This window comes from Dipteris shenzhenensis, chromosome 17, assembly GCF_047967505.1.
Source record: "Dipteris shenzhenensis isolate YYH24624 ecotype China chromosome 17, Dip_SZ_1.0, whole genome shotgun sequence".
Classification (NCBI taxonomy): domain Eukaryota; kingdom Viridiplantae; phylum Streptophyta; class Polypodiopsida; order Gleicheniales; family Dipteridaceae; genus Dipteris; species Dipteris shenzhenensis.
Genome location: NC_141612.1, coordinates 11,972,604 through 12,044,692, shown reverse-complemented (window position 1 = coordinate 12,044,692; position 72,089 = coordinate 11,972,604). Strand labels below are relative to the sequence as shown.

At 41.3% G+C, this 72,089-nt stretch overlaps 1 protein-coding gene and 1 pseudogene across 1 annotated transcript; one reads left to right on the top strand and one right to left on the bottom strand.

Moving 5' to 3' along the window:
• Positions 1 to 27,001: 27,001 nt before the first annotated feature.
• Positions 27,002 to 29,099, bottom strand: LOC147891694 (uncharacterized). The gene is made up of 4 exons (XM_087387829.1): positions 28,693 to 29,099; positions 27,750 to 27,858; positions 27,300 to 27,491; positions 27,002 to 27,221 (listed from the first exon to the last, which is right to left on the bottom strand). Exons 1-4 carry the CDS (start codon positions 29,091 to 29,093, stop codon positions 27,012 to 27,014), a joined length of 912 nt encoding a protein of 303 aa, XP_087243955.1. The 5' UTR covers positions 29,094 to 29,099; the 3' UTR covers positions 27,002 to 27,011.
• A 1,583-nt stretch (positions 29,100 to 30,682) lies between these two features.
• Positions 30,683 to 55,147, top strand: LOC147891693 (tubulin alpha-2 chain pseudogene; annotated as a pseudogene).
• Positions 55,148 to 72,089: the final 16,942 nt, after the last annotated feature.

Sequence of the window (72,089 nt, the reverse complement as noted above, 5' to 3'; positions counted from 1 at the left end):
TAGCAGAGAGAAGAATCTCATTGCCTCCTCATCGCTCATCTGCGCTACAAACTCGTCGGGACTCATGACAAAGCCATGTGCGGCTAGCAAAGGAGCTCCCTAAGGGGTAGTCACAGTGCTACGTGGAAGAGAAGTCGGACCAGGGGTAGTTGTAGTGCTAGGTCCGAGAGGAGTTGGACCAAGGGTAGTCCTTGGGGTAGTCGCCTAAGAGGAATCAAAGTCCTCTGGAGCATATAGATCGTGAGCTCTCCTCCTGCGAGGTTGTCCATACTCATCGGATGAGCGATGTGATCCCATGTCTAACGTAGACACAAACATGAAAACGAAAAACAAAAAAACAAACATAAGCATAGGCATAGGCATAGGCAAAGAGGGAGAGAAGAGGAAGAAGAGGAATAGGAAGAGGAAGAAGAGAAAGAGGAATCTGAAGAAGAGGGAGAGAAGAGGGAAAAGAGAAGGGGGAGGAGAAGAGGAAGAAGAGGGAAAGGAAAGAGGGAAAGAAGAGGAGAGAAGAGGGAAAGGAAGAGGAAGAAGAGGAAGAAGAGGGAGAGAAGAGGAAGAAGAGAGAAAGAAGAGAGAAAGAAGAGGGAAAGGAGAGGGGAAGAGAGGAGAAGAGAGAAGAAGAGGAAGATGAGAGAAAGAAGAGAGAATAAGAGAAGGGGGAAAGAGAAGGGAAAGGAAAGAGGGAAAGAAGAGGAAGAAGAGGGAAAAGAGGAAGTGGACGAGAAGAGGAAGAAGAGGGAAAGGAAAGAGGGAAAGGAAAGAGGAAGAAGAGGGAGAGAAGAGGAAGAAGAGAGAAAGAAGAGAGAAAGAAGAGGGAAAAACACCTATTTCATTAATTTTGGACTAGTGCACTGTCCAAATTCATTTTGTGAGATAATTTTGGATAAAGCATTTAAAAAAAAGAGGCTCTTATAAAACATAACTTTGAGTCAAAATTAAGATTTTAAAAAATCAAATTAGAAAAAATGAGGGACATGTTATTAAAGCTAGAGTACATTAAAAAAAGAGGACTTCATGTTGTTAAAAGAGACAAAAAGTAAGATTTTAAAAAATCAAATTAGAAAAAACACTAGAGTACATTTAAAAAACTAGAGTACATTTAAAAAAAAGCATGACACATTTGTACAAGAAGTAGATCATATAACTCAAAGCCATATGGTGTTAAAAAACACCTTCCATTAGCTCAGCCTAGAAGATGTCATCTTTGTCTCTCTTGTCTATTACAACTTTACATTAGAGAACAAAAAAGTCTTTGTGGAACTGTAGTTTTATTTCTTGTCTATTACAGTTACTTTAGAAAACACATAAGTCTATGGAATGAAATTTCACAGTTACTTTAAATTTCTATGGGATTAAATTTACATCACTTGACTATTAAGTCATTAGAGAGAGCATATGTCCTCAAAAGTGCCTACTATGGCATTGGCTTCATGAAAACAAGCAGACTTTAAACTTGCAGGCCATGCATAACTAGGGCTGGCATTGCAAATCTCCTCACAGACTCTCCTCACAACTTGTTTCGAATCTTCTGCCGACTTGTAAGCATTCAACAACTCTTCTTTTCTCTCTTGGCTTTCCTCATCTTCACCATTTTTTTCAATATAGCTTCTAGCCACCACCATATCCTGTACAAAAATTTAAATCGTTTGCATAAGAAGTACGTGATTAACAGAAGCAAAAAAGAAAGCTAAGGATATTTACCTCTTCTGCTGAGTTCAAATCAAGCAGCCATGTGCGTAACATATCCTCCTCGAATGATTTTCCCTTCATTGGTCCATACAAAAGAGATCTAAGATAGAATTTGAGTTCAGTAAATGAAGTCGGGTAGTAAGCAGTCATTGTCTTAGAGGGAAAGTGGGAGAAGGAGAGCTGCCCCTCTTTCAAGAGTAATAGAAAGTAAGGGAAGATGTAAAGTGTAATCAGAAGGACTAGGATGTAAGAAATAAGAGAGTGTTTGTGGAAGGACTAAGATGGAAGATTAAAAGTGCACTAAGGCACGATGTGTTCGCTATGATAAGGATAAGGGTTGGAATAAAGTGAGAGAAGCATTGGAAATGCTCTACTTTAAGTGAGTGGAGACTGTTTAAGTGAATAAAATTTTGCAGAGCATTGGGAATCCTGTACTTTAAGTGAGTGGAGCATTGGTAATTGATACTTTGCCATGAAATATATTACAAATATTACATCATCACATATTCATATCAAAATTCTCATCACAGAAGGTTATATTTCCTAATAATCACATCATCACACATTCATATCATAAAATTGTGTGCATAAAATAAATATATAAATATCATGACTAAATGCCACTTCAGTAATAAGTCTAAAATTGGTGTATAATCAACAAAAACTACATCATGATTCATACATTGCAACAAATAAATGTCAACCATAATATTCATGGAGTAAACAACATCATGAGAATATGCTCCTCATGCATATATACAAATACAACATCATACATGCATCACAACTCTTCTGATGCTTCTAGTGGAGATTGTGGCAACTCTTCTGATGCTTCCAATGGAGGCTGTGGTGCTCTAGATGTACACTCAGTCTTTACTTCTTCTGTAGTATGTAGTGCTTTCGGAGTAGAATTAGTATCCTCTTCCTTAAATGCAAGCGGAGGCTGTGGCAACTCTTCTGATGCTTCCAGTGGAGGCTGTGGTGTTGTAGGTGTACACTGAGTCTCTACTTCTTCTGTAGTGTGCAATGCTTTCACAGTAGACTCAGTCTCCTCTTCCTTAAATGCAACCTCTGATATTGCTTCAGCCGCATGTTGTATTCTAATGGCAGCAATTATGTCTCGAATGATTTCAGCCCTAAACAATTGTATATCCTCCTCTGAATATTTGAGCTCCAAAGAGTCTTCTGATGAGATATGTGGCTTAAGTGAGAAAATTTCTTTGAAAATCAACATCTAGTTGTAGGCAACTCTCCACCCACAACTATGCCCATCTTCCTGCTCTACTACTAAATCCTTTTGGAATTCTAGCGAGTCTTTGTACTATCCTGTTTCTCTGATAGTAGATACCAACTTCTCAATCGACCTGCTCATCATGACATATTAAAAAAACTTAGTGTGTCTGTTACATAAGGTACACAATATAGAAGTAACAACAGATTAATAGAATACTTACGTTTGCACTAAGCCATGAAAGCCTACAATCGAGTTAACAAACCAACAATAGTTGTCTTCAAGGTCCCAAACCACCAGACTCCAATGATCCCTACACGAATAATTAAGAACCATTATTATTTAACACAATGCTGCCAGTATAAGATGAAAATAAAGGTTTCCATGATACTTATATCTTGTGATATGCCATAAATAGGACTCGCACGCCATGTAAATGTAAAGGTTGCAACCATTTACAAACATCGACTATCATCTTTCTGCTATCGCTAAGTATAGGAGAAAGGAGGGAATCCAACATATACACACGGTTTTGTATAGCTCTACCAAATCGTGAGATAACTATACTACACCAAGAAATAAATGAATATTAGCTTATTAGATTTAATCAAAGTATTGAATTATCAAGCAGAGAAAAAGTTTATATCAAACCTGAGAATGGCCATCATAACATTGTTATTGACCTCATTTGAAGCTCTAGAGAGGATTGAAATCTCCTCTCCCCCAAATTCAAGATACTGAGGTCTATGTTGAATCATAACCCTAACATTAAAAGAGCTTCCCAATTCTTCCAATGAAGCCATGTTTGTAGAGTTGACATCTTCTATCCCCTTTGACTCTTTGATGGCATTCATTTTGCACTCCTCTGAGCCATTATCTATTTTCCTTGTGGGAGGGTCCATAATGTCGCCCTTAATGATTGCTCGAATGGTACATGTTATAAATGCATAGAGATGCAAATCCGTATATGTTGACAGTGTGGTGTCATTTTGTATCTCAAAAATTTGACCAAGTATCAAAAAACAATTGCAGCCCACCCTCCATCCACAATTATAGATGTGGCTATTCTCTTGATGTGATACCTGACATGTTATATACTCTATTTGTTGTGCCAAGTCACATTGCCACATTACTGTGTCGATAGCACCTACTAACTTTTGAGCTGATCTGCACATCAAAACATATAACAACAGTGAATATGTGCATTGCATATCAATCTACATGTCAAGAAGTGACAACAAGTGTAGTCTATACTTACTCTAACACAGTGCCATGGACGGATGTCATTGACTTGGCAAAGAAGCACTTGTTCGCAAAGATGTCCACGACTACCAGACTCCAATGTGAGCTGCATTATCAATAAAGAATAATTACTGTGTTTGAGACAATTCTAGCAATGCAATAGAAAAAACAAGTAGGGTTTGATGCTTACTTCTCATAATATGCTGTAAAAATAACTCGTGCGTCATTCATAGGAACATGCTTCAACCACTTGCAAACATCCTTTATGGTTTCTTCTTTGTTGCTAAGCACTTCTGAAATACGAGGATCGAGCATATATGAAACGCTTTGTATATTTTGTAGAAAATTTGCTATTTACTATATTATAAAAAAAAGTATTAGCTTCTTGGGTTTAATCAAAATAAGCAAAGTATAAAGCCAAGGAAAAGGCTGCATCAAACCTGAGGATGGTTGTGATGACTTTGACATTAACCTCTTTCTTAGGATTCAAGAGGATTGAAATCTCTTCTTCACCAAATTCAAAAAAATGAGGTTGTTGTCGAATTAACAACATAGCAGTGAATGAACTTCCAATCTGCTCCCATAGATTCATATTTTCATGACTCATCTTATTGAGAATGTAGTCTACATCATATTCTTCTTCACTTGCTATGTCTTCTACATCCTCCTTCTACTATAAAAATATAAAAAAGTTATGCAATGTACACATCCCAAATAAAGGCTTAAACAAGCAGATAAGGTTTCATACATGATTTCATTAGAGTGAGTCTCTCCTTCACTTGTAGCAAAAATTTAAAAAGTAAGGTTTCATACATGCTTTCATTACAGTGAGTCTCTCCTCCTCTTGGAGGAAAAATTTAAAAAGTTAGGAGAGTTACACATCCTAAATAAAAATAAAGGTTTAAATAATCATAGAAGTATAAAGATAGCATGCTTTCATTAGACTCAATCTCTTCTCCTCTTGGAGGAAAATATAAAAAAGTTATGAGATTTACACATCCCAATTAAAGGCTTGAACAAGCATAAAAGTATAAAGATAACGTTTTATACATGCTACAATGTAGTCATATTTCCAGGTTGTTTCCCAATGGTAGCAATTAGACGTTGAATACTCTCAGCCTGAAATGCTAGCAGATAGGCTTCTGTATATGATTCCATTTTGACCGATAACTCCAAATCAAAAATCTCTCTAAGAAACAACATGCAGTTGTAGGCAACTCTCCACCCACAGCTGTGCCCATCTTTTTGCTCCACTGGCAGACATCTTTTGAATTAGATACTTGGTCTTGTTGCTCCGTGGTTGTTCTGATAGCAGATACTAGCCGATATGCAGCACTGTTCATCATGACATATTAAATATATTAATATGTCATGATCATAAGATACAAAATAAGAAAGTATCAAAAATATTAAGAGAATAATTACCTTGGGGAGTTGGCATGATAGCCTTCCATTGAATTCACAAACCACAAATGACGATCAGACTCCAATGTGAGCTACACGACCAGAATAAAAATGATTATTGTTTTACACAAACTTCCCAAAGAAATAGTAAAAATAAGGTTAGAGTTGATACTTATGCCTCATGATAAGGCATAAAGATGACTTGCACCCCATCTAAATTCAAAGGGCTTAACCAGGTACAAACATCTTCTATAGTCTTTTGAGGAGAGCTAAGAATAGAAGAAAGGAGAGCATCGAGCATGTAGACACGATGCTGCACTGCACTAGGAAGCTGAGAAATAACTACACTACACCAAGAAATAAACAAACGTTAGCTCATAGAATTGATTTGCATTCTGCACTAGAAAAGTGATATATAACTACACTGTAAATAAATAAACAAATTTTAGCTCATTGAAGTAGCAACAAATAAACAAACGTTACCTGAGAATGGCCAAGATAACATTGTCATTAACCTCTTTTAAAGGATTGGAGAGGATTGAAACCTCCTCTCTACCAAAGCTCAAATACTGAGGTTCTCGTTTCAAAATGATCCTAACTTCAAATGAGCTCTTCATTTATCCAATGCAGCTAAATTTGCAAAATGGGTCTCTGTCATAGCTTGTATTTTATGTTTGGGGTCATTCTGCTTTTCCATGGTGTCTTTAAAGCTCTTGTGCTCATGGGATTCTTCAATCAAATTTAGAGGTGGTTGCATTGTTGAAGGGAGTGCCTCCATATTGACTTCATTCATTTCTTCTCCCTCTATTGCCTATAAACAAATATGAGAGATTAGATTCATTATCTTTAAATTTAAATCTTATTTAAAAAATTGTATTTCGTTGAGAATAGAGAGTTCATACCGCTAAGTATTATCGTAGTGGCCTTTTTTCATAACCCTACGAGCCATAATTATCAAAGAAGGCATTATCATGTTTGTCTTCATCCACCAACCTCTCTTTGAACGGGTCATGTAAGTCCATTTTTTCATCATCATCAACTGGGACATTATGATCTTCAAGGTAATCATCCATGTCATCAGTGTCCTTGTGGTCTATCTCTTTTTCATAGCCTGTGGTTAGATCTACTTGAAGCTGAAAATAAGCCATGAAATGCTTATTCTCAATAATATTTGTGGAGTTGCCTTTTCTGAGGAGATCCTCAAATAAATATCCCATCCTGCACAAGGTGACCTCCCAACCTGCTGGTAGCAAATTCTCCATCATGGTAAGCAAGAGACTCCCACTTTTTGCAGGACTTCCATAGTTGTTTTTTTGATAATGTATGGACCTGGGAATATCTTGCTCTTCTAGCATCAATCTTAAATTATTTGAATTCCCTCTTATGTTCTTTTGTAAGGAGTGATCAGGGTTGGGACTCTGCATACACAAAAAGAATGATTCAAGAGATTAAATCGCTATGCCACATTCTCTCTTGCCTCTCTTTGCTGCATAAACACCACTATAAATCTTCAAATCTGATGAATATGCTCGCTCTAGAGTAACCCGCATGGCTTCTTTGTCTTTTTTATCAACAAAAATGACAATGTTGCAAATTGCCACTTTGCTAATGGTGGTATATACTATTCTATCAATGAAGTTATGGATATCATCGCTAGAAACTTCATTGATAAAGAATAGTTGTGGCTTATCCCATGCTGACTCATTCTTGAAGAAGTCATCTTCTGAGACTCCCGTGAAGTTCACAAGCTTTCCAAACTCTGCCGTAACCTCTACATTGAATTGAAAGCTTTGGTGCATATCTGTCGGCATCCTTATCTCGTTGATTAATCTTTCCACATATGCAACCACCTGTTGTGGGATTTCTTTTCTCATATAAGAGGTTACTATTTCTGACCCATCTTCATCCTTTCTAATCCACCTGTTTGCCCATAGCTTTACCTTGGGTGTTGACAAAGAAGCTATATGCTTCACCACATTATAGTCAATGTTACAATGAGTAAGTGGAATTTGTTTCTCTGACAGCAAATACTTAATGGCACTATGCACTGCATCACGCCTCACCTGTACATTGATGCATTCTTCCATGCAGTGGTCTTTGTCTTTTTTTCCAAAAAACCATTCTTTCTTTAAAATTTTTTGTGCTGCCATGGATGCATACTTGTCATGTAAGTACTTTATAGGCCTCCACATCCTTGCCATCAACTCCTTATCCATTAATGACCTTTGACTTTCCAGAGATAAACAAAGGAGCTTCATAGGTCAACTATCCACGCTCACAAGCAATGCATGTTTCAAGCATCTCATTGAACACTTCAACAGGATGAAATATGATAGAAATGTAGTCAGCATATCTGTCCCTCACCACCTTGAGGCTTGTCATACTTTCTTCTTGCTCTTGAGTTCCCCTAGGCACAGTTGCACTCAAAGAAGTATAGAAGTTCGTGAGTGTGTCGGCATCTGCTTTTGTGAACTTTCGCTTCAAATCAGGATTTGGAGAACCAAATGTTGTCCATATAACCCTTGCCTTCTATAAGACCTCTAATGTTGAGGATATCTTATGCTTTCCATGGACATAATGATTAAGTCTCTCGGACTCAATCAAAAATCAAATACTTGATCTCATGCTTGAATATACAGATTGTTGCAGGATAGTAATGGAATGAACTTATCTTTGCAAATTGTTCTAAAATGAGTCTTTTGACCTCCTTTGCTTCCTTTGCGATCTGATTACAAGCATAAGCCCAATGTTGACCATCAATGGGCTGGAATCTACAATGAAGGAGGAATTCCTTCTTTGCTTCCTTTAGCATATTCTCACCTTGTGCCTCTTCACCTTGTTCATGTGGAATATTTTTAAGAGTGTCTTTAAAGAATCGACTGAAGGTTTCCTCGAAATGTGTAGGCCCTGTAAATGTTATTCGATCCAGAAAACTATATTTGATTGGACAAAACATTATTGGGCGCGAGACCACATTGCTTGCCACAGGTTTCTTACCATCTCTCAAAGCCTCGTATATTTGTAGTGCATAGGATATATCAAGGCTTTGGCTATTAGTAAAGACAGTTGCAGCTTTCACATCTTTGGCATTCACAAACCACATCCTTTGACCCCAAATATATCCCACATCATCATCTATAACTGCTTCATTAAGACACAGATTAAGATTTTTGATTGATGTGAGTTCATCCTGATCATCTTCAGCCTCGAGTTCTGAGTCTTCTTCATCTTTCTCTTCTTTTAACCATTTTTCATCCACATTATCTCTCTCTACAGTGGGACGATGCCTTTTTTTACTACTTGGAACCGTGGCTCTTGCAGTACTAGCCTTTTGCATTTCACGTCGTGGTTTGCTAGCAAGAGCTTCTACCATAACTACAGTGGATTGACCTTGATCTTCTTCAATTTTTTTTAATTCCCGTGCACTCAATAGTAGGGATCACATAAGGATGTTATGTTATCAACCATACCATCATCAGTGACTTTTAGAATCCTTATCTATGCAAATGACCATTGCTCCACTTGTTCAAATCCCAATACTTCACCTTCTGCTATAGTCTTATTTGCAAATGATCTCATTTGTAAAATGTCCCCTATAGTAAAATCCAAGGTGGTGCACTTTGTATTCTTGATAATGTCTGTTGCATAAGTCTCATCTTTGCCCCATGCTATAAATGATTTGTTGGATGTATTTTAGGGCATAACATCTCCAAGTGTTTCCATATCTCCACATTTATACTTTAGCTCAACATGTGCGCTAAGAATCTTTGATACAGTAACTGCCACCTTATTTTCGCCAAGTCTTCAAAAGTGGCAAACTGAATTGGGATCACTATCATGGATTGTAGCAAATGCGACTACTTCTCTTTTGCTACATAAAATCACATCCATCCCTGGAACAAAATCTATAGCCATCTCCTTTGTGAGATTCCTTCGCAAGCAAGCTGCAGTGGCAACAATTACATAAATATTAGTCTCTTTTTAATAATCTACTCTTTTATTATAATTTTTAATTAGTACTTAATCGATCGAGCATTAAATACTATTTCTACTCTAGTGTCATGCACATCCCTAAAAAAACACGAGCCTGCTAGGTATGTTATCCAATCAAGCACGTATGGGATGGGTGTGCCACTTTGCATGTAAGTCAATTCCACCTAGTTGAAGGTATGTGCAAAGTATTGTGCCCATCGGATATGCTTTGCATTGTCGATCAAGCATAAAAACCGTTTTTGCCTTAGTGTCATGCACAACCATGAAAAAACACGGTCCTAAGTGTGTTAATCAAACAAGTACTTATTGGATGGGGGCTCCACTTTTCATGCAAGTCCGTTTCAACTAGGTTGAGATGCGTGCAAAGTATTGTCGCCATCGGATATGCTTTGCATGGTCGATTACGCATTATACAACGTTCTTCCCATAGTGATATGCACATCTGCAAAAAAACACACCCTTAGGTATGTTATCTGACTAAGTACTTATCGGATGGGTGTGCCTCTTTGACAAAATTTCAATACCACCTAGGTTAAGGCATAGGAAAAGTATTGTTCCCATCGGATATGCTTTGCATGGTCGATCGAGCATTAAATACTATTTTTGCTCTAGTGTCATGCACATCTGTAAAAAAAACACGTTGCTAGGTGTGTTATCCGATCAAGTACTTATGCGATGGGAATGCCACTTTGCATGTAAGTCAATTCCACCTGGTTGAAGGTGCGTGCAAAGTATTGTGCCCATCCGATATGCTTTGCATTGTGGATCAAGCATAAAACACCGTTTTTGCCTTAGTGTCATGCACAACCATATAAAAACACAGCCCTAGGTGTGTTATTCAAATAAATACTTATCGGATGGGGGCTCCACTTTGAACGCAAGTCCATTTAAACTACGTTGAGGTGCGTGCAAAGTATTGTCACCATCAGATATGCTTTGCATGGTCGATCACGCATTATACACCATTTTTTCCCGAGTGATATGCACATCCACAAAAAAACACGCCCTTAGGTGTGTTATCTAACCAAGTACTTATCGGATGGGTGTGCCTCTTTGAGAACATTCCAATACCACCTAGGTTGAGGCATACAAAAAGTGTTGTGCCCATCGGATATCCTTTGCATGATCGATCGAGCAATAAATACTATTTTTGCTCTAGTGTCATGCACATCCGTAAAAAAACACGCTGCTAGGTATGTTATCCGATCAAGCACTTATGGGATGGTAGTGCAACTTTTCATGTAAGTCAATTCCACCTAGTTGAAGGTTTGTGCAAAGTATTGTGCCCATCGGATATGCTTTGCATTGTCGATCAAGCATAAAACAATGTTTTTGCCTTAGTGTCATGCACAACCATGAAAAAACACGGTCCTAGGTGTGTTAATCAAACAAGTACTTATTGGATGGGGGCTCCACTTTGCACGCAAGTCGTTTTCAAAGGCAAAAAGTGTTGTGCCCATCGAATATCATTTGCATGGTCGATCGAGCATTAAATACTATTTTTCCTCTAGTGTCATGCACATCCATAAAAAAACACGCTGCTAGGTATGTTATCCGATCAAGCACTTATTGGATGGGCGTACCACTTTGCATGTAAGTAAATTCCACCTAGTTGAAGGTGTGTGCAAAGTATTGTGCCCATCGAATATGCTTTTCATTGTCGATCAAGCATAAAACACCGTTTTTGCCTTAGTGTCATGCACAACCATGAAAAAACACGGTCCTAGGTGTGTTATTCAAACAAGTACTTATCGAATGGCGGCTCCACTTTGCACGCAAGTCCGTTTCAACTACGTTGAGGTGCGTGCAAAGTATTGTCACCATCAGATATGCTTTGCATGGTCGATCATGCCTTATACACCATTTTTTCTCTAGTGATATGCACATCCGCAAAAAAACACGCCCTTAGGTGTGTTATCTGACCAAGTACTTATCGGATGGGTGTGCCTCTTTGAGAACATTTCAATACCACCTAGGTTGAGGTGTACGAAAAGTGTTGTGCCCATCGAATATCCTTTGCATGGTCGATCGAGCATTAAATACTATTTTTGCTCTAGTGTCATGCACATCCGTAAAAGAACACGCTGCTAGGTATGTTATCCGATCAAGCGCTTATGGGATGGGAGTGCCACTATGCATATAAGTCAATTCCACATATTTGAAGGTGTGTGCAAAGTATTGTGCCCATCGGATATGCTTTGCATTGTCGATCAAGCATAAAACACCGTTTTTGCCTTAGTGTCATGCACAACCATGAAAAAACACGTTCCTAAGTGTGTGAATGAAACAAGTACTTATCGGATGTTGGCTCCATTTTGCACACAAGTCCGTTTCAACTAGGTTGAGATGCGTGCAAAGTATTTTTACCATCAGATATGCTCTGCATGGTCGATTACGCATTATACAATATTTTTCCCGTAGTGATATGCTCATCCACAAAAAAACATGCCCTTAGGTATGTTATCTGACCAAGTACTTATCGGATGGGTGTGCCTCTTTGAGAACATTTCAATACCACCTAGGTTAAGGTGTAGGAAAAACATTGTGCCCATCGGATATGCTTTGCATGGTGGATCGAGCATTAAATACCATTTTTGCCTTAGTGTCAAGCACATCCGTAAAAAAACACGCTGCTAGGTGTGTTATCCGATCAAGTACTTATGCAATGGGAATGCCACTTTTCATGTAAGTCAATTCCATATATTTGAAGGTGTGTGCAAAGTATTGTGCCCATCAGATATGCTTTGCATTGTCGATCAAGCATAAAACACCGTTTTTGCCTTTGTGTCATGCACAACCATATAAAAACACGGCCGTAGGTGTGTTAATCAAATAAGTACTTATCGGATGGGTGCTCCACTTTGCACACAAGTCCGTTTCAACTATGTTGAGGTGCGTGCAAAGTATTGTCACCATCGGATATGTTTTGCATGGTCGATCACGCATTATACACCATTTTTTCCCTAGTGATATGGACTTCGGAAAAAAACACACCATTAGGTGTGTTATCTGACCAAGTACTTATCGGATGGGTGTGCCTCATTGAGAATATTTCAATACCACCTAGGTTGAGGTGTACGAAAAGTGTTTTGCCCATCGAATATCCTTTGCATGGTCGATCGAGCATTAAATACTATTTTTGCTCTAGTGTCATGCACATCCGTAAAAAAACACGCTGCTAGGTATGTTATCCGATCAAGTACTTATGGAATGGGCGTGCCACTTTGCATGTAAGTCAATTTCACCTAGTTGAAGGTGTGTGCAAAGTATTGTGCCCATCGGATATGCTTTGCATTGTCGATCAAGCATAAAACACCGTTTTTGCCTTTGTGTCATGCACAACCATGAAAAAACACGGTCCTAGGTGTGTTATTCAAACAAGTACTTATCAGATGGGGGCTCCACTTTGCACACAAGTCCGTTTCAACTACGTTGAGATGCGTGCAAAGTATTGTCACCATCGGATATGCTTTGCATGGTCGATCATGCATTATACACCATTTCTTCCCGAGTGATATGCACATCTGCAAACACACCCTTAGGTGTGTTATCTGACCAAGTACTTATCAGATGGGTGTGCCACTTTGAGAACATTCCAATACCACCTAGGTTGAGGTGTACGAAAGGTTTTGTGCCCATCGGATATCCTTTGCATGATCGATCGAGCAATAAATACTATTTTTGTTCTAGTGTCATGTACATCCGTAAAAAAACACGTTGCTATGTATATTATCCGATCAAGCACTTATGGGATGGGAGTGCCACTTTGTAGGTAAGTCAATTCCAACTATTTGAAGGTGTGTGCAAAGTATTGTGCCCATCGGATAAGCTTTGCACTGTCGATCAAGCATAAAACACTTTTTTTGCCTTAGTGTCATGACAACCATGAAAAAACACGGTCCTAAGTGTGTTAATTAAACAAGTAATCATCGGATGGGGGCTCCACTTTGCACGCAAGTCCGTTTCAACTATGTTGAGGTGCGCGCAAAGTATTGTCACCATCGGATATGATTTGCATGGTCGATCACGCATTATACACCGTTTTTTCCCTAGTGATATGCACATTCGCAAAAAAACACGCCCTTAGGTGTGTTATCTGACCAAGTACTTATCGGATGGGTGTGCCTCTTTGAGAACATTTCAATACCACCTAGGTTGCGGTGTAGGAAAAGTGTTGTGCCCATCGAATATCCTTTGCATGGTCGATCAAGCATTAAATACTATTTTTGCTCTGGTGTCATGCACATCCGTTAAAAAAACACGCTGCTAGGTATGTTATCCGATCAAGCACTTATGGGATGGGTGTGCCACTTTGCATGTAAGTCAATTCCACCTAGTTGAAGGTGTTTGCAAAGTATTGTGCCCATCGGTTATGCTTTTCATTGTCGATCAAGCATAAAACACCATTTTTGCCTTAGTGTTATGCACAACCATGAAAAAACACGGTCCTAAGTGTGTTAATCAAACAAGTACTTATCAGATGGGGGCTCCAGTTTGCACGCAAGTCTGTTTCAACTAGGTTGAGATGCATGCAACGTATTTTCAACATCGGATATGCTCTGCATGGTCGATTACGCATTATACAACGTTTTTCCCGTAGTGATATGCACATCCGCAAAAAAACACGCCCTTAGGTATGTTATCTGACCAAGTACTTATCGGATGGGTGTGCCTCTTTAAGAACATTTCAATACCACCTAGGGTAAGGCATAGGAAAAGTTTTGTGCCCATCGGATATGCTTTGCATGGTCGATCGAGCATTAAATACCATTTTTGCCTTAGTGTCATGCACATCCGTAAAAAAGCACACTACTAGGTGTGTTATCCAATCAAGTACTTATGCGATGGGAATGCCACTTTGCATGTAAGTCAATTCCACCTATTTGAAAGTGTGTGCAAGGTATTGTGCCCATCAGATATGCTTTGCTTTGTCGATCAAGCATAAAATACCGTTTTTGCCTTAGTGTCATGCACAACCATGAAAAAACACGGTCCTAAGTGTGTTAATTAAACAAGTAATTATCAGATGGGGGCTCCACTTTGCACGCAAGTGTGTTTCAACTATGTTGAGGTGCGTGCAAAGTATTGTCACCATCGGATATGCTTTGCATGGTCGATCACGCATTATACACCATTTTTTCCGTAGTGGTATGCACATCCGCAAAAAAAATGCCCTTAGGTGTGTTATCTGACCAAGTACTTATCGGATGGGTGTGCCTCTTTGAGAACATCTCAATACCACCTAGGTTGCAATGTAGGAAAAGTATTGTGCCAATCGGATATCCTTTGCATGGTCGATCGAGCATTAAATACTATTTTTGCTCTAGTGTCATGCACATCCATAAAAAAAACACGCTGCTAGGTATGTTATCCGATCAAGCACTTATGGGATGGGAGTGCCACTTTGCAGGTAAGTCAATTCCACCTAGTTGAAGGTGTGTGCAAAGTATTGTACCCATCGGATATGCTTTGCATTGTCGATCAAGCATAAAACATTGTTTTTGCCTTAGTGTCATGCACAACCATGAAAAAACACGGTCCTAAGTGTGTTAATTAAACAAGTACTTATCGGATGGGGGCTCCACTTTGCACGCAAGTCCGTTTCAACTATGTTGAGATGCATGCAAAGTATTGTCACCATCGGATATGCTCTGCATGGTCGATTACGCATTATACAACATTTTTCCCGTAGTGATATGCACATCCGCAAAAAAACACGCCCTTAGGTATGTTATCCGACCAAGTACTTATCGGATGGGTGTGCCTCTTTGAGAACATTTCAATACCACCTAGGTTGCGGTGTAGGAAAATTGTCATGCCCATCGAATATCCTTTGCATGGTCAATCGAGCATTAAATACTATTTTTGCTCTAGTGTCATGCACATCCGTAAAAAAAACACGCTGCTAGGTATGTTATCGGATCAAGCACTTATGGGATGGGTGTGCCACTTTGGATTTAAGTCAATTCCACCTAGTTTAAGGTGTGTGCAAAGTATTATGCCCATCGGATATGCTTTGCATTGTCGATCAAGCATAAAACACCGTTTTTGCCTTTGTGTCATGCACAACCATATAAAAACACGGCCGTAGGTTTGTTAATCAAATAAGTACTTATCGGATGGGTGCTCCACTTTGCACGCAAGTCCATTTCAACTAGGTTGAGATGCGTGCAAAGTATTGTCACCATCGGAGGGAGGAGAATGTAAAAAAACAATACAATGTCTGTGCTCAACAAATAACAAGATCTCGTATGCAAGAGAGAAAAGCAGATAGTATGGAGAATCAAAAATTTGATTACTGTAGAACTAATACAATAGATGGCGCTGCCTCCCATCCATGTGCTCCTATGAAAGAAGCTTTGATGGCATGCTGGAAATAGAAGAGGACGGAAGCTGGATGCTAAGGAATCAGGGTTGTTGTAGCCAGTGATGAAATGGGCTTCACAGGCTCGCTCTTATATAGCCACCAATCGTAGTCGGTTAGACCCAATTTGATGACCGACCCAGTCCGCCCAAACCGGCCACCTGGGGGTCGGTCCCGAAATAGGCCACCGACCACACGATAGAACCAGTGCACAAAATAGAGCAACTTACCTACGGTTCTCGTTCGGCCCAGAGCCATCCGGGATCATCTGGGGCTCCAAACGGGCCTCGCAACCTGAGAGTGGGCTGCCCGAGAAATGCTCCATCTACCCTCAGTGCGGTCAGTCATGGGATGCCTTCCCGCACTTGCATGTAGCCAAGTTAACAGTGTGCCAACTCCGTCTAGCCATCAAGCCACACATGGCCCCCATCTGTGTTCAAACCAGGACCTACCGAATAACCGAGCTACTCAAATGCCTTCTCCTCATATGGGGGGCTTACAAGTAGAGTTAGCTAGTTCCCACGTAGTCACACGAGAGTGGAGCATTGATATCTAATAGAGAAGGGAGGAGGAGGGAGGAGGAGGAGAAGGAAGGAGGAGGGAGGAGGAGGAGGAGGAGGGAGGAGGGAGGAGGAGGAGGAAGGAGGAGAAGGAAGGAGGAGGAGGGAAGAGGAGAGGGAGAGGATGGGTTGCAAGGTTGGAGGAGAGGGAGAGGATGGGTTGCAAGGTTGGAGGAGAGGGGAGGAGGAGTTGCAAGGTTAGGACATGCTTTTGGACATGGAGTGCAAGGAAGCATGGACACTTGAGACAATTGCTTGGAATACCAAAGTAGAACTCAACACAATGCCCCAAAGAGTGTGGGCTTCATTCCATTATGGGGTATTTATACAAGTTAGAGAGCTTCTCTCTCTGCATGTAGGAATTGTAAGACATTCTCTCTCTACATGTAGAACTTGCATATAGAAGTTGCATGTAGGAGTTGCATGTAGAACTCACATGTTGCATGTTGCATGTAGGACTTGCATGTAGGAGTTGCAGGTAGAACTTGCATGTCGGAGTTGCAAGTAGAAGCTGCAAGTAGAACTCGCATGTAGGAGTTGCATGTAGAACTTGCATATAGAACATGCAAGTTGGATTTCTAAGAGGGATTATTTCTAGCCTTCTGCAAGTACAAGTGGAGCTTTGCTGCTACTCTACACACACATTCTATTCTACCTAAGTCCACGTTGGCACAGAGACAACATATACCATTCTAAACATGGCCAAAGAAAATGTTTTAAAGGCACACCCATAAGAAGGAAGTAAATAATAACCCATAATTTACCAAGTAGTAGAAGGCCATAGTACAAGTAAGGCTACAAAAGTCTAGGCATCCCATTGGGATTTTGGTGGGATATATCGATTTTGTGCTTCCTTTGTTAATTCTCTCATTCCCTACCTTGTCAATTCAAGCACATGTACCTTCTAAAAATATCAGGTTTGCTAAAGTGTGTTGTTGTAGAGCAAAACATCAAGATTGAAGTGATTGTAAGCTGAAGGAGTATGAGATTACTTAGGATGATCAAGCTCATCCATTAATAAGAGGAATATTTTGTAGATTTTTAGTGGGGAAATCCAAGAAAAAAGTAAAAGGTCAATTTTCTTTTATGAGTTACCCACACCATGTGGCATGATGCAATTCGCACTTGCAATCAAGATCAAGGTCAATATACCTCCCATCAACTCAAAAGGATAATCAATAGGGCACCACTTAATGTGATTAAATTTTTGTTTATGCACGTAGATGCTAGTGCTCGTAGTTTGGATTATTCTTGCCTAACAACATGAAGCTAACACCCTAGACTTGTTGATTTCATTTTTGAGCGACTATATCTACTACCCAAAATAAGGACCCTTGGAAATATTGCATGCTTTCATCAAGTGTTTGATGATGACAAAAAGGGTTTGATCTCATTTGGAAAAGGGTGGATCTCAACCAATAGCAAAGTTATCAAAATAATTTCAAGAGTAATGTGGTTCGCAATAGCAAAAAGCAGCTCCTTTTAAAGCTATTTTTGATGCTACCATAGTTGGACATATTCAAAAGAATAACAAGGATTTTCATCAATATTATAGTAAAAATATAACATCAATATTTTGTTGATTTTACCATTAAAAAATACTCAAAATAAATGTCAATATTGTTACAATAAGCATATTGACACTTTACATTAATGTTTCAACTTTCCAAGGAATTTTCCTTTTGCCCAAATTTTATAAATTGTGATATGTACACATTGTTTGTACATTATGTAGTGACTTTAAAGCATCCCAAAAATATTACATTTTAGGCTTGCCTCCCCAAATTTGCAAAATAATAAATTGTATAGGGCAGTAATGTGGACTCCTAGCTCCCCAAATTTGCTTACATTGTATTGGACACTAATGTGGACTCCTACCTCCCCAAAACTTCCAAAGAACAATACCTCCTAAGTACTTATCCTACTTGAACTCATCATCCTCATTGTATCCTCTTCTCCCAACTTAGTGTCAATCATCCATATCACCTTGGGCCCGAAGTCCTCAAGTATCCTCTTTTTGGATAGCCTTTAGGATCTCACTTTCTTTAGTATAACACTATGTAAATATTTGCATTTTAATTTTAAGGTTGCAAAAAATGCAATAGCTTGATAGTGATCATGCCTTGAGTACTTACATCGATGATCGCATCCCCTAAGCTCTTGGTCTTCTCCACTACATAATGGGGCACTTCAAAAAAATCATAGGATTATGGTTTATGAAGAAATCAAACCCAGTTTTACCAAGAATAAGTCCTACATTCTGTATTATCAAAGAGCTATTTTGTATTGGACAATTTGAACACTATTATCAATAAGCATGGGAGAAACAAACAAATTTGCAACATGATTAATAAGGGACTTCATGAGATTGCAACTAATGGTGGAAGGAAAGGTGTCATCTTTTGCCATGAGCATACAGACAAGGGACTAGTCTAGGCAAAAGAATATGAGCATGCTTGAGTGCATGACACATGCTTGTATATAGTTTTAAATATAATTGAATGAGCATGGTGTACCTTAAGAGGTGGATTATGATTATTATTTTGAACTTTGGTAAGATAAGGATATGTGGCATGTATGGAACCTATTGAATCCTATTTAAATAGAATAAGCATGATGTACCTTTGGGCTGATTAATAGCTTAGGTAAGCTAAGAACATGTGGGGCAGGTAGGGGACTTATTGAAGCCCTAAAGCCATACATTCCATGGAACAATGCAAAAGGCACTCTCGTAAGAAACATGGGAACAACCACCACGGATCCAACATGACTAAGAAGGTTGTTCATCCAATCATGGTGGGAGGGAAAGTGAATCTAGGCAAAAGGGTGTGAGCATGATTGAGGGCATGTTTACCTTAAGAGGACAACTTTATGATTTACCATAATTTCAAATATAATAGAAAAAGCATGATTTACCTTAACAGGACAACTTTATGAGAAAATGTCATCTTGGAATTGGGGTAAGCTATGGACATGTGCACATGTATGGATTTTGTTGAAGCACTAAGGCCATAAACTCCATGGATTACTACAAGGGTCACTCTCATAAAAGTATTAAAGACCATGTTCCTTCTTGAATATGTCTTAACCTAAACAACCTTTCTTCAGCCTCGAAAAGCTCCTCATACTCCTCAAAACTTTGGAACCCTCTTGTAGCCCTCACTAGCGACCTTGAACTCCTTTATATCCCTTACACCCTCATATGCATTAAGGAGTCATTGCCTCACTCTTTGGAACCTCTTTGCTCCCCCTATACTCTCCACCCTTGATACCTTTTACTATAACTATTTCTAGACCCTACTCATGCAATCTGTACATAATAGTAGCAGTAGTGCTCTCACACATGTACATAGTAGTAGCAGTAGTGCTCTCACACATGGAACCTCTTTGCTCCCCCTATACTCTCTGCCCTTGACACCTTTTACTATACCTATTTCTAGACCCTAATCATACAATCTATACACAATAGTAGTAGTAGTGATCTCACACATGTACACCACTCAAGCATCAAGGATATTGGCTTAAAACATTGGTCGAGCCAACTATGCTCATCATGAAGAGAGATCATGAGTAAAGAGTGTGAACTAAAAGGTTTATTGCTCTTAACTAAGCTCATCGTGACATAGCAATGAACATACTTTCAAGCTACCACAAAAAATAATTTTTTTTACCAAAGACTCATAGCCTTGGCCATATTCAACAAGAGGAGACAACATGCTAGTTCCATAGGATTCTTAAGTCTACTTAAAATTTGTATTGCTTTAGCTAAACAGATGTTGAATGCAATAAGAAAGCAACAATTTGATTTAAAAAATGACTGCTTCAAGTTTCAATTTGAAAACATGTCTTGCATTGTCTTAAAATGGTGGCATCTATAACACACTCTTCTGATTTGATGACGTCCCCATGCCAAGTCAACACATCCATTGGTGTTTTGAAATGTCTATAATGCATTCTTCTTATTTGTATTTGTATTCATGTGACTTGGTTTCCCTTCTCTAAAAATCATTCTCAAAGACTTAAAGGATAACCTCAATTTGAATACTTTATTTTTTCCACAAAAAAGGACTCCTATTAATGCTTAAGAAACCAATATAAATCAACAATCCAAAAGGGCGTTAATTATGGGAAAAGAGAAAAAAAAAAGCTAGTTGTAAAAAGCTAGCTTGCTTCCAACACTACATAGGAATCATTGGAATATGGGCTGACAACTAGGGTGGAGGTCTATACATTCAGCAAATACCTCACTCGATAAAAACATAAAAGATAGCTACAACGAAAGCCTTGTAGAAATGCTTCTACCTTTTGACAGTCGCCCTAATTCCCACAATCCCATGCTCCCATATGGCATGCAAGGTGTAAATGATATCTTAGGCAAATGGTGATGAGGGTGGCTACCTGATGGACTCTCATCACAAAACTACAACATGCCTAGATGTTCTAGGCAGTGATGTTGGACACTGTCTCCCAAACACTATCCTCAGGGAAAGGATAAGGGCATGGTTGGAAAGGAGGCGTTGCATCCTGTGCCGCTATCCTAAAGACCCACTGCCCTGGATCTTATAGGATGGACAAGTTGGATCAATGGACAAGGCATGATCCCCCTCCTTAAACCATGTGGCCTTTTTGTGGGTAAAGTCTTGATGCATCCATTCCCTAGGTGAAGTCAATGGACAAGGCATGACCTCCCTCCATCAACCATGCAGCAATTCTCTAGGTGAAGTCTTGCTTCATCCTTTGCATGTTGGAAATAATATGAAGGGCACCCAACCAAATCCTCCGCATTGTTTTGCAACCCATAGACAATGCGGGATTGTCTCCAAAACACTACCTACGCAAAATTGACACCTGCAAAAAAAAAAAAAGCATTGACACTTGCCATTTATCCATATCTGCTCTAGCCAAGGGCCAATGGGAAAGCCTTTGTGCACAACCATCTAGAAGAAATATGATATCTTCCGTGGCCAATGGTTGGTCAAAAGTCTTGGCCAAAAGAAGGATTGAGACCCCTTGGAACGTACTACTCCACCCAATGATGCTCCAACCAGCGTTTGAGTGGCACTCCTTACATACACAACCATAATCCCTCAGATCCATCCATCTAAAAAGCCCAACCTTGGCATGGTTCCCTGGAAAATTGACCATCCACTCTGTCACAAGACTTTTCAAAATGACCACTCCACCGTGTTTCATAAGCCTTCTCAAAATCCAAAAGAAGGATCATGATAGACTCAGACTCCTCTCCGACCCACTCAACTACCTCTTAGAAGGTGGTGATGTCATCTAGGATGGTGTGTTCCTGAACAAAACTTGACTGCACATCTGCTAGATGGGACCACAACTACAAGCTTAAGACCTTGGCTCAGATCTTGTAAGAGGTGTCTAGTAGAGTAAGCAGTCCCCACTGGCGAATGTGGGACCTATCCCCTCTCTTTAGGATTTAAAAAATCCCAACCTTGTCCCAAGAATAATGGAAGAGACTCAGAGTAAGAAAGCCAACCGAAGGGAGATGTGAATGTGATCCCAAAAGCACATAAAGAAGGGAGATGTGAATGTGATCCCAAAAGCACATAAAGAAGGTTGGGCTCAATCCATCGTCCCCAGGGTGCTTCTAAGGAGGGATTGCCTTGAGGGCCTTCAAAAGCTCCTCATTAGTGAAAGGAAGCTCCACCTGCCTTCTCATACTCTGAGAGACCACTGTCAGATTATGGGCCAAGACTGTCTCTCGGGCTACAAGAACCTGGGGGGATCACTCCTCTGATTGGAACACTACCGATAGAAGTCTTTGGTCATCTGTAGGATCTCCTGTGGGTCTGTGTCTATTTGTATGTCAAAGCGATTGAAGCCATCTTGTTGAGCGAGCACCAGTGTTCTAAAAAAATTGCCTGGTGATCCTACTACCAGCAGGTGCTTTCATGGGTACAGAAATGCACCATGTACAGTACCACACCTGTAACTATGGACACACTAGCCCACAACATGCATTTTATATACCAGACATCGTGAGGGGATCTTGAGGAGGTAGTACTGCTTTATTGAAGGGATTTGGCGCTTCTTTTTTCTTTGAATCATCCTGTTGTAAGATCAATTTCTCTTGATGTAGAACGGATTGAAAAATGATTTTCAATTGAGCTATAGTTGTTGTCATTTCTGGCTATTCTACTGATCTAAACTCGATTTTCTCAAATAGTACCATGATAGATCTATCATTTGTGGTCTAAATCATTGATTTCTTTGAATGAGAAAATGAAATGCTTGACCTCCCTTTTTTGAAAAAAAGAAATGCTTGACCTCCCTACCTTACCAACCATGAGTGAGAGGAATGATACAAGCCACACTCTCTTATAACGGGCCATTGTGAGACTGTGCCCTACTCTTTGAATCATTGAATGGGTGACTGATGTCGTCTCAATGCTCTCTCCCGCTCTTTGTAGAGAGTGTTGCTAACAAAGAGCTTGGGTTTGGAGCTCTTCACTACTCCTTTGAATCACATCTGCCACCTAGGTAGCCCAACCAACCCCATGAGGGCTCTCTTGTTGCCACCAAATTGTCATGACATGCTATACCTCCTGCTGAAGCAAAGCATCGGAAATTCAAACCCCCTTTTGTGCGAGTTCACGACCAAGCTGATCTAAGGCAACATAATCGAGGGTGAACTGATATTGTTGTACTTGTCAAAATACCCTTGGCGCCCCCTTTGTACATGAACTTGTCAAGTTGCTCTAGTAGGCTATCATGACTTCATTGGTTGCAAAAGAAACAAAGGTTGCTGAGAAGTCTAAAAAACTCCATCATTTCTCCATGGGTCACGACCACTGATCATGAGAATGAACTACTCCCAAGTGTCCTCTTAGTCATGCGTAGCATTGAAACAAAGGGTTCTATCTTTCTTCTTCTCCTCCTCAAATTCAAGGTTGTCAAATTTACCTCGAACAACCCAAGAGTCAACATCTCAGATGCTCTCTGTAAGCCATATCTAAAAAGGAGGCAGCCGCTATCTGCAAGTTGGGGCATAATTTGAAGACCTTGGTGTCACCTATCCATAGCCGATCCACATTGCTGCCCACCATGGGATAAGATCACACCATAATTGAAACACACCTAAGGCCAATGCATGGGAAAGAAAAGTGTAGACCCCTCCATTCCTACCTACTATGGTGAACCACAGCTCGAGGCCTCTCCCTATGAGGAGGTGGCGTTGGCATATGTTCTCTGATGCGGAAACATGTGCTCTTGAATCAAGACAAGATCAACTGTCCATCCTATGACTCCTGACAAAGTAGTAGCTTCCATGCATGATTGTGAAGTTCATGCATGTTCCATGGGGAATAATCTACGAGATGGGAGAACAAGGCCCTCCTATGGGTGGGAGCTTGAACGATGACCACAAATTTCTATGATTTTGATGAGTAGGGCTTGCAGGTCAGATTTAATCCTCATGGATGCTTTGTTGAGGATATGAAAAATAACGGTCGCTTGATAGAAAAAGGGAGGGGAAGTAGTTTGTTCCCATGTGACGGCGTGCCAAAAGCAAGATGGGCTCAAGGCCTACCTTTCAAGGTCCACTACATCATGAAGGAGACCTCCACAACACCAAGCAAACTGCCACATTGCTTTAGAGTCCAATGCATAACCTATTTGCGCTAAACCTCTAGCCCCAAGCAGATCACTGCTACTACTATAAGGCCCAATCCTTTGTCTATTTGTCGAGAAGCCCAAATGGAAGATAGCCGTGTCACTGTGGGTGATCCACAAGTCCCACCCTTAGGGTCCTAGCCACTATTTCACAAAATTGAGAGAATATTTTGTACAAGTAAAAATAAAAAATGTTGTAGGCTCAATGAATATAGTTTGCAAGTTTTTTGTGAACATAGGGTCCCTCATCTTGACATAAAAAAGCATAGGGGTCCACTTCTCCCATGTGGAGGGGAAGTTGAAACTCTAGAAAAGATGACAGGATGACCCAACTAGTCCGATGGACCACCTTTTTGCGGATACAAAATCAAAACCATCATCTCCAAGGCAAGAACACAATCATTTGAGGGGCTACGTCTTGAGGTCTAGGTTGAAACTGAGTGAAAGCAGTCGAGGATTGAGAGAGAGAGGTCGAAGCTGTGCCCTTGCCTACAGGCTAAGGCACCGAAGGGGGCTAGTACTTTTGCATATTAGCCTAAGTACTCTAGGCCACTAAATCTAGCAGGTCTGTATGGAGGTCGAAAAAGATCTCGCCCTCAAGAGCCTTGACAGGGACCCATTTGTCAACTCCAGATCCATCTGTCTACTCCCCCTAAGATGGGGGAACTACCGCTCAACTAGCACATCACTTGTGCTTCTTTGCAGCCCTCTTACAAGTTTTCTTCTCTCTACACCTTGCTCCAAGCCCCCTCGGAGGGCTCCACCCAAGGAGTTTGGGACTCCAGTTGGTGCTTGGCTGGTCGTCGCTGGGCCTTGTCCACATGAAACTCCCTTTGCTGCCCCTAGTGGGACTAATAAGGACCGGGCTGCCCTGCCCCCGAGACTGGCATGTGCCAAGTGGCCCACCTTCTCCAAAGGCACTAACACGAGAGGCCAGAAAACTCCACCCACAAGCCCTCTGCTCGAGCTTCTTCCCATCTAGTGCCGCAAGGAAGATCTCCTTCGACATAGAATCAAGGGACTCAACAATCATCCTAAAGTGAGGGACCCTGTCATTTGACAAAATAGATGATGTTGTGGTCCACAAGGACTATGCCAAAACATCCTTTGATGGAGGCCAAGGTAGGTCGACACTACTTGGGAGCCCTAGGAAGCGGAGTACCATCGAACAGAGGCACATGGTGTGTTGTATCCATGTGTTGTATCCATGTCATCATCGTGAAACCATGCTACCACGGAATGGAGTAGACCAAGACTCTGCTTCATAGAGCCTAGGTGGTGTCGAAGGAGCTTAGCTAGAGATCAAATAGATAGTGACCTCTTGAATATGGTCACCTTTTGGGGCTAGGCTTGCTTGGATCCAATCATGAACCTGGCTTCTCATTATGAGCGTGAGGTTGATGATATAGCCCACCAAAGCTCTATCCTAGAGGGAGTAGACCGCTATCTTCAACTATTTGCCTTCCACCACTATTTGCCTTCCACCACTATTTGTCTTCCGGAAAAAAAGAGGATCCAAATGGCCTTGGGATCGAAATGAGATACACTGGCTAGCAAGGTGAAGTGCAGCCTGAGAAAAGGGGGGTAGAAAGGGAGCTATGATGTGGCTGCAGCTCCAAAAAAAGACCCAAAGGCAGCCTGGAACACAGCTCCACCTGCCCCTGGTCCAAATGCAGCCACCAAGAAAGCTCGACGGGCTGCTAAAAGGGACCAAAAGAAGACGTGCGACGAGAGGAAAGGAGCAGGGGGCTGCTGCATATGCTAATCTCATTTGATAGGATCATATATGAAAGTTAAGGTCACAATTAGTATAAAGACCTACTCATTGACATTGTGAACTATGAAGAATCATAGATGTTAAAATTTAGTACAAGTGTCCAGCTTGACCTAATCCCTTAGATTCATGGATCAGATAGGAAAACACCAACTTCCCATGAGATCTATTGTGAGTTCTATGGATGTCTAATTTCAATAATGCAACAACACAACCGACTAATTTCAGAATAATGATGCTCCTCATGTCTTTTCGTAGTCATCTTTGTCTTTTCAAAGAATCACTTGATCTTCAAGTAACTTTTTAAAAAAATCCATGAATTATGGGGGAGTATTAATGGAAATTCAAACCCCACTCCTGTGGACTTAAGACTATTATTAGTGCACTATACAGTTCATTAATAAATCGTAAAGTCAGATCATTTACCTTTTTCCCTCAATGCTTGTTTTAAAAACAATCAGACCTTGCCATATCTTTTACAACCACTAGAACACTCATATAATATTGGTGTATGGTGTTGCACCCAGATATCATGATAATGCAAAATGAATTTGTTTGTGTATTTTTAAATCTAACGAAACCATTCCGCTTTCTTAAAGAGAGTATGGGTTTACTGAATCAAAGTTCTACAGATAAGGCTAGGCTCCGGACTCCCAACACATGATTCCACATGCGCACGTGATTGAGGGTGCCTTAAAACAGTTTCATGGGGAAGCCATGTGAACACACAAGAATAATAAAACTATAAGCGCTGTTAACAATGTTTACAGTTTTGATTGCTAGGAACATGCAAGCCATAGCATTGAGTGCCCATGCAAGTATCAGCCAAATGACTAACTACTGTTTAGTATCACAACTACCGTTTGCCTGCAATCTAAAACCAGAACTCTTAGACCTAGGGCATATTACGGTGCATGACAACGATAGTCATTGTTGAAATAAGCATACACATCAAGTCCAATTTCTAGCTGCTCTTTTATCGACCGTGCATATGGTTGCAAATTCCCAGCAGATATAGCATTGAATGTCCCTGCAACTATCAGTAAAATGACTATCTACACAGTATCTCTATTTAGTATCTCAACTACCTTTTTTATATATTTATAACCAGGCAAATTACATGCAATCTAAAATCAGATCTCTTAGATCTAGGGCATTGCTTGGTGCATGACCACAATAGTCATTGTTGAAATAAGCATACACATCAAGTCCATTTTCTAGCTGCTCCTTTATCCACAGGGCATACGGTTGCAACTGTTCACGCTTGTAGCATTCTCGATAGTCCTTCCCATGAAATCGAACATAGACCCAGTTTGCAGTCAAGACCTGAAGCCAATACATGAAATTGGAAATGTATTTTTTAGCAGCACAAGTCAAATCCAAGTAATGAAAAGCTTTTAATACCTTAGGATGCGGGACAGAAATATCTTTGTGGTCATGAATACAGAGCGACGCATTATATCCACGAAGAAGTGAATAGACTTCCTCACAAAGCCACCGTGGATCTCTTAATTCAATTGCCCAGCGATACTGTTGTGGAGCCCTTTCCAGAAACTCTCTCAACCGCTCCACATTTAAGTTGAACTTCGGAGGAAGCTGGAAGAAATCACAGCACATCAGAAAAAAGACAAGGAAACAACAATACGGCAACGATGAAGAAGAATCACAGTTATCAGGGAGGATTATTCCAATTTACTCTAAAAAGATAAGGTTAGCTCTCAAATATAGAGCAGTCGGAATTACACTATGCAGATTTAAAAAATGATCGTGAGATAATATACAGAAATTGGATGCAATAAACAGCGAGGTCTTTTAATGAAAACTCCAGGCAGACTAGTAGTTTGTGTTGCATACCTGAACAAGGATTGGCCCCAGAAAATCTTGCCCTAGCCGTAACGCACGATCGAGAAAAAGAGAAATTGGTCCCTCTGGTTCCTTCAGTCGCTTCATATGAGTTCCAAATCTGTTCAATCTTCCAACACAGCATTAACAGAATTGCCTTACAGGCGAAATAAATAGAAGGATGAGCTAGCTGGCTGGTACCCAAAGAACAGCTAAATAATGTAACTTCTCCATAAGGTCCTCAAGAGAGGACTACCTTCTGCATATATCGTGAAACCAAATCAAAAGGTTTAGTGTACAAATGCAACAGCAGACAGGACTTAGCACTTCTTGTCAACACAAAAGTTGTTGCAATGGGAGCCCAGAAACCAAGGAAAGTGCTTAAGAAAAATAACTTTGAGCAGATTTGATGTTTAAGAACAATAAACTAATGCTAGAAGTCACTTCATTCTTCCCATCTCCGCTGGAGCAAATCTTGCGTGTAGCATGTGCAAGTAGGTCCTAGGACTGCATTTATCCTCGTTTGGACGCAATACAGGCCATTCTAAGCTAACTTACCTTGCAATTACAATGGCTGGCTAAAGTTAAACTATAAAGTACTCTTGTTAATGACAAATTTCAAGGCATAGAACATGGCATGCGATTTATACAATCTGACATTGAACTCGCAGATCTTTAAAAAAAAGGAATTTAAAGATGTTCCAGCTACACCCACAACACAGTTGCTGTATAATGTCGTTCTGTCTTGATTATTAGGGTATACACGCTTTACTGTGAGGCAATGAGAGACGGTACGTAAGAGCACGTTCATACAAAGACGAGGGCAACAAATTTGGGTCTACAAAGGATAACGTCAAATCATAGCAGTCACACAAAAATCAGCGTAATCCTGAAATTTGAAAAAGATGCAATCTGCTCTGCCTGAACATTTTGGCTGAACGGTTTAGATATGAACCTGCTAAATTTCAAAGCGTAGCAAAACCCTGCTGGAGCTTGAGACTTCCAACCATCCATCACAGAAGGAGCAGGAAGACGATAGAAAGTATTGTTAATTTCAACTGTGTCAAACATCTTGGTGTACAAGTGAAACCACTCCTTCGGGGATGCCCCTTCAGGATAGACTATCTTTTTCCAATCTTTATATACATATCCCGATGTCCCTAGCCTGAGCGTACCCCAGCCAGTCTTTTGCAGAGCTTCTGAAGGCCTCCAAGGTCCATTACTACCTCTGACCACCGTCAACGCATTTGAAGGCTCTGTTGCTGTATACTGTTTGCTCTTCATTCGCCCGCTTTGGCTGCGCTTCTTTGGTGTCTGCTCAACTGTAAAGACGAGGAAGAAAAGAAAAATGCACATGCTTGCAAAACACAAACGACATGAGAAATGAGTACGTTCTTGAATATGCCAAGCAGTTGAAAGCACTAAGTATGTCACACTTTATAAAGCAGGCACGTAAAGGAGTTCGAAAAAGCGCGATTGGCAAGGTGGGATACCGCTCTCTAAATTTTCGTTATTCAAAATACGAAGCTGCCCTCCATAAACAGCTGGATTGAGCGCGACTCTCGACCGTTTCCGTCTGTATACAATCAGCTGCACATTCCGCAGAGTATTTGATGAACACAATCATTTACTGGGTTCATGCTCTGTTCAAAATTATGCATGGTTTTCGGCAGAATTTGAGTTCACCTCGTCGGCCCCTACTGCGGTCGTACCAATCATGGCGGTCATGTATGAGTAGTCACGATGGAATACGCATACAAACATAAAGACCCACGAGCTTGGAGAGCAAACATGCAAGCAATACTCGTTCTTGTTGACAGCTGTTCCTCTGTTGCTAATCAAAATTCGACGCTGGTTGAGGCTGTGCTGGAGAACCATCCAATTAGCGACACTTCATGTCTATCCCGCAGCTCTAAACACATTTTGTTTGAGTCATCCGCAATGCATATGGGAAGACGATTCGGATTGCTCAAACGATCGATGCGCTTCAATGGAAAGACGATGCTTCAAGTGTATCGCTGCATCAAGAAGGTAATGATCGTGGGATGCACTCGAAGGTCCTCAAACAATTCTGGAGTATTCGTGCTGCTGACCCGACTGCTTAGAAATCGGAACTGCGCTGATCCTACGCAATGTGATTCAGTCAGTGTGTGAATTGTGAATTGTTTGGGTCAGTGAATTGATTATGAATGTGATTCATTGTGAATTGTTTGATTCGGTGAATTGATTATGAATGTGATTCATTCATAGTGTGAATTGATCGCGAACTGATTCTATATATTTTGAATTGATTCATCCATCTATATATTGTGAATTCATTCATATATATCTATATTCTTATTATCTATTACTTATATATTCTTCTATTGTGAATTTATTATCTATTCATCTATATGTTGTGAATTGTGAATTGATTCCTTGGACACATCAATGCCCACCCCCGGCCATCCCTTACATCCATGCCCATCGTTAATAGTGCCTTGTGGCTGGCTATCCTCCTCTATGCAAGATTCAGAGCAATGGACTCTTGAACATGGTTCATCTTTCTATTTGCAATTGTTCATGGTTCATTGGACTTTTGAACATGGTTCATCTTTCTATTTGCAATTGTTCATGGTTCATCTCTCCTCTTCCCTTCATTTCATCTTTTTCCAACTGCTTCACATTTCATCATAGGTGACCTTACCATGCTGAGACGACGGAGCCATGCCCATCGCAGTGCTGTTGAAAATAAGGCTTTGCTTCCCGCTTGCTCTTTCTACTCTTGCTATGTGCAAGATGTTGTGGGATCAGTAGAAGGCACTTGCTTCATGCATGATTAAGTGATGGTAGCATGAGTTACTCTTCATGCAAATTTAAGTACATTACCACAAGGAAGTGAGGACAAGGGTTGGAAGTTCGAAACCAGTCGCGGAGATTTTGAAAACTATAGAAGGGTTCCGGCCATGTCACTCAATGAGCATGTAAAGGAAGGGCATCGAACGACCTTTACACTCGATGGCAATGCCACAAATGAAGAGGGCGAGGTGAATGAACATACCATCGAAGAGTTTCTCAAAGATAGGTCGTTCAGGGGGAGTGTGCAAGATTGGTCCACAGCGAGACAACAACGTGAGTAGATTTCAAATGGCGCATAATCATGGTGGCTGTAGGGCGGGTCATTGAGAGGTGGGATGGATGGGTCAACTCCCCACAACAAAGATCTCCGATGTTTTATGACACCATTTGTTCCTCATGTCATCAAGAAGGAAGGGGAGAGAGATCGACACTATTCCTTTGTCCCCACTCTAAGTTTCTTGTATTGCACCGTTCATTGATGTTTGTAGGAATTGCTACACCATTCATCAGTCTTTGTTATTTCTTTGCTCGACCATGTTTTTTTGTTGTGAATTTTCGACTTTGGTGTCCTCCTCTCAAAGCCTTTTGGTCGAACTGATGCACGGAGCATTACCAAAACACTGACAGCATTCAAGTTCAAAGAACTTAGCCTAAACTAGGCATTCACATAAAAGGAATCGACAAGCCTATAACATGGAAATTGAACTTTCAAGAACACTTACAGCATCAACGAAGGCACCTGCCAAATGATTTTAGTATTGTACATTAAAAAGTAAGGCTCAATAAAGCAATGTTTTACTCTGATTCATTCATAGTGTGAATTGATTCATTCATAGTATGAATGTGATTCATTCATAATAGATTTACATGGATTCGATGCACCAAACACATCCAACCATCCACGCACAACACCACCAAAGTGCACACTCCAACACAATGTCTCCCTTTGTACCTGTAATTTTTGCATCCTAGATATAGAACCATTGCTGTCATGGTCCTTATTATTGATCTCATGCTTGATTTGAGAGGTCTTGCAAATGTGTGCTTAGAAAACCACAAGGAGTTCATTCCCATAGATGACTCATCATACAGCCTATTAGGAGAGAGCTCCATGCCGGTGACATTGGAAAAATGCAATTCCAAAGTTGAGCTCTCAGACACAAGATCATAAGGCCTATTTTGAGAGAGCTCCATGAAGTATGTCTCCACTAACATTAAAAAATGGGATATTACATTAATTGGTTGTGGAGAAGGAGAGGGGTAGCAATGCTCTAACACGACCAGATCTCAAATCACTCGTAGCTTTCCGAGCCAGGTCAAAGTCTAAGGTCAAAGTCTATGTGTGTTTTGCAACAACAAACATTCCTATCTTTGAGTTTCCTTATGTACTAGGGCTTACAATGCTCAAGGCTCCTTTGCCCAATTGAAATGTCAGGCTTTTGATCCATAAACTTGAGATACAACTCCATCTACTGACCTAACATGCGGGAATAACAGAACAATGAGCCCCCTTTTTGCACTACTAAAAACAAGACAAAACATAGTATGCACAAAAACATGGTCTAATTAAAGTATATAACGAATCTAAATTGAACTAATCATTTAATAATTAACTAATCAAGATACTAGAAGAAAAACCATTTCGACACATGTTGGTTTAGGACAATCACAACTTCAACTACCAGGCTAGTTTAGGACAGTCACAATTTCAACTACCGAGTTGGTTTGGGACAATCACAATTTCAACCATCAGGCTAGTTTAGCTTGATGGTCTCAACATCACATATTAGACAATAACAAGTATATTGCTTTTCATTTCTGAATTTCACAATTAGAAAAAAAAATCACAATTAGAAAATACCAATATATTGCTTTTCATTTTTAAATTTCACAATTTCAATCATCACTAAAATTGATGTTTGTCTTAAACCAGCACTGGGCTGGTTTAGGACAATCACATTAATTCCAAGCCATCCCGGTCTAGAAGTTAAGTGGTATATGAATAGAATAGCAGGAAATTAAAGTTAACTAATTTAAGTACTAAGAAACAAAGTAATTTCAACCACCGAGACCATCAACAATGAACGTGTATTCAACCACGTTGGTTCAGGACAATCACATTGTGAAGATAGTGGGAGAGAGGAAAGGAGTCTCACTTGAGGCTTTCTCACAATCACAATGGGGGAATACACACAAAGGTGGAGGCTGAAAACAGTTTTCCTCTTCTTAGTTGTGAAAGCCAAAAGAACTCAAGTACAAAGAAATAGAAGAACCCTATATGTGGGTCTCAAACCAAACTCAACTAACTAAGGTGGCATACTAACTGAGCCACGAACTAGTGTAGATAAGGATAGCTGTCATCCAGCTATTATTCATGGGCGGTGTACCAACCGCATCTCCAGCTAACAAGTCGGTGACATAAATGCACAACAGTCACCCTGGCATATCGCGAGTGGAGCTCGATATCTCAACACTCCCCCTCGAGCTCAATCCCAATTCCTGCACACCAAGCAGGTCTCTGAACTTGCGCAGCTTCTCTGCGCCCAATGCTTTTGTGAAGATGTCAGCTACCTGATCCTCTGTGCTGACATAAACTAGATCAATAAGACCTAGTAACACTTTCTCCTGCACATAGTGATAATGCACCTCAATGTGCTTTGTTCTAGCATGAAAGACTGGGTTCTTTGCCAAGTGTATACTGCTCATGTTGTCACAATAAATGACAACTCGCCCATCTATAGACTGATGCATATCATAGAGTAGCTTATGCAACCAAGCTACCTCACATGCAGCCATTGCTGCACCCCTGTACTCAGCCTCTGTGCTCGACAAGGCAACTGTAGGCTGTTTCTTGCTGCTCCAAGTGACTACAGCACTCCCAAAAGAGAACACATATCCACTGGTAGATCGTCTATCTGAAATGCTACTAGCCCAATCAGCATCAGTGTATCCATGCAACTGTATCTGAACCCCAACCTCATAAAATAGTCCATACTGCAATGTGGACTTCACACACCTGAGTATGCGTCTAGTCGCATCCAAATTCGGTTTCCTTGGAGCCTGCATAAACTGACTTACCAACCCAACAGCATAGCTCAAATCTGGCCTGGTAATAGTCATGTAAATCAAACTTCCTACTATGCGTCTATACATAGTAGGGTCCTCCAGAAGCTCACCTGCATCTGCGCTCAGCTTCACATTCTGCTCCAAAGGAACTGAAATAGGCTTACAGCCTGTCATCCCATATTTGGACAGCATGTCCAATCCATACTGCCTCTGCAAGAGCTGTATCCCACTTGGTGATCTAATCACCTCAATGCCCAAGAAATAACGCAGCTCTCCCAAATCCTTCATCTCAAACTTCTGCCTCAATAGCATTTTCACATGAAGGATATCTTCATCACTATCACCTGTGATGATCAAATCATCAACATAAATGACCAGCAGCATAATCCCTTTCTCTGTTTTTCTCACATAGAGTGAGAAATCTGCCTTGGAAATCTGAAAGCCAATAGTGACAAGATACTGTCCTATCTTGTCAGACCATGCTCTAGGTGCTTGCTTCAAGCCATACAAGGCTTTCTTCAACCTGCAAACAAACTCAGGATGAATAGCATGAACATAACCTGCTGGCTGCTCCATAAAGACCTCTTCTTGCAAATCACCATGCAAGAAGGCATTCTTTACATCCATCTGATGTAAAGACCATCCCTTTGATGCAGCCATAGCAATGGCTGCTCTTACGGTTGCCATCCTTGCAACTGGGCTGAAAGTTTCTTCATAATCAGTGCCATATGTCTGTGCATACCCCTTGACAACTAATCTTGCCTTGTATCTATTCACAGAACCATCTGCATTGTGCTTGATCTTATAAACCCACTTACAACCAATTGCATTCTTGCCTTTAGGCAAAGGCACCAATTCCCATGTAGCATTAGCATCCAAGGCATCCATTTGTTCATCCATGGCTTTCTCCCATTTTTCATTTCCCATGGCTTGCTCAAAAGAAGTGGGTTCTGGTTCCTGTATCACTTTGACCATATAGGCATAGTGAATGGCTATAAATCCATCATATTTCAGCCTATCCACAGGATACCTAACCCTGGTAGACCTGCGCAAAATAGGCTCACTTCCAGGTGCTCTCAAAACATCCCTGGTCTTCCTTACTCCAGGTGTAACAACAGAAGGAATACCCAACTCATCATCAATGCTCTGTTCTGAGCCACTGGATTCACCATCCACACAAGAGTGACCTGCATTCACATCAAACATGGGCTGATCTACCTTCTCTTTTCCTTTTCGTGATACCTGCATACCACTCTCTGCATTGCTTTGAGGGGATTCTCCTGATCTCAATCTGCCTGTCCATGGCGAAGTATGTGAACCACTGGTAGAGGACACTCCAGGTCCACTGATATTTTGTGATTGCTGCTGTGCATTCTGTGTAGCATTACCATTTTGTGCATCTACATCAATCATCACATTTACTGGTTTATACCAGCTGCTCATCTCATCAAAAACAACATCTCTGCTCACTGTGAACTTACGTGTAGAAGGGTTATAGCATCTATACCCTTTCTGCTACAGAGAATAACCAATAAAGACGCACTTCTCAGCTTTTGGATCCAACTTGGACCTCAACTCGGACCTCAACTCATCTGGCACATGGACATAGGCAATGCAACCAAAAATCTTCAAATGAGAAATATCTGGTTTCCTACCAGTATACATCTCCTCTGGCGTCATGCCATGTATTGCTGCAGTGGGAGTCCTGTTCATTATATAGACTGCTGTAGCAACTGCTTCAGCCCAATAATAATCTGGTAGATCTTTTTCATTTAGCATAGCCCGAGATACCTCTCCAATATGCCTGTTTTTTCTTTCTGCAATTCCATTTTGCTGTGGGGTATGACTGCATGAATATTGCTGCTTTATACCATGCTCCTGCAAGAACCTTGCAAACTCATTTGAGAGGTACTCTCCCCTTCCATCTGACCTTAGGCATTTTATTTGCAGGCCTGTTTCTTTTTCAACCATAGCTTTGAAAGCTTTGAAGTGCCCAAACACTTCACTTTTCTTTTTCATAAAATACACCCACAGTTTTCTATTGAAGTCATCAATAAATGTGACAAAATAGTGACAGCCTCCAATAGATGCAACTTTTGTAGTCCACACATCAGAGTGGATTAATTCCAATGGCTTTTTACTCTCTTGAACATGGGCCTAGGAAAAGGTTTCCTTGCCTGTTTCCCAAATTGACAGGCTTCACAGACCTTGTGCATTTCTGCAACCTTGAATTTAGGCAATCCTGCAACAATATTTTGGGCTTGCATTGATTTAAGTCACTGTATATTAACGTGACCAATGCGTTTGTGCCAGATATCAATATCTGCAACTACACCGGTCCCATGTGCAAACATTGCTGCACTCAATTCAAGCATGTCTGCATCCAACGTAAACATCCTGCCCTTCTTCTTTCCTTTTGCTATCAAGCGACCATTATTTTTCATATCCTCAACAAAGCATCCATGAGGATTAAATATGACGTGCAAGCCCTGCTCAACCATCTGACCAACAGAAACCAGGTTCTTGGTGATGTTCGGGACATGAAATACATCAGACAAGTATTTCTTTTTCCCATCCTGCATAGACAAAGGAATTTTGCCAATCTGCACAATAGGATGTGCAGTATCATCACCAGTCTCCACAAATCCTGGCTTTTCCATTTTCCTTGCATCTTGCATCCATTCTGCATGACCTGTCATGTGGTTTGACGCACCTGAGTCAACATACCACACATCATTTTGTTCTTCTGCACTTGTCACAGAATTGGTCATATGCTGCACCATAAATAGATGCTCATTTCTGTCATCACCCTGCCTGCTAGAAGATGCATAATTGCCTTGCTGCAATTTTCCATTCATAATGTCATTCTGCTTTTTGTAGCAGTCCTTAGCCATATGACCCATTTTGCCACAATAGTAGCATTCAACATTGCTATTTGCATTTTGGCTTCTGTGCCATCCACCACGGCCTCTTTGGCTCCCCCTGCCTCTAGAGTTACCACATCCTCCTGCATAGGACTGGTTTTCTTGCGTTTGCTGCATATTCTGATTTCTACCATGGCCTGCAGATCGGCCTCCTCTACCTCTGCCTCTACCTCTGCCAGCATTTGAGTAGAAGACAGTTTCTTTTGAAGTTTTTGCTGAAGAAGATGCACCACCATTTCTCTGCTCTTCAGAAATTAGAAGAGCAATCAGCTCCTCAAAATCAGGAAATTTTTCACGGACGGCAATGGATGTCCGGAACTGTGCATAATCCTTTCCTAGACCATTCAAGGTCACAGAAACCAAATCATCATCATCCACTGGCGACCCAATGGAAGCAAGTGCATCTGCAATTTTCTTCACTTTCATGTGGTAGTCATTTATACTCAAATTTTCTCTCTGCACATTGTGCAACTCCTGTTTGAGTTGCATTTTCCTGGCTTGCGTATTTGTGCTGTACATTTTTGCCAAAGTATCCCATGCCTCCTTTGGCGTACTTGCATCCTGAATATGCACAATCATGGAGTCCGAAATACTGATAGACAGCCAGTACATAACTTTCGTGGCTCTCTCATGCCATCCTTTGAATGCCTGCATTTCCTGTTGACTGGGAACATTAGGAAGAACAGGTTCTTCTTCATTTCCTGTAATGAATTCCCAATAGCCTTTTCCCATCAAGAAATTCGTCATTCTAAACTTCCATGCCTGGAAGTTGTTCTTGTCAAGCTTTTCAGTGACAATCTGTGAAAGAGAATCAGATGCCATTACAGAACACTGCAAAATATTCTGTCACTGCAAAAAAATACAGCTTTTGCCTCACACGGGCAGATCTGCAAAACTGACGAAAGTGGTATTTCACCACACAGTCACTTCCTAGTGACGATTTTGCATCAACAGGCAATAGGCATGAATCTACAACTCCCAATATCTCTGCACACAGGCATACGATGCAATTTCCGCGGCACCTTTCCACCGACTAGCCGCACAGCAAAAAACAGGGCCTTTTTCTGAGTGCCTGTGAAGAGCTTCCGCCTTCAAAATGGGCCCCGAAACGGCCTCAAATCAGAAAAATAAAGTCACTAAGGGCTTTGCCCACCCCCGCAGCATATACTGCGCTCTCGCCACACCGCGAAGGGCGTCTCAATCTGAAACAGTGCACTCCTGCACTTCTGGCTGTGCTACCTGCAGAGATTTGCTCCCAAACTCGAAATAGGAAAGCAACACTGGTCCTCTTACCAGAACACCACGAACTTGGCTTGCTTTCTTGAGCTCCTTACCATGAACAAGGCTCTGATACCATGTGAAGATAGTGGGAGAGAGGGAAGGAGTCTCACTTGAGGCTTTCTCACAATCACAATGGGGGAATACACACAAAGGTGGAGGCTGAAAACAGTTTTCCTCTTCTTAGTTGTGAAAGCCAAAAGAACTCAAGTACAAAGAAATAGAAGAACCCTATATGTGGGTCTCAAACCAAACTCAACTAACTAAGGTGGCATACTAACTGAGCCACGAACTAGTGTAGATAAGGATAGCTGTCATCCAGCTATTATTCGTGGGCGGTGTACCAACCGCATCTCCAGCTAACAAGTCGGTGACATAAATGCACAACAGTCACCCTGGCATATCGCGAGTGGAGCTCGATATCTCAACACACATAACTGGTGATTGAGTTGAAGCAGCCACAATTGCATGATGTTCCAACCACCAATCTGGTTTAGTAAAATAATAATATATTGCTTTTTTGTTGTAAAATATATTGCTGTTAATTTCTGCTCAACCATGCCACCGGGCTAGTCAACAACTAATGTCTATTCAACCATCTAGTTCGGGACAATAACATAATTGGTAATTGAGCTAAAGTAGCCATAGTTTTCTAACCACTAGGTTGGTTTAGTAAAATAACAATATATTTCTTTTTTGTTGCAAAATATATTGGTGTTAATTTCTGCTCAACCACGCCACCGGGCTAGTCAGCACAGCTAATGTTTGTTCAACCATGTTGGTTCAGGACAATCACATAACTGGTGATTGAGCTAAACTAGCCTATGGTTGCATGATATTCCAAGCACCGGTCTGGTTTAGGACAATCACATTTAGTCATGAGCCTGGTTTAAGAAATTAAACAAGTAAAGTATCCTAAAGCTCAATCAAAAACAACCACCGAGCTAGTTTAGGCACCAATGACCTGTGTTGTATAATATATGATGTGTTTCTCAAACACCTTGCATCCCGTCCTCTTTTTACAGATGTCCTTTCTATTTGGAGAGACTCTCGTATTTTCTCATCAAAACGGCGTCACTCTAGCAATGAATTCTACACTTAGACTATCTCTCCTTTTCTTGCATTCTGTTGAAGCCCACAGACTTCTCAGATCGGGATGATTGTGCATTGCTTTTGCTCTACATTCAACTACTAGAGCCACATTGGTCCTTCTAATTAACAAAATCTTTGACATTGTGCGCTCAAGCCATTTCTCCTTTGTTTTTGGGGACACTAACATAGCTAATGTCACCCTTTTTGTAGCTAGTTGATCTAAGCTATGCACCCCTTTGACTTTAAGTAGGCCATTCCTCATGTTAGAGAGCATCCCCTCTTGGGCATGCATCTCCCCAGGTGTTGGTGGGATTGTTACTCTACAAACTTTAGGGTGCAAGCTAAATCTTGTGAAGACTCGAGATTGGTATTCACGTGAATGGCTTGATGTTGCTACCTCGAATGCTCACATGTCTTGGGTGTGCATATCCTAAGGTGTTGGTAGGGTTATTACTATACAAACTTTAGGGTGCAAGCTAAATCTTGTGAAGACTCAAGATTGGTATTCACTTGAATGGCTTGATGTTTCTGCCTCAAATGTTCCCACCAATCATGACACCATAGGTCATGTTCTTCGCTCCGATGGTAGCAATGATCGAATAAATGCAACTACTTCCTGCTACTGCTCTGCAAGGAGACTTCTTTTTTCTCATTGTTTCTCCCTTTGAAAATGTTTCAAAAGTGTCTTTCATTGCCATTTTGACACCGTGCCATTGCTTTCCTCGATCTATTCCTTGTGCCTTGACCAGCCTTTTCAACTTTCTTGTCTCGCAGCCTATGTTTTCTTCTTTTGCAAACCATGGCGAGCTGCATGTTGCCATTGATGCCATGGCCATAAGACCCAGAGAAGCTAGCTTGTGAGGCAAGCAATGAATAGAAGACAAGTTACCCAAAAGAAGACAATGCCAAACCAAAGTCTTCGCAAGGTCACATCGAGGTGCATGCGGGTTGTAGGGCATGGGCAGGTTGCAAGTACTTAATATTCCAAGATTCGATGGGTAGGAGGTGTGAGAATTCAAAATTCAAGGGAGTAGCAAAATGTTCAGATGTTGGGTTTCCCCCCTCTAGCGAACACGTGAGGAAAATTTAATATCCCAAACAATTGCAATGTGGCCTAAAATTTTCCTAAATACAAATAGGCCAAAGGACACGCTATCGGGTTTGATGCCATGTATTATGAGATGCAATGAACTTTGGCATGCTATGAGCTATATAGCAAGCAAGTGCATGGAAAAAGAAACAATTCAAATTTGTAAATAGTATTGGATCTATTAAAAGATCTTTGCACATGCACAAATTGCACATTTTCAGCTTCTTCCATTTTAGGGTGAATTTAGATACCAATATCAACAACTATCAATGTTTTAAAACACCATGTAGTAGTCCCACTAGTTTGGATTCCAAATTTTCAATTCGTTTTGGTTTTCAACAAATCAAAAAAAAGTATGGAGTGTGCCCGCAAATCGGTGTGCATCACTTTAGCACAACATTGGAGGCCTTGGTTGCATGTATGTACAGAATAAAATTTTGATGTTTTTTAATAAATGGCTATATCCTATAGTCTTCAAAATTTATGCTTCACATGTAACATATCACTTGTAATGCTTTAATGGCCTTGTTCCAAATCCTTCTTCCATAATTTTTTGGTCTCATGTTAGTATCGCCTGCACACCAGGCGATTCGTCCAACTTTTTCAGTTTCTTAGCGTGCAACAAGTGACCGGCATAATTTATGGGTCATGTGAGATACCTATATACAGAAGGTCCTTGAACCTCACCAAAAATGGCTACACCCAAGCAAACAACAACCTAGGACCTAAAGACCCTCAAGTGCATGTTCAACATAAGAAAATGAGGTAATTCAAAATCTCCATGCCCTTACTACAAGGAGCCAACCCATGTCATGGATCCTAAATGGTGGAGAAGAGCTTCTAAATGGGATAAGATTGATCCCAAATTCAAAGGCTTAGTAGTTTTTTATCTTCCTTTGTGCAATGTACATATATGCACATTGCATGCTTTATGTAGAATCATCGAAAAGTTGGTTTCTTAATATATTGGATTTGCTTGGAAGCTTCGACTAGAAAAGCATAGGAAAAAAGTAATTGCTACATTTGAAAAAGTATTATCGGACATGGGTCTCCATGGAGGAGATGTTCATGTCATAACAGACATCAAGAAGTCATCAAATGGAAAGGATGTTCCTATCAAAAGTTGCATTATCACAATTAAACTTGGCTACAATATCGCACAATAGAAAAGAAGAAGGCAAATCATTGATAATTCAACAGCTGCATAGAAACATGCAACGTGGAGGCAATCAAAGGTCTTTGTGAATCACAAGTGGATCGATAGAGTTGTAAACCTTATAGAGATTTATAACAATGAAGGAGAGACTCTGTAATATTTGCAAAAAAAATTAGTACAAAGTCTAAGTACTTTGTACTAATTTTCTTGTAGGACTATCTTTTCTTGTACGACTTTGTGTCCTTTGTAACTATCTTTTCTTGTAGGACTTTGTGTCCTTTGTAACTTTTGACAATACAATATATTTGAGTTTACTTTGCACTTCTTTTACATCAATCTACGCTTTTTTTATCTGTTTAGCCTCAGAATCTAGTAGAAGTGGCTCTCTAAACCTAATCAAATGATGCTTTCCATTATCATGTAAATGTCTAGGATTTTTTATTCCAAGTGCTAAAGCATAAGCAGTGTATGTCAAAAAGTACCCTGCTTAATATAACCTTGTCGTTCAACCAATTTACTTGGTACCCACCAGAAACTTTAACAAGAAACTTAAAAAATCATACAGGCGTCTCTCCATCGTTACTTAATTGTCTATGGTAAATCAATCTTGGTAGAGGACATCTTGCTCGTATAGTGTGCAAGAGAAGACAACTGTCCAAGTCCCCTTTCTTGGCTCCCAATGGACCTTCTTAAAAAATTGACATCTTCATTATAGAGCTACAATATCAAAAAAGAAGTAATGAGAAATATGTACACAGGTCATGATAAAGAAGATCTAGCAGAGAAAATAGTGATAGCGTACCTTCATATTCTCACCGTCCTCCTAAATTTTATCAGTCCAAATATCAATGCTTCTGTCAATGCTACTTTGTGTTTTCCTTTGCTCCTCCACCTTTGGCTGAATATTATTCTGGTCCTCCACCTTTTGCGTTTTGACCTTATTGATGGTCCCATCATCTAGGGATTTGCATTTAGAAGACCCTTGGGATTAATACAATTACTTTGCATGTTGAATTGTGTTGTATCTCAGTGTTTACTCAGTTTTGACTTGAGTGAGTCATCACCTATATTCATATAGTTTTCCCACTTAGCACAAACCATGTATGATAGAATTTTAATGTTGGCATCTTTTTTTGCACCCCGCATGGAATAGGAAGACCAACAAAGCAACCCTAGGAATGCAAGAGTAAGCATCATCCTATTGAGCTAAGCTCTCACCTACACCAACTTGAAGCATGAGATTATAGTCAAACCTATGGTGAGAGAAGAAGACCGTCAATACATTCTAACCCCTCCATGATAATTTACCCTCATGCCATTTCCCCTCCTTGCCATAACATTGGTCTCATCTGTGCTCCAGATGTTGGATGACTCTTGCACGGTTTAGAACTTTGGCAACTTAAATGGACAATTGGGGCTATCTTCTCTTAAATCCCTCCTACCACGGTTTGGGAAAGGGTTGAGGTGGATGTGTTAGATTTCAAAAAGAGAGACTTATTGTACTCTTGCATCACTCATAACCTACCCACCCTCCATGCTCTATTATTTTTTTAATTGCACATTCTCTTCCCCTCTAGATGTGTCTCAAGTCAATGCATCCCATTCCACACTCTATAAACCCATCCCTTTACACTTGTAATTTTACTTTGAGCTAGTTAAGGTTGTGGTTAATGCCTCTATTTTATTGTGAACTCAATACCAAGGGAGGCGTGTTTATGACACCTATCCTCCCAAACTAAGTTAAGCAAGTTCTTACCATGTTTTCTTGTTGGATGGTGGTAGGTAGGCAGACTCCCCTCTTCAATAAAAGTGATGCTTGCCAGGACTTTTCCAAGCTCAACTTCCATATAGATTCCATAAAGTCATTGCTACAAAAGTGCCCACTACTAGTTTCCTTCATAAATAGGGATTCAACGACTTGTACAAACTTTCCCGTTAATGCAATTAGTCCTATTTCATTGTCTAGCTTTGCTCCAAACGGGCCCCGCAACCCGAGAGTGGGCTACCTCGAGAAATGCTCCATCTACCCTTAGTGCAGTCAGTCATGGGATGCCTTCCCACACTTGCATGTAGCCTAGTTAGTGGTGTGACAACTCTATCTAAAGCCGTCCAGCCATCAGGCCACACATGGCCCCCATCTGGTGTCCAAACCAGGACCTACCGGATAACCAAGCTACTCAAATGCCTTCTCCTCATATGGGGGGGCTTACAAGTAGAGTTAGCTGGTTCCCGCGTAGTTACATGAGAGTGGAGCATTGATATCTAACATGCACATGGGACTGGTGTAGTTGCAAATATTGATATCTGGCATAAACGCATTGGTCATGTTAATGTACAATGACTTAAATTAATGCAAGCCCAAAATATTGTTGCAAGATTGCCTAAGTTCAAGGTTGCAAAAATGCATAAGGTATGTGAAGCCTGTCAATTTGGAAAACAGGCAAGGAAACCATTTCCTAGACATGTTTAAGAGAGTAAGAGGCCACTGGAATTAATCCACTCTGATGTGTGGACTACTAAAGCTGCATCTATTAGAGGCTGTCATTATTTTGTCACTTTTATTGATGACTACAATAGAAAAGTTTGGGTGTATTTTATGAAAAAGAAAAGTGAAGTGTTTGGGCATTTTAAAGCTTTTAAAGCTATGGTTGAAAAAGAAACAGCTTGCAAATAAACTGCCTAAGGTCAGATGGAGGGGGAGAGTACCTCTCCATGGCATAAAGCAGCAATATTCATGCAGTTATACCCCACAACAAAATGGACTTGCAAAAAGGAAAAACAGGCATATTGGAGAGGTATCTCGTGCCATGCTTAACGAAAAAGACCTACCATATTATTATCAGGCTGAAGCAGTTGCTATAGTAGTCTACATAATGAACAGGACTCCCACTACAGCAATACATGGCATGACGCTAGAGGAGAGGTATACTGGTAGGAAACCAAATATTTCTCATTTGAAAGTTTTTGGTTGCATTGCCTATGTTCATGTGCTAGATGAGTTGAGATCCAAGTTCGATCCAAAAGCTGAAAAGTGCATTTTTATTGGTTAGTTTTCTGCAACAGAAAGGATATAGATGCTATAACCCTTCTATTCGTAAGTTTACAGTGAGGAGAGATGTTTTTTATGAGATGAGCAGCTGGTATAAACCAGTATATGTGATTGATGATGTAGATGCCCAAAATGGTAATGCTGCACAGAATTCACAGCAGCAATCACAAAAATTAGTGGTCCTATAGTGTCCTCTAGCAATGTTTCACATACTTCACCATGGACACGCAGATTGAGATCAGGAGGATCTCCTCAAAGCAATGCAGATAGTGGTATGCAAGTATCACGAAAAGGAAAAGAGGAAGTAGATCAGCCCATGGTTGATGTGAATGCAGGTCACTCTTATGTGGATGGTGAATCCAGTTCCTTCTATTGTTACACCTGGAGTAAGGAAGATAAGGGATGTTTTGAGAGCACCTAATAGTGAATCTATTTTGCGCAGGTCTACTAGAGCTCTGCATCCTGTGGATAGGCTGAAATATGATGGATTTACAGCCATTGACTATGCCTATATGGTCAAAGTGATACATGAACCAGAACCCACTTCTTTTGAGCAAGCCATGGGAAAATAAAAATGGGAGAAAGCCATGGATGAAGAAATGGATGCCTTGGAAGCAAATGCTACATGGGAATTGGTGCCTTTGCCTAAACACAAGAATGCAATTGGTTGCAAGTGGGTTTATAAGGTGAAGCACAATGCAGATGGTTCTATGGACAGATACAAGGCAAGATTTGTTGTCAACGAGTATGCACAGACATATGGCATTGATTATGAAGAAACATTCAGTCCGGTTCCAAGGATGGCAACCGTAAGAGCAATCATTGCTATGGCTACATCAAAGGGATGGTCTTTACATTAAATGGATGTAAAGAATGCTTTCTTGCATGGTGATTTGCAAGAAGAGGTCTATATGGAGCAGCCACCAGGTTATGTTCATGTTGTTCATCCTGAGTTTATTTGCAGGTTGAAGAAAGCCTTGTAAGGCTTGAAGCAAGCACCAAGAGCATGGTCTGACAAGATAGGATAGTATCTTGTCACTATTGGCTTTCAGATTTCCAAGGCAGATTTCTCACTTTATGTGAGAAAAACAAAGAAAGGCATTATGCTACTTGTCATTTATGTTGATGATTTGATCATCACACGTGATAGTGATAAAGATATCCTTCATGTGAAAATGCTATTGAAGCAAGAGTTTGAGATGAAGGATTTGGGAGAGCTACGTTACTTCTTAGGCATTGAGGTGATTAGATCCACAAGTGGGATATGGCTCTTGCAAAGGCAGTATGGATTGGACATGATGTCCAAATATGGGATGATAGGCTGTAAGCCTATTTTAGTTCCTTTGGAGCAGAATGTGAAGTTGAGCGCAAATGCAGGTGAGCTTCTGGAAGACCCTATTATGTACATATGCATAGTAGGAAGTTTGATTTATGTGACTATTACCAGGCCAGATTTGAGCTATGCTGTTGGGTTGGTAAGTCAGTTTATGCAAACTCCAAGGAAACTGCATTTAGATGTGGCTAGACGCATACTGAGGTATGTGAAGTCCACATTGCAGTATGGACTATTTTATGATACCGGGATTCAGATACAGTTGCATGGATACACTGATGCTTATTGAGCTGGTAGTATTTTTGATAGACGATATACCAGTCTCTTTTGGGAGTGCTGCAGTCACTTGGAGCAGCAAGAAACAGCCTACAGTTGCCTTGTCAAGCACAGAGGCTGAGTAAGGGGGGTGCAACAATGGCTGCATGTGAGGTAGCTTGGTTGCATAAGCTACTTTATGATATGCATTAGTCTACAGATGGGCTAGTTGTCATTTATTGTGACAACATGAGCAGTATAGACTTGGCAAATAACCTACTCTATCATGCTAGAACAAAGCACATTGAGGTGCATTATCACGATGTGCGGGAGAAGGTTCTAGTAGGTTTTATTGATCTAGTTTATGTCAACATAGAGGATCAGGTAGCTAACATATTCATGAAGGCATTGCGTGCAAAGAAGTTACGCAAGTTCAGAGACCTGCTTGGTGTGCAGGAATTGGGATTGAGCTTGAGGGGGAGTGTTGAGATATCGAGCTCCTCGTGATATGCCAGGGTGACCATTGTGCATTTATGTCACCGACTTGTTAGCTGCAGATGCAGTTGGTACACCACCCATGAATAATAGCTAGATGACAGCTATCTTTATGTACTCTAGTTAGTGGCTCAATTAGTGAGCCACCTTAGTTAGCTGAGTTTGGCTTGAGACCCACATATAGGGTTCGCCTATTCTTTTGTACTTAGAGTTCTTTTGGCTTTCACAACTAAGAAGAGGAAAACTATTTTCAGCCTCCACCTTTGTGTGTATTCCCCCATTGTGTATGTGAGAAAGCCGCAAGTGAGACTCCTTCCTTCTCTCCCACTCTCTTTATAGCTCTCACAACAATTTTTGAGTTGTTATTTTAGTAGCTATCTTTGGGCATAGATGTAATCTCTTTTGTTCAAATTTTGCTCGATGAGGCTCTCAGTAATTGTTGAGTTGTTAGTTGTTATAATCACTCTTTGGATGTAGATGTAATCTCTTTTATTCAATGTTTACTCGATGAGGCTCTCAAAAATTGTTGTCATTAGTTTTTATAAACAGTCTTTGGACATAGATGTAATCTCTTTTGTTTAATGTTAACTCGATGAGGCTCTTAGCAATTGCTGAGTTGTTATAAAATGTCTTTGGATATAATCTCTTTATTCAACTTTTTCTCTCAGCAATGGCTGAGTTGTTATACTCATCAGGCGTAATCTCTTTAAATTTTCAACTTTAATATAAATAATACTATTATCACAGTCATTGCTGGTAGTGGTCATTGCTAGTTGTAGTCGTTGCATAAGCAATTGATGCATCAGGAAATACATTTCTTTGGTTTTAGGATTAACTGCAAGTAGTACTAAGAACTAGTGTCGTGGTTGGAAATAAATACATTTTTCTTGGTTTAGGATTAATTACAACCCGCACTAAAATAGAACTATCATAGTGGTTGCACAAGGAACATTAGGAGAAAAAGCTCATTTGGGGCCTTTTAGCCTTATCAATTGTAAATATTCTTGGGATATTCTCTCAAAAATAGGGGCATGGATTTCTTTTATAAATTAGCTGGACTTGTTGGACTTGGCATATTTAGAACCTCATGTTTGAGAGGTTTTTAATAATATATACCATGATGGGGTTTGGAAATGGGAATGGAACATGTAAGAAAGGAATATTCCAAGTATCTTTCCATTCCCATGTGCAAACCCCATCATGGTATATTTCATTGGAAACCTGTCAAATGGTAGGTTCTAAATATGCCAAGCACGACAAGTTTTGAGCTAATGTGTAAAAAAATTTCCATGCCCCCCTTTTTTGAGAGAAAATTCTTAAATGGGTTTCTCTTAGGGACCCAAAATGAGCCCCAAATTTCCCTAATGATACATTTTCCTTGGTTGTAGGATTAACGGCAAGAAGCATTGAAATAGTTCCAAGAACCAACACAGTGGTTGCATGGAAATACATTTCCCTTGGTTTAGGAGTAACTACAACCACACTAAAATAGAACCAGTGTGGTGGTTGCACAAGGAAATACACTTTCCTTCATTTAGGATTAATATTTACCACTTGTTTTAACTATTAATTGCACTCTCGTTACACTAGAAAAACATGTTATTCCAACCACTGGGCTAGTTCTAAACCTGCCCGATGGCATGCTAAGAACTTGATTTAAGAAAGGTGACTGGTCAGTGCAAAATATATGAACAATTTTGGGACTACGACGTGCGGCTCACATGACCCAACCAATTAAGGTAAATACATTTTCTTTGGTTTAATTAGGAGTAGATACAACCACCACTAAAATAACTGCAAGACCTAGCGCACTGGTTGCACCAAGCAAACATTAGTGTAGTGGTATTGCAAATATAGATCAAGTAGAAAAGCTCTGTATAGATAACAAATGTCGATCAAATGTGGCAAGTTATGGGTAGATGATAGGTGGAGAGCTATCGATAGATGATAGGATAGACTGTGGATAGTCCAATGCACAAAGATGGAGTACAGATACTGTAGAAAGGAGGGCATAACTACTCATGTAGTGACATGTGTTGAGATCTTCAGTGTTCAGAAGAGCAAGTTCTTACAGATTGTATCTCATTATTACAATAGTAAGGCAATCATTATGCTGAAAACAATTCCTACAAGAGCGTGAGTGCACTTGCAATTCAAAATATTGCCCACCAGTGCATTGCATCATAGCCCCAAAATTGTCCCTAAAATAGTTTTGCAATTGGCCACACGTGATTGTGTGTTGTGACAAAATATGAAGAGGGGAGAGGAGAAGAGTGGAGATGAGGAGAGAGGGCACAGCTAGAGAGCACACCACAAATGACTAACTGTACACTAGAATTAGTTGAAAAAATAGAATATATACAAACCCTTTTAGGGTTAGGGTTAGGGGATCTAACCCTTTCCTTTATAGCACTCTATAAGGTTAGTGCTATGCACATATGATCACGTGATGGTGCTATGCACACATGATCACATGATGTTGAGCGTGAACTCTCAACACCTTCCCTCAAGATCAACATCATGAAGTAGGCCTTCCCTCAAGATGATGATTCTGGGGAATCGAAGAAGGATTGAGCATTACATTCCATCACACCCCTTTAATGGGAATGTCCTTCCTCTGCATCAAACCAAGAGCTAGTCGGTGTTTCTCGAATAGCTCTTTACTGAGTGGTTTGGTAAAGATGTTTGCAACATTTTCTTTGCTATCACAATGCTGCAGTGTGATGTCACCAAGTAATACTCTTTCTCTGATGAAGTGCTCTCTGACATCAATGTGCTTTGTTCTGGAGTGATATACTGGATTTTTGGCCAATGCTTGAGCCGATTGATTATCACAGTATATTGTTGTTGGCTTTGACTCATCAAAGTAATCTGTTTCTGACAATAGTCTTCTGAGCCATATAGCCTCACATGCACCTGTAGTGAGTGCTCTATATTCTGCTTCAGTCGAAGACAAAGAAACAGTTGGCTGTTTGTTTGACAACCATGATATAGCACCTTGACCAAGGAAAAATGCATATCCCTGTGTTGATCTCCTGGTCTCATGATCTCCAGCATAGTCACTATCACAGTATCCATGCAACCGTGGATGACTTCCTCTGTATTCTATCCCAAATTGTCTTGTACCTCTGATGTATCTCAAGACTCTTTTGGCTGCATTCCAGTGAGACTATTTTGGATTTGCCATAAACTGTGCTAATGAACTTACTGCATAACAAATATCTGGTCGTGTGATTGTCAAATATATAAGAGATCCAATGAGTTGCCTGTAGTATCTGTCATTGATTGTAGGCTTTTCTGAATCTTTAGTAAGTTTCAAACTCTGTTCCATGGGAGTGACTGCAATCTTGCAATCTGCCATATGAAACTTCTTCAGGAGACTGTCAACATACTTGAGCTGACTCATGAATGTGCTATCTGAATCTCTCCAGAACTCAATTCCAAGACAATAGTGCATAAGTCCAAGATCTTTCATGTCGAACTCTGCAGATAAGTCTTGTTTTAATTTTCTGATGAAGCTATCCTTGCTTCCTGTCACAATCAGATCATCTATGTACAAAAGTGCAATAGTAATATCTTCCCCTTGAACTTTGTAGTAGAGAGTATGATCTGCATTGGACTTCATGTATCCTAGATCAGCAAAATACTTGTCAATTCTGCTGTACCAACTTCTGGGTGCTTGCTTTAAGCCGTAGAGGCTTTTCTTGAGATGGCAAACCTGGTTCTCCTTTCCTGGTTCAACATAACCGGCTGGTTGTTGCATGTAGACTTCCTCGTCTAGATAACCATTGAGAAATGCATTCTTGACATCGAGCTGATACACATTCCATTTACTGAGTGTCGCTAGTGATATCAAGAACCGTATGGAATCCATCTTTGCTACTGGAGCATAAGTCTCATCATAATCTTGGCCATATTGTTGTGCAAATCCTTTTGCAACTAATCTGGCTTTGTATCTCTGAATACTGCCATCTGGATTGTACTTCACTTTGTATACCCATTTGTTGGCTATGGCCTTCTTTCCTGGTGGAAGGTCGCATAATTCCCAAGTGTTATTTTTATACAAAGCATCCATTTCTTCATTCATAGCAGTTTGCCATTCTGGCTTATCTACTGCGTCTTCGAAGTACACTGGCTCTTCTGTAGCCATGATGGTAGTCATAAGAGCATAGTTGGTGGTTTCCACCTGAATTGCTTTGCCTTTCTGAGCATATGTCAATCTGGCTGGTGGTCTGCTTTCCCTAGTAGACCGTCTGAGCTGCTGTGGGGTGTTGCTGGCAATTCTTGCTCTTCTTCATCAACCTGTTCTGTAGGTGACTGTGAAGTCGATGCTTCTATCTCCTGTGTAGGTGAGGTTTTCCATTCTGATTCCTCATCGAAGATTACATCTCTGGAGATAATGACTTTGCGGTTGATGGGATCATACAATTTGTATGCTTTGCTTTCTTCACTGTAGCCAACCATGATGCATTTGCGTGACTTCACATCCAATTTCCTGCGATGATCATCATGTATGTGGGCATATGCTATGCAACCAAATATGCGGAGATGCCCAATGCGTGGCTTGTGTCCACCCAGTGAATGCTTCATAAGGAGTCATACCTTGTATTGGTTCGGTAGGAAGCCGATTAAGCAAGTAGTTAGCTATAGCTATTGCTTCTGCCCAATACTGATTCGGAAGATGCTTTTCACTAAACATTGCTCTAGCACTGTCTGCTAAATTCCCATTCTTCCTTTCAGCTCTTGCATTTTGCTGAGGAGTATCTGCACATGTGAATTGTCTTCGAATGCCGTGATTTTTGCAAAAGTTCATGAATGCTGAAGACATGTATTCACCTCCTCTGTCTGATCTCATGACCTTGATCTTTCTGCCTGTTTGGTTTTCTACCATGGCTTTGAATTCTTGAAATCTGGCAAACACTTCATATTTTTCTTTCAGAAAGTAGACCCAACAATATCTGCTGTAGTCGTCGATGAAGGTCAAGTAATAAAGTGAACCATTGATGCTGCGGGTCTGGGCATAACCCCATACATCTGTATGAATCAAATCAAGAATACCTCGTGCACGAGAGGTACTTCTGACAAAGTTGGTTCGCTTTTGTTTGCCGAAGCAGCATGCTTCACAAACTTTTCCAAGAAACTGTAGCTTCGGAATCCCAATTACCATATTCTGATTCCTGAGATCTAACAAGTACTTGAAGTTGACATGACCATATCTCTTGTGCCATTTTGCAGATAGTGGCATCTGTTGCATTTGAGCTGACATGGCATGCTTATCTGGTACTGTAGCTAGCATCCTGTATAAGCGTCCTTCCTTGACACCTTTTGCTACTAGCTGACCTCTTTTGGATTTGTCTCTGATAGTGCATTCATCACCGTCGAAGATGACTTTGTAGTTGTGTTCCGTCATTTGACCTACTGACAAAAGGTTCTTGCTGAGCTTCGGAACATAGAGCACATCTTTGACTAATCCTTTTGTACCAGTGAAATTGTTCATAGGGATAACACATGTCCCTTGAACCGGATTCGGTGTATTGTCTGCTGTGTAGATGAGTGTAGATGACATTCTTTTGACCTTCTAATGGCTTCATTTCTGTGAACCATTCCTGATGATTTGTCATATGAGATGATGCACCGCTGTCGATGTACCAAGGATCCTGTTCCACTTGGTCGACTTGATAACTGAAATCCTCTTTGGGATTGAAATCAGTGTCTAGGTGCATTGTATCAGTCTGATGCAATTCCTCACTTGCAAGAAACATATTGCCATGTTCATTTGCAAAATGACTGTGACTAGAATGTCCACCACGATGATTTCCTCTTCCTCGAGAATTCCCTCGATTACTGCTGGTGGATTGACCGCCTTGGTCATACTGCTTCTTGCGGCAATCTCTTTCATAGTGTCCAAACTTGTGACAATAGTTGCATTGAATGTTTGACACATTGGTGGATGCATTCCCTCGTCCTTGGAATCTTCCTCGGTTGGAATGATTTCCTCTTTGCTGATTTTGGTGTTGCTGAGGATGATGCTGATGCTGATGCTGATTCTGACTTTGATTTTGTTGATGATGACCACTTTTCTGATATGATCTACCTCTGTTTCTGCCTTTGCCTCTGCTTTTGTCTGAAGCTGTGAATGCCTGATCATTAGAATGACCTTTACGTGCTTGAATGGCCTGAGTCCTGAGTTCTTCACCAAGTAGAACTGACTGAAGTTCTTCTAGTGTTGGAATTTGCCGTTGGATGGCAATACTCTGGACTAGATTCTCATATCCTTCTCCTAGTCCATTCAGGATTACTTGAACCATTTCTGCGGGATTCATAGTCTCTCCTGCTGCTGCAAGTTGATTGTTGTAGTCTTTGATGCGGAGTACATAAGCATGACCGGTTTCACTGCTATTGCGGAAACTCTGGTTGATCTGGTTTCTCAGGGTGAGAATCCTGGATGTGTTCTTGGACTCGTAGAGAGCTGCGAACATATCCCATGCTTCTTCTGATGTCTTGACTGTGTTGAGTTGTCCTAGCATGACATCTTGCACATTCTGCTTGATCAGGTGATAGGCATACTTGTCTTTCTTATCCCATTCTGCTTGAGCTCGGGCAATGGCAGGATCTGCTACTGGTGCGGAAACTAATGGTGTAGATGTAGATCCCGTTGTTGGTGCTGTGACAACAGATGGAGTAGAGCTACTGGTGGCTGTGGATCGGCCAATGGTCTAGGTATGGATCCATCGACATACTCCCATTTGTCCTGAAGCACAAGAATGGTCTCCATTCAGTATTTCCATGTACCGTAATTGGAGTTGTCTAACTTAGCAGATGCCTCCAGATTGAGGTTGCTAGTCGACATGGTGCAAACAATGTACTCAAAAGTGCCCTGAAAAACTCTGTATGAATCAACTGCAAATACACTGAAGATGCCAAGTGAAATCTCTGTATCGTCGGTGAAGATAGAACTGCAGTATATAAGATCTGATCTGTGTTACAAGGCTTGTGGCAATGATGCTGGGAATAGCCAAGAGGCTTTACAAGGCTGAAAAATGATGTGCACGATGCCATGAGATAGCCAAATAGGCTTTACAATGGTGGCATGTGTGTGTGAAATCAAGTGCTATCTGCCCACTGAATCAATCTGCAATGCCTCTGAACTCTGAAGTCTGCTCATTGAACTGATGAACGTAAGGTTTCAGGTAATGTAATGATGTGAAATCGGATGTGAGCGTATGGACTAACTCCGAGTAGGTACTAGTTGGGAATTTTGGGCATGGCTTAGATTGGCAACTTGGGGAATTCAAAGCGTCCCCTCTATGGCGATCTAGTCTACTCTGATCTAGATCTAAACCAACCATCGATCGATGAAAGAGCAGCAAATAATTCCTTTTCTTTTGTTCTTTTTAAGTGCTGGGTCAGATGCGTTGATGTAGAGGCAAATGTGCGTGAAGGAAGTGGTTTTGTCGGCGAGGCTCAAATGTGAGTGTAACTTGTGCCGAAATGTGCATGTGATGTAACGAGCGCGTAGAGCACAAAAAATCGAGCGACTTTCCTTTTTGGAGCACCCTCAAATTCTTCCTGGATCAAGAGATATGACTTGATCTAGGTGGAGGGGCAAAAGGAGTGCAAATGGTGCTCAATGATGATGTGTCACTGTGAGTCACATGCAGTGATGATGTGGCACTGTGCTTAGCAAGAGGTGTGCCAGTGAAGCTTTGTGCTGAGGTGGCAGGAGTGAGGTGGCACAGATGATGTCAGCAGGGTGACGTGGCACTGATGACATGGCCTGATGACATGGCATGATGACATGGCACTGATGATGTGGCACTGATGACGTGCCCTGATGACGTGTCAGTGCTGACGTGGTAGATGACGTGGTAATGGTGACGTGTCAGTGCTGACGTGGTGCTAGTGATGTGGCATTGTGGATAAGGGTGCCACGTGGCTGGTGACCACACCTGTGTGTGTGGTGACCCTGGGTGGATAAGGTCTATGCCAGGTGTCAATTTTGTGGCCAGCCCCTAGGTGCTTCCTATCTGCCACGTGTAGGAAGATTGGAGGTCGGAATCTTCGAGGTTCTGCTGGAATCTATGAAGATTCCATCGAGGCCGCGGATTTCCGTCGATGAGGTAGTTGGAGAGCGCGGCTGTGGAGCTGTTGTTGAGCACCCGTGGGCAACGCCTGCTGGGAACTGTACTGCCTCTAGCATGGCATCCAGCCCGATGGCCAGATGCCAAGCGATAAGACTGTGGGCGGTGGCGACGACGCGTTCAACACCTTCTTCAGTGAGACCGGGGCTGGCAAGCATGTCCCGCGAGCTATTTTCCTAGATCTCGAGACCACTGTGATCGACGAGGTTCGCACTGGCACGTACAGGCAGCGCTTCCATCCTGAGCAGCTCATCAGCGGTAAGGAGGATGCCGCAAACAACTTCGCCCGAGGCCACTATACCATTGGAAAGGAGATTGTGGATCTCTGCCTTGACCGCATTAGAAAGCTAGTGGTCGGAGGCGGCACTGGCTCTAGCCTTGCCAGTCTTCTTCTGGAGCGGCTCTCCGTGGACTATGGCAAGAAGACGAAGCTGGGCTTTACCATGTATCCTTCGCCTCAGGAGCTTTCGGACTCCTATTACAGGCCACTCAAGAAGCAATCGTATATCTGCCTCATAGTCTTGGAGAGTCGCTAAGGGTCGTTGATGTTGAAGGAGCCATCTGGCGACTGTGAGCGGGCCTTGTGGAAAAGCTGTTGTTCGATGGAGAAGCTCGTCGTTGGAGCTGGCGGCTACTGGTACAATTGATCAGGTTGTCAAGCAGATGGATTTCGTGGAGGAGTCGCTTCATTGAGGCTGAGGAGGCCGCTAGGTCCTCAAGCTGTACTGCTATGGAGGCATTGGTCGTCGTTGTATGAGCTCTCTTTGTGAGCCGCCTTGGAGACGATGATGGAGTCGTTGTAGCTAGTCGGCCGCCCTTGCTGCTTTGGAGTCTCTCTTTCTCTCTACGCAGTTTGCGCGTTTGCCCACCTCAGCTGAATCTCTCAGAGTCCTCTATTCCTCATAGAAATTCTCACACTTTCTCTCAGCATGAATGGATTTCAATCTCTTACTCTTACAGAAAGAAGAACTCTCTCTCTCTCTCAAGGATGGAATTCTCTCAAGCAAGAAGAAGAGGAATATCTCTCTCTCTCATAGGATTATGAAGAACTCTCCCTATTTTTCTCACAAAGATAATGGATGGACAATCTCTCTCTCACTCATAATGGAAGTCCTCACAAAGAATGAACGGAATGAATAACTCTCAAAGGAGATGACGGAAATCTTCTTTCAATGGATGAAAATTCTCTCAACGGAAGTGAACGGAAGAATCTCACAATCACTCAAGAGAACTCTCAATCTCACAATCTCTCTCACACTCTCAAGAATCTCAATGTCTCAACGGAAGACAAGGGAGCTCTGATACCATGACAAAATATGAAGAGGGGAGAGGAGAAGAGTGGAGATGAGGAGAGAGGGCACAGCTAGAGAGCACACCACAAATGACTAACTATACACTACAATTAGTTGAAAAAATGGAATATATACAAACCCTTTTAGGGTTAGGGTTAGGGGATCTAACCCTTTCGTTTATAGCACTCTATAAGGTTAGTGCTATGCACATATGATCACGTGATGGTGCTATGCACACATGATCACATGATGTTGAGCGTGAACTCTCAACATGTTGACCCTACTCTCCTACTTGTATCACTTGGTGATAGTGCAATAATCCTCTTGTCTTGCATTGAAGGGGAGTGTTGAGATTTGAACATGAGGATGATTGGATAATGCTATTTTGGATAGGATTTGAATAGGGTAATGGAGACTTGGTAGCCTTGATATTAGGTGGTACCTTGTGGAGCGCTAGGAGCCTTTATTCATAAGGCTGATGATTAACAAGATCATGATATGTTGATCCTAGTCCTTGTCTCCTCCAACTTCTTCCATGCTCAACTTCTTCCTCCATTGGGCACTCTCTTCTTGTTTACCTCTAGCCAAGGATTTGCAAATTAAAGCAGGCGTTTTAAATCGGCGAATTAAAACGTTTTAAATATTTTTTGACCTTCCTTGGAGCGATTTAAACCAGCCCCACCATGTTTTTTTATCGAGACCAGTTGCAAAAAGTTACCACATGGTAAAACCACTTACCATGCGGTACAAGGGTAGGTATACCCCTGGTGTTTACCTATACCATGCAGTGATGTATATACTGCACGGTCTACTTCATGTACTACACGACATGAGTTTTTGGTACATACCGAGTGGTATTGTGAACATAACGTGCGATGCAATTTCTTATATATACTTTGTGCCAACCTCGTACTATTTACATTCCCGAGAATCTAGCTCTACTTGGAGTCTCAAAAAAAACAAAGAAGGACAAGGAAAAAGTGATAAAGAAAGCTTCCAAACTGATTTGTGAGTTTTTATATCCTTTCAAAAAGTGTCCAGTGTTGGTGGTGGGCTCGCTTAGGTCAGCTGATATCTACCCACACTAGGATGCAAAATGGATAAATGCATAGCACTTAGTTGATGGTTTATCGTTTGTGATTTGAAAGGATTATTTTTTTGAGAATGTTTTTTTTAATATATTTCAAGTTATTTTCACAAAAATATAAGAAAGTTTTTTTTTGTAGACATTAGCTTTTAAAATTTAGTGAATTCTCATGGTTTTTGGTATTTTACTAGCTATATAGCCTATAGGCTACAAAAAAATAGTTAAAAATATATATGAGATTGAATGTAAGTATCTATGTGCCGGTGGAGAGTCTGCATATGCCGACTTGTAACTACTCACATATGGATGCAAAACACCTTTGAACCACGTGCTAGTGGGTGGTTCGCATATGCCGACCAGTAACTACTCGCACATGGATGTGAAATTGGAAATGATATATTATACTTTATAGGTACTTATTAGGTAATAGGAAGATGAAAATGCTTGGATTTTTCCAGTTGTGGCTCGCATTCGCCAGTTGATAACAACCCATTGAAAGTCTAGCCAGTTGTGTAGCTCATAATTGCCAGCTTGTATCAACCCACAAATTACATGCTAGAGATCATTAAATTACAGACTATACTAGTTTGCTTTTAAGAAGAAATTTGTGGCATTCCATACTATGCATTTATGTGCAGAGATTAATACTATCTTATTTCAGAACAATTAGTTGATCTTATAGAGGTATGAAATGTATGTCTAAACTTACATTAGATATGTCTAACCTAGGTAGCATCCTTCACTTCATAGATTCAAACAAAGGGTCTTGGGCACGACGATTGGATGGTTGCTCTTGTTGAGAGACCACGCTCAACATGTGATTACATGTGCATAGCACTAACCAATATAGATTGCTAAAAAGGAAAGGGTTAGATGCCCTAGCCCTAGCCCTAAATGGGTTTGTATATAATCTACATTTTTATCTAAATCTAGCATACAGTTAGTCATTTGTGGTGTGCTCTCTAGCTATGCCCTCTCTCCTCAACTCCACTCTTCTCCTCTCCCCTCTTCATACTTTGTCACGGTCCCTTGCTTTCCGTTGAAGCATTGTGATCCTTGAGAGAGAGAGAGTGATCAAGAGATTGAGAGATTGAGAGATTGAGTGTTCTCTTTTGTGAGAGAAAATTATGTCCATTGTTTTGAGAAAATTTCTGTCTATCCATTTCATGAGAGATTCATGAGTGATGTCTAGTAAGTGTTCATTCAGATTTGAGAGCATTCTTTGAGAGATTTCGGTCATTGCATGTGATAGAAACCCATTCATTCATAGAGAGATTTAGCTATTCGGAGAGTGAGATACTTTCTTTTGAGAGAGAGAGAGAACTCTCTTTCCTGCAAAGAATTTTGAGGTAAAGACCTCTATCTACGTAAGCACCTCCTGCAAGCAACACCAAAGGGTAGCAAGCATACGAGAAAGCTTGGCTTCTAAGACAAGATGATCAACAAGCCCTGAAGCAAGGCGACTCATACAAAGTGACGAAGCCTCTTACAATGACTTTCTAGTCCATGCAACAAACTACTGCATGCTCACCAACATGAGCTGCAATGCCTGTCTACAGAGCCGCCTCTACAATGTTCATCCCTACAAGGCTCGGTTTTCCTTCACCTCTAGTCAACCAACAAATTCAAATACCGCTGCTCCTCCTAAGGAAGATGATGCTCCTCCTACAAGGGAGGACTACCAGTAGCTTTGACTCCATCTACAATGCCAATGGACTAGCAGGCTAACAACCGACTTCACAACTAGCGGCTCCTTCAAAGGTGACTTATTCTTCAGCAAACCAGCTCCTCAAATCCACAACATTCTCCTACAACAAACTGTAGCTCACAAGACCCATCGGCCTAGGTGGCTTGAGGTGGCTAACGGTGAACTACAACACCTCTCGACCATCGAACGACACTTGAATGAGCTGGCTCTCCATCATTCGACCTGCAATCAACAACAACGACCGATAGCATCTCTTCACCAACCTCCATACACACGGGCTCACCATCTACCTCAAAACGATTGGCTTAACAATAGCCGAGAGCAATGGCTCTTCCAACAGCCTCTCTACACCCCAACGACTAGCAACGTCTACTCCAAAGCAGCACTCCATGATCCTTCTGTCGCACAACGGCCATGCCTCATAATCCGATAGCTTCAACCACTTTGCCGATGGACCTCCGAGCACACGACACTGACAAAAATCCCAAGAGGACAGAATTTTTAAAGATTCTATGAGAATCTATTAGGTTTTGGTGAATCTAATCTCCAAGGATTGGCTCCCAATTTTCCACATGGCACATCTATGAAATGACACGTGGCCATCATTAGCTTGATCCTATCCTCCACGGGGCAATCCAACTACTAACTCAGCACTTATTTGCCACATCATCTCGCTGACACATCAACACCCATGTTATCTTACCTTATCTACCACGTGGCAGCAACTGCCTACTCTCCAACTATCAATGCCATGTCACCAACCACGTCAGCCAAGCCACATCAGCATCCAAATCATCTACCATGTCAGCGTTGACCAGTCAAACCCTGGGTTAGTCAACCTGACCATGGTTGGGTCAACATGACCCTAGGTTAAGTCAATCAGTGCCACCTTAGCATTGCCATGTGGCAATCCCCTGTCAGGCATAGTTACCTCCTGTAGGGCACACACAATCACTGCATGTGCACCCAATTGCCACATCATCACTGCTCCACTAGCATATCCCTTGATAGGCACACCCTTGCATGTGACCCTGAGTGCCACATCATCATTGAGTACTTTGCACTCTTTTTTGCCCCTCCACCTAGATGAAGTCATATCTCTTGATCCAGGAAGAATTTGAGGGCACTCTAAAAAGAAAAATCGCTCGACTTTTTGCTCTATGTGCTCATCACATCATGCACACACAGGGATTACATAAACATAATATCATAAATGTGAAAATGTTATTAATGTTGCGTACTTTGCGTACTTACATTGTAAACTCATGTTAATAAGCATCTACTTTCTTGTCGTAGATGGCTGTAGTAGTAGGCAGACACATTTGATCTACCCATGACTTGTGCAGTGGCATTCTCTATAGCTAGATCTTGCATGCACAAACACCCCAAAGCTAAAAAATCTACTGACATGGCATTCTCTATAGCTAGATCTTGCATGCACAAACACCCCAAAGCTAGATCTTGCATGCACAAACACCCCAAAGCTAAAAAATCTACTGACATCATCATTTGTGCCACCTCAGCAGTGCCACCTCAACTGTCCAATTAGCACTGACCTCTGCAGGCACACACAATGCTCCACAGTCATTGTATGTGACCACTCCTGCCACCTGAGCACAGGGCTCCACTAGCACACCTCTTGCTAGGCATAGTGCCACATCATCACTGCATGTGACCCACAGTGACACATCATCATTGAGCACATTTACACTCCTTTTGCCCCTCCACCTAGATCAAGTCGTATCTCTTGATCCAGGAAGAATTTGAGGGCGCTCCAAAAAGGAAAGTTGCTCGTTTTTTTGTGCTCTACACATCATCACATCATGTGCACATTTTGGTGCAAGTTACACTCACATTTTAGCCTCGCCAACAAAACCACTTCCTTCATGCACATTCGCCTCTACATCGATGCATCTGACCCAACACTTAAAAAGAATAAAAGAAAAGGAATTCTTTGCTATTCTTTCATCGATCGATGGTTGGTATAGATCTAGATCAGAGTAGACTAGATTGCCATAGAGGGGACACTTTGAATTTCCCCAAGTTGCCAATCTAAGCCATGCCCAAAATTCCCGCCTTGGAGTCAGTCCATATGCTCACATAACGAATTGTTGTTGGCATTAATATTTTCATTCACTATTCTGTTCAAAAGCATGCTATCAGATAAATATTTGCACGATAATGGTCATTTCTAAGCAATCCAGTAAGAATCTCACCGCGCGGCAGAAGGCAAATGTGTTCGGCATCACGCGGCGAGCCCAGAAATGCCAAAACCCGCTATGGTGCATATGCCAAGTCAAACAGGCCCCATACATGCCGTAGCGGGTTTTGGCATTTTTGGGCTCCCCACGTGATGGCAAACACATTTGCCTTCTGCACCACGGTGAAATAACATCATTTGACCACTCAAATTCACACTGAACTTGCATAAAGCACACAGGCCATCGGATCATGCAACCATCTATGTTGGGGTATGGCAGACCATGCATTTCGGACCTTGTTGCAAAGCAGGATAGGCATCCGATTTAACTATTGTGGCTATCAATACCACAGTCTTGCTCTCTACATGACGAAGTCGCTTCTTGACTCCTTCCTCCCTCATCCTAAGGCTAGGGATGTTCTCCTTCACCTCCTCCACTCTTTACTCACTCTGTGCAATAGCTTTATCTGAATCCCTCAGCATCTCTTGAAGCTGCTTAAATTGCTCAAAAACATCAACATGAGCCATTTCCAACACTTCCACTCTAGTTTGGAAATCTATGAGGATGACAGACTACTTTTCAAAACTATCAAAATTCACGGAAATCTCATGCACAACCCGATCATAATTTTGTTTTGCAGGGACTTGTACTTACTCTTTAAACTTGCAATATTGTTTTGAAAAAACAACCCTCACTGTGATTCTCTCCTATGCCTTTCCATGTTGACCACTTTTGCAGTGGCCTCAGCTTACTCTTGTGCCTACAAGGCCCTCACTTGTGCCCTCTACCTTGGCTTCTGCACCTTCCTTGAAATTTTTCTCAAGTTGCATTGCCTTTGCTGCATCGATGGCTTTCTCTTTTCTTATTTTCTCCTCTTCTTTTTCCTTCTCTTTTCCCCTCTTCCTTATCTTCTTTTTTCCTCTCTTTTCCCTTCCTCTCTTTCATTCTCTCTTCTCCCTTCCTCTCTTTCAATCTCTTCCTTCTCTACTCATTTCCTTCTCTTGCATTTATGTATGCTTATGCATGAGCATATGCTCATATGCTTATGCTCATGCATGAGCATGTGCTCATATGCCCATGCATAAGCATAAGCATATGCTTTCTCACTTACCCTCTTTTCCTTCTACTCTTTCATCCTCTCTTCTCTCTTCCTCTGTTTCAATCACTTCCTTCTCTTTTCCCCTCTCTTTCTCTCTTTTTCTTCTTTTCGCCTCTCTTTTTTCCACTCTTTTCTTCTTTTCCCCTCTTCTTTTTCCTTCTCTTTTCCCCTCTTCCTTATCTTCTTTTTCCCTCTCTTTTCCCTTCCTCTCTTTCATGCTCTCTTCTCCCTTCCTCTCTTTCAATCGCTTCCTTCTCTACTCTTTTCCTTCTCTTGCATTTACGTATGCTTATGCTCATATGCTTATGCTTATGCATGAGCATATGCTCATATGCTTATGTTCATGCATGAGCATATGCTCATATGCCCATGCATAAGCATAAGCATATGCTTTCTCTCTCCCCCTCTTTTCCTTCTACTCTTTCGTCCTCTCTTCTCTCTTCCCCTCTTTCAATCACTTCCTTCTTCTTTTTCCTTCTTTTTTCCCCTTTCTTTCTCTCTTTTTCTTCTTTTCCCCTCTCTTTTTTCCACTCTTTTCTTATTTTCCCCTCTTCTTTTTCCTTCTCTTTTCCCCTCTTCCTTATCTTCTTTTCCCATCTCTTTTCCCTTCCTCTCTTTTATGCTCTCTTCTCCCTTCCTCTCTTTCAATCACTTCCTTCTGTACTCTTTTCCTTCTCTTGCATTTACGTATGCTTATGCTCATATGCTTATGCTCATGCATGAGCATATGCTCATATGCCCATGCATAAGCATAAGCATATGCTTTCTCTCTTCCCCTCTTTTCGTTCTACTCTTTCATCCTCTCTTCTCTCTTCCTCTCTGTCAATCGCTTGCTTCTCTTCTTTTTCCTTCTCTTTCCAGCCTTGCAGATGAGAATTTTGAGGCGAAGGGAGTTGCGATGATGAGAGAAAAGCAAAGCTTGTTGTGGAAGTGAGGTAGATCTGGAACGTTGATGATCTCATGCTGGCTAAGGTGAAAGGGATTGCTCGACATCCCTTTGAGGGTAATTAACTGCTTCAACATCTTCTTATTGTATTGCTCAAAAATCCCTTTGAGGGTAGATGCCATTAGGTGCATTGCAACTAACGGGCTGAGATGGCAATTGGGATTTGCCATCCATGCAATTCTTCATGTTGGTTATCATGCTCTTAGAGATCACCCTTGAGAAAGATACATCACATCCTTTCAGCTGCTCTACTGCTACTTGAACCTGCCAGAACTCCACCGTTCCTCTCGTATCAGGAAAGAAGTGAATGGTCTTCTTCAGCACATCTTGGAGGTCTATTGGCAAGCTAGAAAGCTTGACTCCACCATCTTTACTAATCTGACATCTAGAATATCCTTTCGCTTCCACTACTCGAAAAAGTGTGCTTGCAAATTTCCTCCAGGAATACCTAGCACATTTTCAATCATGCTTTCAGTGATGGTAATCTTTTGACCTTGACAGACTAGTTGCCCCTCCTTCATGTTCACCTCCTGTACCAACTTGATAAAGTTATTGAGAGCATCCAAATTGGTCTTTTGAAGAGTGAGAGAGGAGCTCCCATATGTCACAATTTCAAGATCAAGGGAGGAGATGCTTTTGCACTGTGCTGCAGAGAGGGAAGAAAGATTGTGTGAGGAGCTCCCAGACTGCTGTGCAGGGTCCATTACGAGAGGGGATAGAAGTTGCGGGAAGAGTGCAAGGGAGATAGAAATGGTCGAGAGGGATTGAAGATGAAACAGTGAAGGAAATGGAATAGTGGAGGCTTGAGTTTATAGTCCGAGTGCAAGGGAGAAAGAAACAGTTGAGAGGGATAGATTAAACAATTAAGGTAATGAAATAGTAGAGGCTTAAGTTTGTAGCCCGACTACACTGTCAAGGTGAGAGCCACTGTGGTGGTTGGCCTGAATTTTGATTAATTCAAGAAGGCAGTACTACCTTGCATGGTAATGAGTGATTAGAGGTGGTGGCGTCTAAGATTCCCAACCAGGTCTGTGCTGGCGTGGCTAAGATCCACTGGGCTAGCAATTAATTACCAGCCACCATGGTGGCCCGCAATTACTCACCTTCCACCGGGCTGGCAGTTAATTACCAGCCACCATAGTGGTCTGCTCATCCACCACAAGCTTAAGCATGCATGATCACTACAAGTGCAGTAAAAATTACTAGTCATCGGCGGGCTTGCTTGCTCAGTAGAGTACTAGACTACCTACTAATGAGTGATTAGAGGTGATTAGGCTTCATGATTTACTTTTGTTGGAATTAGAGTGCATGGTAATGGGAGTGATTAGAGATGATTACACTTCATGATTTACTTTTGTGGTAATTGTTGCTCCCGAGGGTGGTGTCTCTCATCAGCCACATCTGTGGCCATGGGGCTGGGAGTTAATTACCAGCCACCACAGTGACCCGCAGTTACTCACCTGTCAGTTTTATCACCACAGTGGTTACATGCATGATCACTACGAGTGCAGTAAATTACCAGTCACTGGGCTTGCATGCTCAGTAGAGTACTAGAGTGCATGGTAATGAGTGATTAGAGATTATTAGAATTCATGATTTACTTTTGTCGTAATTATTGCCTGGCTAGAGACTACACTACGGTGGTGTTCAAAATGATAGATTGCATCTCATTATTACACCAAGAACCAGCGCACTGGTCTCTCCAAGCTAGCCTTGAATTTTAATGATCTACATGGGTGCAGTGCCCAGTGACAGGTGGCAAAGCTGCAACAAAAGGTTGCGCAATAATAAGTGGTTAGGCTAGAGACTGCACTGTGTGAAGTAGCGCAGAGATGTACGATGTAGTGCAGAGCCACCGTGTGCCAAGCTCTGCAATGTTCAAAATAAATGGATTGTGTCTCATTATTATGCCAATGTGGCATCATGACGTCGGGAAAATTTTTGACGAGAGCATGGGTTTGTGTAAAATTCATAATTTCACCCAGGAGCACATCACATCGCGGGCCCAAAATGGCCCCAAAAATAGTTCTGTGATTCGCTACACCCAAGCAAACATTGACTCGTGTGTGTGTACACGTGCATGCACATGTGTGTGTGTGTGTGTGTGTGTGTGTGTGTGTGTGCATGCGCAAACGTGTGTGTATGGATGTATGTTATATATATATATATATATATATATATATATATGTATATATGTATATGTATATATATATATATATATATATATATATATATATATGTATATGTATATATATATATATATATCACACAAAAAGGGGAAGGGAACTACCCATGAACATGAGAAAAATGCCCTATAATACCCCCTGATCCTGCTAAGATCTTGTCATACTAGGAAAGGTCATGCTAGGTACCAACCCCTCGGCCTTTTCCCGTCTCGATAAAACCTTTCATTAGCTAAACCCAAGGACAACTACTGTCAAATAGCCGAGGTAGTTTTTAACACACCAAGGTGATATTTTTCAACCTTATATCAAGCAGACCTATCCCTCCCTACAACTTGGGAGCCTTTAGAGCCTCCCAAGGGATAAAATGCATCTTCTTCATACCATCATCTTTATCCTAGAGAAAGGCTTTGAAAATTCTTTCAATCTTGAGCCAATGTGCCTACCTAAAATTCCAGATAGAGGATATATACATCATTGCAATAGCCAATATATGTTGAATAACAAGGAGCCTCGCATTCCATCCTAGAGGAATGCCATTTCATGTCTTTACCTTCGATAAACCCCTCTCTTTGAACCAATTAGACCTTTGTTAGAGCATAACCCCATGCCCAAAGGTGCTCCTAGACATCTTATCACCTCTCCCCTTAGAACAATCTGAACATGCAGTGTTTTAAGCACTTGGGGGAGTACCATACTCCGATCTAAGCACAAAATATTTCTCTAAACTGCACTTCAATCCAAAGGTTTTTCCCACCACCTCCATTAAAATTGCCACACTATTTTGATCTTCTAGAGAAAGCCATCATGTCATTGGTGAACATTTGCATGCTCTATTGATTGCTCGCAAGCAATTGAACACCTTTGACAGACCTAGCTTCAATCTTTTTCTTCAAAATAGAAATTAGTAGTATTGTACCTAAAGCAAACAGTAATGGTGCAATTGGACAACCTTGCCTAACCAATCTACACATAGTGAATCTACCAACCACCTCTCCACTTAAACAAATCAAGCAGAAGCACCTCCAAACAAACCCCCCTCAAATCTGAGCTAATCTAGCACTAGTAGCAAGTAGTCCCAACAAATACGATCGTAAGCTTTGTCAAAGTCAAAGCCAAAAATCAAGGCATGCTTACTCATAGCGCAAGCAAAGTCAAGAGTTATTGCAACATTCAAGATGTTATTCAGGATATCACGGTCTTTCACAATTACTATCAAATAGCCAAGGTAGTTTTTAACACACCAAGGTGATATTTTTCAACCTTATATCAAGCAGACCTATCCCTCCCTACAATTTGGGAGCCTTTAGAGCCTCCCAAGGGATAAAATGCATCTTCTTCATACCATCGTCTTTATCCTAGAGAAAGAATTTGAAAATTCTTTCAATCTCGAGCCAATGTGCCTACCTGAAATTCCAGATAGAGGATATATACATCATTGCAACAGCCAATATATGTTGAATAATAAGGAGCCTCGCATTCCATCCTAGGGGAATGCCATTTCATGTCTTTACCTTCGATAAACCCTCTCTTTGAACCAATTAAACCTTTGTTAGAGCATAACCCCATGCCCAAAGGTGCTTCTAGACATCTTATCACCTCTCCCCTTAGAACAATCTGAACATGCAACGTTTTAAGCACTTGGGGGAGTACCATACTCTGATCTAAGCACAAAATATTTCTCTAAACTGAACTTCGATCCAAAGGTAGCAATACGAAATTTTCCCACCACCTCCATTAAAATTGCCACACTATTTTGATCTTCTAGAGAGAGCCATCATGTCATTGGTGAACATTTGCATGCTCTACTGATTGCTCGCAAGCAATTGAACACTTTGATAGACCTAGCTTTAATCTTTTTCTTCAAAATAGAAATTAGCAGTATTGTACCTAAAGCAAACAGTAATGGTGCAATTGGACAACCTTGCCTGACCAATCTACACATAGTGAATCTACCAACTGCCCCTCCACTTAAACAAATCAAGCAGAAGTACCTCCAAACAAACCCCCCCCAAATCTGAGCTAATCTAGCACTAGTAGCAAGTAGTCCCAACAAATACGATCGTAAGCTTTGTTGAAGTCAAAGCCAAAAATCAAGGCATGCTTACTAGTAGCGCAAGCAAAGTCAAGAGTTGTTGCAACATTCAAGATGTTATCCAGGATATCATAGCCTTTCACAAAACCAATTGTTCAGGATCTGCCATCTCCATGCAAACTTCATGTATCCTCAAGGCCAGGGATTTTGGGATGATCTTGTAGGAAGTATTAAGCATTGTTATGGGTCTCCAATCTCCTACTTTGAGCCAGCGTGGTTTCTTTGGAAATAGCTTGATCAGACCTCCATTCATGTCCTCTGAAAGTGAACCTCTTACTAACACTGCATTGGCCATATTGTTGAGATCACCACCAAATAGCCTCCATAATTTCTTGAAATTTTTTGAAGCAAGCCCGCCTGGACCTGGGGATTTATCATCCTCAAGATTATCTAGTGCCTCCTCCAGTTTTCAGCCATAGTAAATGGTCTAGCTAGTAGCAAGCCTAGACTTATGGTATTCTGATACTCTCACTGGGTGTTAATTCCTCCATGCTCTCAACCCAATCCGTATCCTTGATATCATCCTCTCCCACAATTGCACCTAACTCTTGCAAGAATGTTTGGTCCACATGCCAGAATTCCATGTGCAAATTACCATGAGCATCCATTACCCAGTCAATGTTCTCCCTCTGATACTTCCTTTTCACTGCTTGAAAAAAGTCTTTCCATGAACAACCTCCTACCAAAATCCATGATTGTCATCTCTTGACTCTCGCCGCCTTAGCCGCCTCTAACTCTGCAACTTGTAAGGCCACTTTTTCCTCCACCATTAAAGTAGATAGGGTTGACTCTCTGGGGTCAACCGCTAGAGCCGCCCTTAAAGATTGTATTGCCCTGTCAAGATTGCATTTTAGACCTTATCTCCTTTCTAGGTGACTCCTCTTTCTCTTTGGCATATTTCACAACCTCCGTGATGGCCATATCCCACCCTTAGACAAGGATCCTTAGCATCAACAGTAGACTCACACCAAATCTTTTCTATTGCCATACAAAATTCATGTGATGAGAGGTTTGCCTTGTTAAAGTGAAATGGAAGATCATAAGATCTTTTTGTGCTGATTGGAGTACAAAACTTCATATGAGAGGCTTATGATCGGAGAGGATTTTCAAAGCATAATACTCACCCATCATAGGGCTTTTCATCCACTAGCCCTCTTCCATAGCATACACACGGTCCATCCTACCAGCCCAGACCTCCTGTCCCCTCCTCCAGTGGGAAAATACTTTGAGTCTATCTAGATCTAATGTAACACAATCCACCAAACCACAAGACTGATAGAGTTTGTACTAGGCTTCCTTCTCAACCAATGTTGAAGCAGTAACCGCATGCAATCTATCAGTGCTAACTCTATGTCAATATAGACTTAAGTAGCACAAAATATGTGTGAAGTAGCAGCAAAGCTCCATGATGTACTTGCATAAGGCTAGGAATAATCTCTCTTAGGAATCCAACATGCAAGTTCTACATACGATTCGTACATTCAACATGCAAGTTCTATATATGACTCCTACATGCAACATGCAACTCCTACATGCAACTTCTATATGCGCATCCTAGATGCAAGTTCCACATGTAGAGAGAGAGAAAGAGTCTTACAATTCCTACATGCAGAGAGATAAGCTCTCCAATTTGTATAAATATCCCATAATGGAATGAAGCCCACACCCTTTGGGGCATTGTGTTGAGTTCTATTTTGGTGTTCTATGCAATTGTCTCCAAGTGTTCATGCTCCCTTGCACTCCACGTCCAAAAGCATGTCCTAATCTTGCCTCCTTCTCCCCTCTCCTCCAATCTTGCAACTCCTCTCCCTCTCGTCCTCCCTTCTCCTCTCTCTCCCCCACCCCAATGCTCTTACACCTTCTTTCTCTCCCACTGCTATGGCTCCCCTAAAACCTTACCCTCTTAGATTAGTTCCTCGACCCTTGACCTCAATCTTCTATGAGGGAGACAAGTTCTCCACCATGTACTATACTCTAAACCATGCATCCTCTTCTAACCTTGAACTCCCTTCTGAACCCACGAACCTCCATCTAAACCCTAAAACTTTATCTAAACCTTAAAACCCCCAATGGATGCGAAAGCCTTTATTACCCCAACCATGTTGATGAATGTTCCTTTCACACAAGCATACACAATGTTTGCTTGAGCCTATGTCTCTCATCGGAATATGACCCGAGGTCCTAAGCTACACTTATACTACAAACGATGACACCGATATATTTGTAGGTCACAAAAAGCCTCAGAACCCTACTCATCATGGGATAGATCCTACAATCAGCTTAAATCTTAGTGAACTTCTGATCTCCCGCCAACAACCCATTGATTTCTAATTATCATAGCCTTGATTTCCCACCAACAAATAGCTCTGTTCCCAACATTGTTAGGGGCATAGACTCTTGCTACTCAGCACTAAAAATCATCTATCTTTATCGAAACAGCTAAAAGGCATCCTCCTTATCCCCGCAAATAGAAATGTGGAGCACAATGATTTATGAACCATCACTGCAACATTACCCTTACAAAAGACCTCATACACCAAATGCTTACAATGAAACCACAGCTCCTTCGCCGCACCACAATTCAAGTCTTGAAGTAGAATCACTTCTTGTTTGATTTTTTGCGTTGTGCAATCACATATTCCTCTTAGATTCCAAGACATTAATTGCACTTTCTTCACTTTCTCATCACACCTATCCTGCATTCGGGACTTGCTGGGTGATGACTCTGTATGCATCCCTTAAAAAATTAAATCGGTAATCTTTAGGGTCATTTGCATTCCTTGCGGCACCTTTGATATGCTTGGCCAATCCCTTCTTAGGGGCACCACCTGATGCCTCGATGTCTTCCTTTGACAGAGTCTTCTCCTTACCATTTTCTTTAAGGGCTCTCTTCTTGTGATAGGCATTAGGCATCTCCTATTCATAGTACTTCTCAACTTGGCTATGGGGGCAGGAATCCTCACCCACAATAGACATAGAAGGTGGATCACATTGCTAACCATCGATCCATTACTATTGCAAAACTTTGGAAGCCTTACCCTTTTTACCAACAACAAGATGCCAGATTTCATCCCGCACTTGCTAGGGGAGGCATTTCCGGAGAACCTTGCTAACTCTTAACCTCTTAAGACACTAGAACTGACTTCGCATCCTGCAAACCATTAGCACAGGCTTGCTCACCTTTTGCCTCAGGCACCCCTGACTCAACCCCGACTGAGATCTCCTCACCACATGCCAGCTTGGTGTTTGCAGCCCTCTTAGGGCATTCCCTTGCAAAATGGCCGAGCTTCTTACACACAAAAATGCATCCGTGGAACAACGTAAGCCCATCAAAAAGATGAACTTCAACGAAGTCGAGCGTAGGCAAGCTCTTGTCGCACAAAATCCAAGCTCATTTGCATCCTGATGGATTTCTAGAAGGTGGAAGAACTCTGCCAAGTGGCATTGCTAGACGATCGACTGAAACACCTAGCCATCGAGGGAGGCTTAGAAAGTCCACCGACATTAAAGAGAAATTCATCGATGGAGAAATTAGGACTCCAAGGAAAAACTAGAACCGAAGATCGTGCAAACACAAAGGATTGTCTTGCCAACTTGTCCTGCGGGGCCTCCCAACACACACCAAACTAGGAAGAAGCCCTTCCCAAGACACTCGCAGGCATGTCACATTCGTAGAGTAGGAGCTGCATGAGCTCCTCTAATGTCGGGACTCTCCTTGTGAAAAACAAATAAACAAGCCCCTTGGCAAGACTAACCAGTTTTCAAGCTTGATTTCCTTCAGATCGAGGTCGCAAGTTGCAATGTGTCTTTTGCCCGATTCGAACTAGCTAGACCTCTCCACCCCCTTGAGGCAATGCGTAAGCTCGTCCTTGAGGATTTTCTTGACCTCCTCATCCAGTCGTGATGAGAATCTAGAGGATAATTTTCTAGACAAGATTTCAGCCATGGACATGAGGGTCATGTCCCTCTTTCTCGGAAGCATCACCCACACCCTTCCTTGGGATAACCATGCAGTCCTCGACATCATTGGCAACTGTATCGCCTTCTCCTCAATGGGAACAATCGAGAGGTAATCGGAGTGAGCGTGTTTCACACCCTCCCTTAATTCCTAGACCATCAACCCTACACTCGTCGTGCATGCATGCACTCAAACCTCACTCGAGCTCAAGACCTACCGTAGTTTCTTAAGTGGGTTCTCGTTTTTACTTGGCCAGCACTAGGACATTTTTTCAAATTCTGAAATCCTGTGCTTCCACATGGCACAATATACACCCTTAGATTTTTTAAATTCTGAAAGCCCAAAAGCTTTGAAAGCTTTGAAAAGCTACGTAAAAAGCCAACTGCGTAAAAAGCCAAGGCAAAACCTTTAAATATAGGCGAAACATAAAAAAACATTGTAATTTCAAGTGTGTTGCTGTTTGTTCATCATCACCATCAGGTTTGCTTCTACTTCCTTACTTGCCTTCAACTCATTTATTAGATCATCAATCGTTGTTTGTGCTTGGATTCAAAGTAGCCAATCGTTAACTCTCACTTCCTCTGATCAGTTTCAGTGCCATTACCTTCAACGACTCCACGCGGTGAACCTGCTTCACTTTCTTTCTAAACAGGCCACCTCCTCGCCACGGATGTCAACAGCTACTCTTCCATACATCTACGCAGTCCAGGCCATCGTATGTTTGCTTCTCTAGCTCACACCGTCAAACACCAAAGTAGCTCTACGAGCAAGTACTTCTCATAAGAACAGTTCAACTCTCAAATCGTTTGTGAAGCGTCGGGCATTTTTCGACAAACTTACTCAAACTATCTGTATGAAACTCAACTGAATATATGGATCTATAAGCATGACAATATCTGTATGACAATGTCACGTTGAGGTGATCATCGCTTGTCACTTCATCAACGTAATCAAGGCAGCTCTGGATCGAAGGGAAGTGCTCCGACACAGTTTCATGTGTAGATCTCGTTATTCTAGCGTACCTTTAGCAAACAAACTTCTCATCAACGTAATCAAGGTAGCTCTG

Coding starts and splice junctions, on each gene's coding strand:
- LOC147891694 (XM_087387829.1), bottom strand. CDS start 29,093: ATGTGCATTTTTCTTTTCTTCCTCGTCTTTACAGTTGAGCAGACACCA. Junction 27,859..28,692: donor TACGCTTTGAAATTTAGCAG/GTTCATATCTAA, acceptor AAGATTGAACAG/ATTTGGAACTCATATGAAGC. Junction 27,222..27,299: donor TTTCTGTCCCGCATCCTAAG/GTATTAAAAGCT, acceptor TATTGGCTTCAG/GTCTTGACTGCAAACTGGGT.